General features: G+C 46.3%; 2 pseudogenes; both read left to right on the top strand.

Moving 5' to 3' along the window:
* The first annotated feature begins 14,523 nt into the window (after positions 1-14,523).
* On the top strand, positions 14,524-14,902 carry LOC127668234 (40S ribosomal protein S25-like; annotated as a pseudogene).
* Positions 14,903-28,220: 13,318 nt separating this feature from the next.
* Positions 28,221-60,100, top strand: LOC127668129 (60S ribosomal protein L29-like; annotated as a pseudogene).
* The last annotated feature ends 11,989 nt before the right edge of the window (positions 60,101-72,089 follow it).

Here is a 72,089-nt window from a genome sequence, read left to right as displayed (position 1 = left end):
AAAAAAAAATGCAAACCCAGATTCTGTATAAGGCGGTGCTGGCCAGGAGTTGCCCCATCTACCTTATCAGCCTAACTCACCTGCCCTGTCCCTTGTACAGTCAAGGGTGAGGCTCAGCCCAGATGGTTGCAACTTGTTTGGGTGAAAGAAGCTGACTTGCCTAGAACCTGAGGCTGAGGCAAACCTGGGCCAGAGGGAGAAGCCCAGAGCAGATGTTTGGGGGAATAGGATGCGAGATGAGAGCATGGGAGGTTCGGTAGGCCTGGTTGTCCCAGGCAAAGGTTTCATCTTAAGGAAGACTGTGGCCAGCTCCAGTTCAGAACCTCAGCCCCCATCTCTCTTCCCAATGCCCTTGCAACAAAGAGCAAGCTGTTCAGAAGCTACAAGTCAAGTAGATGGTCCTGGATTCTCTGGTAGCATAATTTATCCATCTGAGATGCCAGCTGTGGTTGGACCCACTAATATTTTATGCACCCCTAAGAGAAAATATATATATATATAGTTATCAAAGTAGGATGGCATGAAAGATCTTGGCCAATTAGAATATATGTTTTCTACTTAGCAAAAGCTTTTTAAGATTTGATGAGGATGTACCCTTGGAAAGGAAAATATAAATGAGGTAAATTACTTACAGCATCCTAAAGCTTGCTGCACAGTTATGAGGACCTGAGTTGGGAACCCACATAAAAGTTAGATGTGGTGGCGTGGTCCTGTAACTGCAGTGTTAGAGCAGTCTGAAACAGACAGTTGCTGGCCCATTCAGAATCTGACTCCTCAGGCTTCTCCTGGTCTAGGCCAGCTGGAGACCAAGGATGGCCAGGAGGAGGAGGGTGCTCTTCTTCATCAGGGAAGGCCACACTGTCATCTCAAGCGCTCTTCTAATCAGCTGATGTCACTCTGCGTGACTGAGAGGCAAACAGTGAGCTACATCACTAATGGTTCCTTCCTTCTTGAGTGTGATAAACTATAGACTCCTGATGGTTGCAAGTAGGTACTGAGCAGTTAGGACTTCTCAGCTACATAGTCACCTTACAGGTCCCCCCCCCCACCTCTCTCTCTCTCCGAGACACGTAATAATGTATGCTAACTGTATAGCTTTAGTGTGTACCGGCTACTGGGTAAGAATTCTAACTTACTTCATCCTCTCAGTAGATCTGTAAGGTGACTGATGCTGCTATCATTGTTTTGCATAGGGTGAAAGGAATAATACAAGGTTATTACAATAATACTGCAAACTGAGATCTGAGTTTAGAAGTCCAGGTTTTGGGTCCACAACGATTCACCTCATTCTATGTGCTGTCCATGTGCCCACTAGAAAGATAAGAGAAGTAAGGCCTACTGTGAGTTCAAATATACACAAGGTAAAGGTCCAAAGTCATCTTATCTGTCTCGAAATCTCATCATGTTAATCATCAGCTTTCCAAACTTGGTATTTAGATCTTATGCTGCAGTATCCCATGCACCATATAATAAAATTACATATCTTTCTTTCCTCGTGTAGGTGAAGGTAATGCACAACCGCTGCGGCAGGATGGTCTCATCTCTTCTTTATTTACACATTGAATAAAACTATCTCTAAAACATACTCGATTGGGTGAGGTCCTACCAAGGGTCTTACATGATAGCAGTAAATCAGACTACGTACAAGTGATTCTAACTGTTACCAAGAAGGACAAATACTACTAACAGCTCAAATCACCTCAACTACCCTGCTGGGAGATGGTTCCGGAAGTGGAGCAACATTGGGGGGGGGAGGCGGGGGTCTGCTAAGCCACTTGATGGACAGACACAGACCCTTGAAGAGTGAGGATTAATTAAGTCAAATTTAATGTCTCTGCAGTCTTGTTTTGAGGCTCTATCTAAATCTTCAGGAAAATTGGCCACACTAGTAAGGCCCTTGTGGAATATCTGTTGGTGGATTTTGAAGAAAGGCATTGAGTTGTGCCATCCCTGAAAGTCCATGGGCAGGCAAGAAGATGCAGGAGAACCCAGCTGAGACCAGCAGATAAGGAAGCCTGCTACGTTAGCATAAATGCCAAAACTTGCTGCCTGCTAACCCCTACTGCCCATCCTCTGACCTCCAAAGACTTCCTATCTGAGTCCTTATTGAACACTCTGAGCCTCAAGTGATACCAGACCCACAATCTGTACTAGGTAATTGTTTTTCTATTGAGTGACTTGTGGGTGACCTCAGCTCCCGGTGCTATCTCCCACGGGTGAGTTTCTATGTTAACATTCCCTGCTTTAACTGCCAGATAGCTCACTGATCAATAAAGAAGCCACAGCTGAACTGGATGTGGTAGCATAGACTGTCATGGCTGCAGCAGGGTGTGGCAGTTGAAATATCTGGAGTTCAAGGCCCTCCCCAACATCATAGTGAATCTAAAGACAGCCTGTCTCAAGCAAACAACAGATATTTAAAAATAATAGTCATAGATCTTTGCAAAGAATCACTAGGGCTAGAGAGATTGTTCAGCTGTTAAAGGCTAGGCTCCCAACCAAACATCCAGAGTCCCAACTGGATGACAACAACTGCTTTCCATGGCTTAGAGACTTTTGGGGAAGACTTCCAGTGAAATGAACAGACCAAAGTGGCAAACCTGGGAGACACTGGCGCAAACACCACTTCAGATGGGGCTCAGGTTCAGTCTATAGATGAAAAGGGACACATTGGGTATGTTTCTGATGTTACTCTTTCTAGGTCTGTTGGCCCTCCACAAAGAGCTACCCCAGCAAAGATGTGTATGCCCCCTACAGCCTCAGCCAAGCACCTCCATGCTGACCTTCCAGAACCTGCTTCTACTATAGCTACTAGTGCCTCACTGGTAGTTTGAAGGTGGGGTTTTCTCCTGAAAACCCTCTAGAGCCTCTGTTGTCTTTCCCAACCATCTCCCGTGAACACCCTGGGGATGGTCACGTGTCCTCCTGATTTCTTGAGCCAGTCTTCCCATCTACTCTCCCCTCCTTCTGCCCAATCTTCTCCTAATCCTGTCTCCAGCTCTACAGGTCCGTGGCTGTTAGCTAGATGTAGTGATTCATAGCTGGAATCTCAGAACAAGGGAGATTAGGGTTCTGAGCTAGAGACCAGCATGAGTGCACAATGAGACTCTGTCACCATGTCCCCTGGCCCTGGTTAGTCTATACAAAACAACACCCCACTCACCTGTCTGTGACATCATGGGAGCAGTGCTGCTATTTTCAAAGTCTACATGTCACATGTCCTTCTGTCACATGCTGTGGGCCAGGTAAGGTTGGAACTAGTCACCGTCACCTCAGTCCTCCTCACAACCCTCTAACGCTGATAAGGACACAGAGGACCTGATTGGGGAAACAGAGAAGAAATGGCTTTGGCTCTCAGTTCAATACACATTTCTGGAATGCTTGTACATAACATGTTGTAGCGCGCACACACACACACACACACACACACACAAGCTTTGCAAAGCCCTGCAGCTCTGAATGTTGAGAAGTTCTTCCAGGTGTCTGATCTAAATTCCTTCAGCTGTAACTCAAGCCCATTCCTACCTCCCCACCCCCACCCCCATCCTCAGATAAGCACAAAAACAACAGTTGCAGATGAGATCGCCAAGCTTCGGTTGCCTCATAGCCCTGAGATAAGCCCCACGGAACAGGCTTCATATCTCCCTGAGTGTTGCCTCCTCCCAGCACACCACTGCTCGGCCCCTGCCCAGAGCTAGCATGGGCCAATAGCTTCGGGGGGAGGCTGGACTAAGGAGGAAAGGGAGGAAGGATGGAGAAAGCTGAGAGCTGGCAGCTTCTCTCAGCTGCTCACTTTTTGGGAGGTGGCCACAGGTGACATCTTGTGGGAAGCTGGGTTACCTCATCAGAGAGGCTCCCCCAGTTAGGAAAGAGTAATGGTAGGTACTGTGAATGCCTGGGCCCTGTGAAGTTGTCAGATACTCCTCCTCCAAGGTGCATGCCACAGAGGACTCCTCTTCTGGACTTCAAAGAGGAAGAAAAGGCCTACTATAGCTGTCCAGTGTGGCTGGTAGATACCCAGGCCTGGTCCTGTGGAACACAGAACAGGCTCCGGGAAATGTCGGATGACTAACACGCTGGAAAAAGTGAACGCAAGGGTGAGAGTAAGAAAATGAATTAGCATGTGACTAAGTATACCAAGGGAGTGAGTGTGGAGTGCATAGAAGAACACACCGAAACGAGTATGGAAACGCGTGCACCAAGGCGTAAACACCTAAGTGGTTTAGTGGATGGATGTGAGAGGAAAGAGTTAAGGAATAATTAAATGACTATGTAACTGGCATGTCAAAAGAGTGTGAGCGGACTAAATGAAAGGGTGTTGGGTGGGTAGACAGGTGGGTATGAGGTGGATTTGAAGGCTTAGAAGGATGAATGAATTACAGTTGAAGGAGATCAAAGGAGATGATCAAAGTCAACCTCTAGCCTTCGCATGTTCTCTCACAGACTAGCACACCCACACCACACATGTACACACACACACACACACACACACACAGGAATTCTCATGAGCATTTGCTGGATGAATAAACGATAGAAAGATAGCCTCCCATTTGCATTACACAGTACTAAAAATCTTGATTTGATTGACATCCTTGGGATCAGACAGGCCTAGTTTTAAGTGCACTGTGCAGTTACTAAGACTTATCTTCTAGAAAAGCTTTTTCCATCTTCTTTAAAATGGAGGCATCCATGGCTACCTCAGAGCCCTGCAGTAGGGAATCAAAGGAGACTACAAGAACCTTTGGCAAGCATCTAGTATTCAGAAGGCACTTAATAAAGGAGCACCTCCTTCCAGACCCCCAATGCAGCACTTCCTCTGCTTGCCCAAGCCCACCAGCCCCAGTGGCCTTTGAAGACCTGTCTTGTATGAGGTCACAGTCTTTTAGGGAACAGATACAAGTAGAAGAAACCCTACTAGGAAGTGGGGTGATGAAAGCAAGAGGGTAAACCATGCACATTGCAACATCTCAGCAGCGTTGGGTCTAGAACAGCAGCGACTTCTGTTTCAAGTTGAACACAGAAGGAGGAACGAAAGATTCGTTCTAGGGAAAAATCAAAGGAGCCTTAAAAAAAAAAATCAGTGGAATGTGGGTGTGTTGACCTATCGGCTGGGGAACTGGACACAGAAAGGCAACCTTAGGAGAGATACGGGGGAATTTGGATGGACTGTTTGGAAGGCTGAAGCTCTTGATTCAGAAAAGAGAAGAGAATCTGGCAGGTCAGTGAGCCGAAGTCTGAAACAGTCACGCCATGAGCGTCCAGCTTAAATAAACCCTTTGGTGGGTCAGAGACACCAGCCAGGACCCTGCCTGTCACTGAGGGCTCTACTGTCTTCATTGCTATATATGTTCATTATTTTCTTATTACTATGATAAAATATCGAACAGAAGCAACTTAAGCAAGGAAACATTGATTCTGCTTCAGCATTTCAGAAGTGTCAGCGCAAAGCAGTGAGGGAGGCACGGAGGGAATAGGTCATCTGTGGTATCAGGGGCAGAGGAAACCGTTCTCATGGTCCACATTGGGACGGAGAGAGAGACAAAGCCCACGCAGAGCCGGAAACAGATATAGCCTTCAAGGCCCACCCCTAGAGAGTTACTTCTGCCAGCAAGATTCTCTGTCCAAAGCTCCCTCAACCTCCCAAAAGAGCATGACCAGTTGGGGAGGAGGTGCTCACACATGGGAACCTGTGGGAACATTAATATTAACCTGAGGTACAATATTATAATACTATAGTACCACGGGTGAAATGGCTGCTGCCGCCACAGACACCACCACAGCCAAGGACAGCATCCTCATTTCCTTGCAGCATGAGCTTCAAATGCACAGCCTGAGGCACATTGGAAAGGGAGGGTCCAGCTTCTTGCCAGTCATAAGACAAGAACTTCTTCCAAGCCTAGCGAGGTATTCCCAGTACTGAGCAGTTCCAAAGCTTTATATGTGATTTTAAAAAAATGAAATCAGCAGTAAGTGAGCTTAAGAAAAATCAATTGCCCGAGTTTCCTTTCTGTGACTGTGACCAACAGTGACAAAAATCAACTTTAAAAAGGGACCGATTTTGCTTCGCGGTTCCAGGTTCTAGCCCAGCATCTTAGAGAAGCCAAGGCAGGAGCCGGAAACAAGGCTAGTCACAGTCAGTGTAAGCTTATTACTCAACTAGCCCTCCCTACCCCTGTACACCCCCAAATTGGGGGGTGGCGCCTCCCCCTTTAGAGCTGAAACTTCCCACATCAAGAAAGACCATCAAGACAAGGCCTCCCCACAGATGTGCCTCAGCAGACACTCCCCCTAAAGACACGCCCCCACAGACACACCCCTACAGACACACCCCCACAGACATGACCACAGGCCAACCTTGACTAGACCATTGTCCCTCACTGAGATTCCCTTTCCAGGCAATTCTAGGTAGTGTCAAGGTGACAATTAAACTAACCATGTGATGCCACTGGCTGAGCTCACAAGGAAACAAGGGAACAAAAGAGAAGGGAACTTGGCAGGCTGTGCAGTCAGAACCAGAACAAAAGGGAATATCAGAGGAACTGGGAAGAAACTAGTCTGTAGAACACCCGATAGGGTGTGGCGACACTGGATGTCACAATAGTTTGGGAAGGACCCACAGATACTAAAAACCTTTACAGCTTCTGGGCTGAGCCCATGAATTGAGAAGGGCCACTGCAGAGTGACAGGAGAGTGGAGGGTGCCTTAAGAAAGGTTAGAGAAAGGCAGGTGACAACTGTGGCCACAGTACATGGAGAAGTGATCTCAGGCATCGGAGATTTGGAGAGGCATTATCTAAACCAGCACATACTGGGTTCTGCAGCCCCCAAAAAAGAGGGTGGAAGGCGGGTATGTGTTCAATAATTACAGAGCTGTCTCTGATCTTAGCGTGACGCTGCGGTCAAGGAGGAAGAAAGAGAAATGGAACTTGGTAATATTAGAGCCACTGCGACACACTTCTCACTACAAAGACGGATATCAGTACTACAGGGAAGACCCCAAAGATGAGCCCTGTCTGCTCTCCTGGAAGAAGAAAAACATAAGGGGAAATGTATAAAGGAAAGGGTACCAACTTTTGCACCGATTCCCTATTGCAGCAATTACAGTAAATACACAATACCACAAACTTGTGATCTTGCTGTTCTGGAGGCCAGAAATCCAAAAATCAAGATTTAGAAAAAGTTGCCTCTCTCTGGAGTCTTGGGAAAAGCCATAGTCTGCCTTTTCCAGTTGTAGAAGCCACCTGTACTTCTCAGCTCGTAGACCCCTCCTCTTGTTATTAGCTGGGCCCCACTATGCTCCGTTGGTTGTCTCTGTCATCGAATCTCTCCTCGTACTCTGATTCCTTCGGCCTCAGACATGCAATGACGTCAGTCTCCTGGCTTTGGCTTTGGGTGTGTAAGGCGATGTACTTGCAAGGTTGGGGAATTAGGGCACAGGCAGCTTGCGGGAAAGGCTTCTGGTGGGATCATCACCTTCTTTATTTAAGGAAAATAAAAACTGAAGGAAAAGAGAAAAGTCAAGAACTGACTCACCCATGCTGCAGATGATCACCTATGAGAAAGCTGATCGTGTCCTGGGTTCTTATCACACGCCAGGGTTTGAGATCCCCGTATTATCTAATTTTCCTTTTACTCAATGTCCCCAAGTCTTAGATCTGAGCCTGAGTTTCTTTAATTTCTCCCATTTGTGATCCCTAAGAAATCTGTACCTGGTCTCATGTAAGTAGAACAAGCATACAAATCAAACCATCACTGATCACAAAGAAAGGTCTCTTCAAACAATTCTATGGTGCACATATAATTTTACCATTGAGTCAAGATAGAAGAAATTTGCATATTCATGAGGTGGGTGTGCTTATTTCAAATAAAGATATCTTGCTTAATATTTGATCCTACAGGACAAAGAAGCATCTTCAATGCTTTTCATCAAAGTTTCATTGAAGTTAATCGATAGTTTGATATTTTTTTTAAAGAGAAAGATTTATTTATTTATTATATGTAAGTACACTGTAGCTGTTTTCAGACACCGGAAGAGGGCGTCAGATCTCTTTTCGGGTGGTTGTGAGCCACCATGTGGTTGCTGGGATTTGAACTCATGACCTTCGGAAGAGCAGTCGGTGCTCTTACCCACTGAACCATCTCTCCAGCCCCTAGTTTGATATTTTTAACTATCAATACAAAGAACAACTTTTCTCATAAGTGCGGAAATGACAGAAGTATTTAAAGACTTTTTATGAAATTGATGGAAATTCTGTTCTAATCCCAAGCTGGAATTCACTTAATAACTTTTCATGAGGCTCAAGTCAGCACATCAAACAACAATTTTTTGAGGTCAAATAGTCTTACAATACAAATAGAAATAAATGTGATACTTATGTACTGAAGGATGATGGTAGAAGCAATCTTCATTTTTGCATAGTTAAAACATTATTTTATCAGAAAAGCAGAAAACTTCCTAGGGATGGCTTCTTCAAATATATATATATATATAAAAGCTATATGACATGTGATTATATATATAATTATAAAATATATATGACATGTGATTCCTAACATGTCATAGTCTCGAATCTGAGCCAAGATATTTAATTCAGGGACAGCACACGTGGTGGAAAGAGCAAACTATGTGTTCAGAACTAAAGCTTGTTGAGGTCACATCCTAGAACTCAGCCGCTCCCTGCCAGGGCTCCCTAGGGTTCATCACATATATTAAGTTTGGCTGTTGCAGGTTCAGGAGCCGTTTGCTGTCGCTAACTTTCCCACAGCTCACATGCAGTCACGTGACCCCTAACTGGGTAGCAACATGAAGTCTAAGTCCTTGGATCAGGGAACATTTGAGGAAATGGAAGGAGTCCAGTGCCTTCCCGAATCTACACAAGGATTCCTGGAGTTGGGGACAGACCATGTGTCCCATTCTTGTGGTAAGGAACCTGGTATCCCCAACCTATTCCGTATCGCTCACCAATTCTCACTGTGTACATATCATCCTTGTCTGAACTCAGTAGATATCACAGATACCAAAAAAAAAAAAAAAAAACCCACACAACTTTTATAACGATACAAGATACAACAGGAAATAACTTCTACATAAAAGGCTGACAGCGGGTTTTCTCATGGGCTTTCCCCACAGGGAGCCCTCTCCTCCCCCTCTTCAGTGACCTTTTTACACTCCCTGCCCCACCTGGAAAGTGCACTTTCCAAGACAAAGTCTTCAGGTGCAAAATTTAGCTCCTGATGAGTTATTCTATGGGAACTGAAGCTTGAGTCAAGTACCAGGAATAACCGGGAATTCCCAAGAAGGCACAGACAGGAAATTGGGATGCAGGAAAGGCAGAATTCCTACTGGGACTGCTTTCCCTTTATAAAGATTTGTATCCTTGTATAAGTCAGAAAACACACACTGGTGGTGTGATATGATCTCAGTTACTCGTCCGGGTACCACTGTATACAGGGATGCTGGTTACTGAGTAACTGATGTGTGTTAGTCCCTGCTCAGTACATGAGGAAACAAGGGACACATAGCATTTAGCATCACTAGAAGTACTCAGCATTCACCAGATAAGGCCATGAGCACACTCTCTACACTAGATCACAGCACCCCGACAACAGATACTCTTGTGTACACATTGGTCAGATGGGGAAAAATCAAGGCATGAAATAGATATTTTTTCCACACAATGATATCCCTTGTAGAATAAAGTTCCAGAGATGTTTAAAACAGGAACAGAGGATAACAGAGCCAGATGACTTATTATTATTATTATTATTAGCTATTAAGATATGCCTTTTGCCATCTAGACTTTGAACATCAACTAAAGCCGGTTAACTTTTATCAACAGTGTTAGGGCTAGATCTGCCGGACCCCAATGTCTATGCCTAAGCCATCATAACTCAGCTTGTCTAAGAACTTGTCTAACATCCATCCAAAATGGGGTCACAGTGACAGAGACATGTAATTCCAGCACTCAAGGTGCTGAGACAAAAAGATTTCTGTGGATGTGAGGCCAGCTGGGGTTCATAAGACCTTAAAAAAAATATTCAGAAAAGAGATCACTTCAGACATCAGCCCCAGAAAAAAGACTTGAAGTTACAGAGATAGGGAGGGCAGGTGGTAACTAGGAGAGGTAGAACCTGAATCAGACGCCATGTCATCCGCTGACTTGGAACACTGGTTTCTGCCAAATGGTATTAGTCATGTGTAGACCCGTCTCTATGAGAGACGACTGCAAATATGAAACCATGCTTTAAAGGCGACAGGCTGCTGTGTGTCACCAGGTGCTTCTGTGTATCCAAGGCCTGAGGGGGTGGGGAAGAGGAAGGGCAAGCAGAAAATGAAGTTTCACTGTGGTTGATGATGCCAGGAACTATAAATAGCAACACCCCTGCTCCCAGAGTATGATTTAGTGAAAGTTCTGGTGCAAGTAATCTGAAAAGTGGGGCTGCACTGTTTTCTGGAAATTGATGGTCTTTTGATTTTACTTTTATAAGGACGTTCTAACAATGGGTTTCTGGTGTCTTTTGTAATTCTACTTAAATACTAATTTGTATCATGAATATTGGGTATAACAGGATTTGTAATATACAAAATAACTAATACAGTGCATTGATATATTCAAATCAACTGTTGTCATCAAAATGGCCATGTTTTATCCCTAGAACTAGCCTTGAGAGAACTTGTCCCCAAGATCATCTTGGGTGGCCCTCCCTACATTATGCCCTTGTATTTCTCTTCCTTGAATATGGATAAAGTAACTTCTAACAAACCGGATGTGGCAAATGGTGTATGCTACTGTATCTGAGATCAGAGCTCTAAAGATGTTGACTTCCATCTTGCTCTGGTTCCTTCTCTTAGCCTTTAGCTCTCCCATACTCCTAAATCTCGCTACCATTTTTGGAGCAACCCTAGGGAAAGGGATTGATTGAGGCCTCTGCTCACATGCAACTAAGAGCCAGGGCTCTCCATCTATGAGTCCAAAAGAAATGGAATCATTCCAAGATTAGAAGAGTTGGAAGCAAATCCTTCCTCAATGGTGACTGCAGCCCACACTCTGCCTGTAAGAAGTCTAGAGACAAACTCGCTGGGCCAGCTCCAGGATTCCTGCCCCTATGGAACCTGTGAGTGAATGAATGTGTTTTGCATCAGGACCCGAACTCTTAGAGTACTTCTTATTTGCATATAGTCTAGTAGCTTACAGCCTCAGTGAACTGAACGATGGCTTTACTGAGGAACATTGTAGAAGACAGCACCCCAACTCCAGTTTGCCAACCCCATTACACAGAGAGACATTTGGTCTCTGTCTCAATTTCTAGCACAAAGCTCTCCAAACTCTTAAATTTTCTGGAATGATAAAAGGGATGGATCATATGCTGTTCTAATGAAGTGCATCTGGGTGGCCAGTCCCCGAAGGTGGGAATGCAGGGGGAGAGGCCTGCAAAGCTTGGAACTTTTGATAACACCTCCAGCCTCGGGGGAATAAAAAGAGATTAGAGGCTGAATTAATCACCAAAGTTCAATTATGTCATCAAGTATGTCTACACAGTACAAATTCCATGAGGACTCCTGAACAAGTGGAGTTTGCCCAGCATGGCAGTATATGCTTATAATCCCACCACTTAGGGGCTAAGGCAGGAAGACTGTGATTTCCAGGCCAGACTGGGTTGTGTATATCACCAGACCTTCTGGGAACCAGGGGTAAGTGATTTTGAAGAGCTTCCAACTTCACTCATACCACCTATGTAGGGACAGCAGCTTCCCTGCTGAGGTCCCTCTCCTGGGTGCCTTTTGGTCTTGGTTTATGTATCATTTGTATCCTTTCTAATCAAACAGCAGTCATATGTCAGGTATTTCCTGGAATCTTAGGAGCTTCCCTAGTAAATTATCCACCCAGGTAGGGTTGTAGGAAGTCTCCAGCTTCTGTGGTTATGTGGGGACAGAGTATAAGCAGCCTGGTGACCTTCTGTTAGGAATTGGCATCTAGAACTGGGACTGTCCCTCAAGCCTGTGACATCTAACACTAACTCTGGATCTAATTCAGCTATAGGACAGCCAACCACACACCATTGGTGTCAGAGACTTGGAGCCTTGGTTTGTGCAAGGAAAACCCCACACATTTGGGTGTCCAAAGTGTAGTGAGTAAAAACATCTCAGCGGGCCCTCACAAGGATGAAGGCCCAAGAGGAGATAAGAAAATCACTTCCTAGAATTAGCCGATTCCCAAGGCCATGGGGAGGGTGAAGAAACAGAAGGCTGACAAGTGTGTGACCTTTAGGAAATTTCCCATGAGTCATCCCAGAACCTGTAGGCTTTAGAGTCTTCTCCAACCGCAGGGTTTAGAAGCTACCCACAACTCCCCCAGAGCGTTTTCCTGAGATGAGGAGAGAGAAGAGGCCCCAGACATCGAGCCAGGATCTGTTCCCCTTTCATTGGAACCCCACCTTCCACACAATCCTCACCACCCCAAGAGCTGGTGAGCATGGCCTAAGTCTCGCTCAGCTTTCTGAAGATTCTGGAAGCCATGTAGGTTACCGGAAGATCATACGGATAGAAGTAGTGCTCTTTCCAGTCCAAGGGGATCTAACGTTCTTCTCATAACACCGGCTTTGTGTCCTTCCCAAGAGTTAAGGAGCAGAGTGAAGGAGAGACTTTAAAAGCAAAATCCCAGAGAATGGACACAAAACCTCAGACTGCAGTCTGGAGCACTGATCGACTTGAGAGTGGAAATGAGGGTGTGGTGGGTAGAGGTCAACCTTGGATATCATTCCGTTTTGGGAGGGAGGGGCAGCATCTCTCTCTGGCCTGGAGTTCACTAAGCCAGATAGGCTGGCTTAGCAGCAATCCCTAGCCCTGGGATTACAATACTAACTAGGCTTGTTTTGAGATGGATTTCTTGAAATCAAACTCAGGTCCTTGTACATACATGGTGCCCCACTGTGCATCCTCCTGGCATGGACATGCATTTGCTGGGGGTGTTCTTCAGTTTGCTGGGCTCACAGTCACTGCTCCTTCTACAATCAGCTTTTCACAAACAGAATGGATCAGTAAATGGCAGGCAGGCTATTCTATTGAGCAGAATACGCAAAACATTTGAAAGCTGTAAAGATATTCTGTATTATGAAAACCTTACATCCTGATGCTCACTCTCCTTACCCTGGGCCTGAGAATGTTCCTGGTGCCTTGGAAATAGGTCACATTGTCAAATGGACCTTCCTCTCCCCTGAACCTTGAAGGGGCAGGAGGATAGTATTGAATCTTAAGTATCAGTCTCTATCTGCTTCCAAATGGTTAAATGGTTTTATATAATGTATTGCTAAAATTAAGAGAGAGTGTACGCATGCCGAAGACAATGTCTACCTAAAAATCTCTTTGAAGCTGGTGAGAAGGCTCTAATGCTGTGTCCTCTGAGGGCTCTTTGAGATATTCTGAGACCCAGAGAGCACAGAGTAGGTCTGCATTTCCTTGGGAAGACTGACCAGGGTTGCTACCATTCACCCCCTCACCATAGTTTCACAGCACAATGAGGAAACCAGCAGCCTCACAGAGTAAGGAGGATAAGATTTCCAGGATGACAGCTCAGACAATGCCAGAGCTCTGGGGACAACTAAGGGCCATCTATCCCAACCTCCTCATTTGATAGAGGAGCTGAGTGTGAAAGAAGAAAGAACCGACCCACACATTTGTCAGTGGACACAAGAGGCAGTGGCAGAAAAGAAGTAGGAAGAACAAAGGTGTGAAGCTAGCCAGCCCCCACACTGGTGTACTTCATGAATGAGGACCTGACTACACCTACCCGGCCTTCAGATTGGTCATCACAAACAGGAAAGGGAGTACAAGTCACTGTCCAAGGTATTAGGAGGAGGCTGTGAGTGGGGCATCTCAGGTGGTATGCAAAGAGTCTGGTTCCTGGTAATTATTCTCACCATCCAAGCCCAGTAACCTTTGGCTGAGACACTGCTCCTCCTACGACCTGGTCTGGCTCTTCACAAGGAGAACTGATAGGTAGGCAGACTGGCCTTGCTATTCTTGAGATGAAAGGATGCTCAGATGGTCCAAAGACAGCTTCCATTTCCTAGAATAAACCGGAAGGCATGCTGTTTACCATCCCTACGTTTTCTCCTTCCCCACTACACCCCACGGCTGCTTTCTGCACCCATGAAGAAGGAACACAGGTTTAAAGCACAAAGGCCATGCCTCTAAGGGTGTCTGTGTACATCACTCGCTCCATCTTCCATCCAAATGAATGAATGGGGAAAATGACCTGCATATTATAAATGAGGGAACTGAGTCAGGAGGTTGAAGAACTGGACCAAACCCACAAAGTGTGGACATTAGCGAGCTGCAACTTTGATGCAGAGTCCTTAATACAAGAAGAATAAGACTGACAAGAGGGTGAGGCAAAGTACCCCCTGCCCCAGAAGTACTCTCTTGAGGCAAAGGTTTCTGGGATTTCTGGCCCACCTGCCTTCCTTTTTTTCCCTGACATCTTAGTGAGGCTACAGTTGTCCACACTACTCCCTGAGTTTCACCATGCCTCCCAAAGACAGCAACAAGAAGGAAGATGCCAGAGAGTCAACAAAAAAAGGACAAAGACCCAGTAAATAAATCTGGTGGCAAGGCCAAAAAGAAGAAGTAGTCCAAAGGCAAAGTTCGGGAGAAGCTGAACAATCTTGTTCTGTTTGACAAAGCTACATGCGACAAACTCTGTAAGGAAGTTCCCGATTACAAGCTTATTACTCCAGCTGTGGTCTCTGAAAGACTGAAGATTCAAGGTTCCTTGGCCAGGGCAGCCCTTCAGGAGATACTTAGTAAAGGACTTATCAAGCTGGTTTCAAAGCACAGAGCCCAAGTAATTTATACCAGAAACACAAAGGGTGGCGACGCCCCAGATGCAGGTGAAGATGCTTGAACAGGTTCAATCAGCTGTATATTTGGGAAAATAAAACTTTATTGAATCAAAAAGAAGAGAAAGAAGAAGAGGAAGAGGAGGAGGAGGAGGAAGAGGAAGAGGAAGAGGAAGAGGAAGAGGAGGAGGAGGAGGAAGAAGAAGAAGAAGAAGAAGAAGAAGAAGAAGAAGAAGAAGAAGAAGAAGAAGAAGAAGAAGAAGAAGAAGAAGAAGAAGAAGAAGAAGAAGAAGAAGAAGACTGGACTGGGGAGGAGTTGTTTATAGAGATTGCTCAGTGGTTAAGACTACTGGCTGCTCTTCCAAAGGAAACAGGTTTGATTTACAGTACCCATACTGTGGCTCACAACCATCTGTAACTCCAGTACAAAGTGACTTGATGCCTTCTTCCTGCCTTTGCGGGTACCAGGGCACACACATGCAGGAAAAACATCAGTACATATAAAAATATTTTTAACCACACACACATACACACACACAAACACACACACACACACACAGAGAGAACTGGACTTGGGCTTCTGGAAAAAAACCTGTGTGGGTTGTCACAACGTACCATCTCTTGGATTCTATTGTCTCACATCAAAATGTCATTAACAGTGTCACCATAGTTGGTAGTTGGAAGAATCCTCATAGATTTCTTTCATGAAAGCACCTAGCAGGTATGCTTAGGAAATACATATTCTCTTCCCTTCCATGAGGATCACCTCAAATCTTCTCTATGGCCCAACCAGCAGCCCAGTTCCTGCCCTTTTGGACCACACAGTGAGGCCTGTGTGGTATTGTCATCCACATTACATCAGCACAGCTCACCAATGACATAAACTCTCCATTTTTATCCAGCCCAGCATAACCCATGCCTGCTGACACATCCTTGCTGAGATTCAAAGCCAGAGCTTTGTGTTAGTTTGCTGCCTCATTGGAGGCAAAACTATCTTGTCTCTGTCTATGTCTCTCTGTCTCTGTCTGTCTCTATGTCTCTCTTTCCCTCCCTCCCTCTTTCTCTCTTTCCCTCTCTCTCTCCTGCCCCCACTTATCTTAAAGACCCAGGTATGGTGGCATGAGCCAGGGTCTGGGTGTAGACATTCAAGGTACAAGAAGCAGCCCCAGCCCACCCAGCATGTCCCATCTAAGGCTTGAGACCACAGGACATGAGTTCAGTGTCATGGCAACATGGGACAAAGAACTGTCTGTTAAAAAACATCTGTGATGGGAACCAAATGAGGCTGGACTACAAAGCCAGCCTGAGTTCACAGGATTGGGTGTCCCCTCACACATCCATTCAGAAATAGTCTTTGAGCACTATGTTGCCAATGCTGTTGGCTGGAGACTATGGCGAATAAAACTGAGTCAGCAACTCCTGCTTCAAAGAGCTATGTGTTCTAGCTCAGTGGTTCTCAACCTTCCTAATGCTTCGACTCTTTAATACAGTTCCTCATGCTGCGGTGACTCCCAACCATAAAATTATTTTATTACTATTTAATAATTATAATTTTTGTTACTGTTATAAATCATGATATAAATATATGTGTGAAAGGGTCTTCTGGGGCGGTCACCACCCACATGTTGAGAATCGTTGCTAGTGGCTTGCACAGCTGTACAGCCAAGTAAACTCATCAAAACAAGCGTGCTTCACATTGTGCAAAGCTCTCTGCAGAAAACAAATGGGCCGAAGCAAGACCGTGATTTGTAATTCAGTGGGGTGCTACAGAAGTACCATTAAGCTGAGATCCACAGGATGATATGGAAGTAACCATGCTAAGAGCAGGGATGGAATGTTCTAGAAAAGGCTCACCCATGCAAAGTCTAAAGGACAGCTAAAGAGGCCAGCTGACATACTTGGAACATGTAGGGTAAAGAAAGGTGATGGTTGAGAAATTTCTAGGTACTAGAACAAGCAGAACTCTCTCTCTCTCTCTCTCTCTCTCTCTCTCTCTCTCTCTCTCTCTCTCTCTGTCTCTCTCTGTCTTTCTGTGTACGTGTATGTGTGTGCGTGTGTGTGTGTGTGTGTGTGTGTGTGTGTGCTCAGAAGTCAACCTCACCTCCAGTTTCGTTCCTTAGGCTCCATCCATAAAAGGAGAGTGTAAATACCCTGGGGACCTGTCCCCAGTGCCTGAGGGACAAAGACAACCCACACAATTCCATATCACAGGACAGGGAGGTGGCTCAGAACCCATCAAGGCCAATATGCTTCCACTTTGTAGAAGCAGGACATGCCCACGATGCCACTGTGTGACTCAGTCAGACAGGCGCTGGAATGCAGGGCACAGTAAGAGGCTGCATCCCTCAGCATCTTCTGAGTGTGAGTTCTTCTTCCTCTTTACATGAAGGCCACTGTTTCCTCAGATCAGGAAAGCTTCCTTCCTGGAATCCCACAGGCAGAACAGCTGAAGGCACCATGCTCTAAAATGGGCTATTTGGGGATTTATATAAACACAATAAAAAAATCTCTTAATCCATTCAGAGATTTGGTCTTCATCCTGAGACCTCCAATAAGTGCCTGAAACTTCAAACCTTGCCAACCCCAGCAATGCTGGTTTTTTTTTCCTGTGTACTTGTTTCCAATGAGGTGAATTTATAAATTTAACACATAAAGAACTCTAAAACAATAATCAATAATAAAACCAAACAAGTGAAACAGTATACTACATGTAGGCCGGACCTAGTGGAAGATAGTCCTGGAGCCCTCAGGGGTCATCTGGTCTACCTCCTCATTGCATAAAGCAGACATTCAAGTCCAGAGGAGAGAAAATGACCTATTTTAGAAAGGATTTTGACTGCAAGTAACAGAATGTGATCAATGCTTGCTCATAAAGGAAATCCATAGGTAGTTGTAAGCTGTGCGGATGCAGCTGCCTAGACATCTGGACCCTTCTGCTTCTCTGTTCTGCCTGCTTCATCTGGAGCATCTGTGGGCCTTGCCAGATAGCCTTTGCATCTAGGGAAAGCAGGAACTACTGCTCTTGGGACAGGGTCTATTCCCAAGCTAGTTAGGTAGCTGTTGGCATGATTTGGTGCATCTTGGAGTAGGGGCTGAAAGCCTCAGTAACTCCATGGCTGTCAACTAGAAGCGACTGCCAGTTCTTTGCCATGTGGGCTTCTCTAAGGGGTAACAACAAAATGGCTCCCTGCTTCATCAAATAAGCAAGGAAGCAAGCAAAGGGGCACAAATGAATACCAGCATACAGAGACATATGCATGTGTATACTTATACACATGTGTGTGTGACTATATGTATACACATATATGTATATACACTTATGCATTGTTAGGACTCATATATGTGCAGATATGTGCTTTGTTACACACACACATATTTGGCAGGGGGAATTGAGGCAGGGTTTCTCTGTGTATCCCTGGCTATTCTGAAACTTATCAGGTAGACCAGACTGCCCTCAAACTCAGAGATTCTCTTGCCTCTGCCTCTTAAGTGCTGGGATTAGAAGTGTTCACCACCATGCCTGAATATATATATATATATATATATATATATATATATATATATATATATAGTGTGTGTGTGTGTATGCATATGTATGTATTTGTGTGTGTGTGTGTGTATGTGTATGAAAAAAAAGGTTCTCATGGTTTGCCACCAGCAATGTATTTGTGTATTTTACATTTAATTAAAATCATTTTTTAAAATTAGTTACAATCTAGCAAATGACTTCGTAGCCCACTAATAGTTAACAATCTCCAGTTTGAAAAAACCAAGCAGGGACACCAAGCTATGGACACCTTATGCTCTGGTTCTCTCAAGCTGAGTGAGTACTTTTGAGCAAGTTACTCACTAGTGTCTCTCACTAGTTTATAGCCTGGATACAAATCTTAATCCCAGCTGTTGGATTGCATGGGTATGGGACTGAATGTATATGTGCCCATACTTGGCACATACAAGCGTCCAGGAAATGTCAGGTGCCACAGGAGATACCAAGATGACACAACACGGGCATCCCTTCCTGCTATTGGTTGATAGCAGTAAGGCACCACCTCCTGGCAGAGGAGCCTAGACAGCAGAGTAGGTGCAAAGCTGTCTGCTTGAAAATAGACATTGCGAATCGAGCACTAATCCGGCCCTGAGGGAGCTTAGATTCCAGAGATGAGTCACAAACCCAGTTAGTGCTCAGAAGGGCGGGGCCCTGGTTATTCTACAAAGGGGTGGAGTTAAGAGAACAGTGCTCAGAGATGAGAGGTGCATCTTCCAAGTAGAGAGACCAAATGCCCTCAGGATCCATGCCTGCATGTTCAACAAGGGGAGCCCCAGGCCCCAGTACACCCTTGACCTGAAGATGTGCCTTTCAAATAGACACGGGAAAATCAGTGAATGCATCTAACCCCGAGGAGAGTCCAGGAATACAGTGGCTGGCAGACAGGTGATGCAGGAATGGAGTCTCATAGAAATCTCTGCAAATACTCCAAGACAGACCGACCCAGGAGGAGCAGAACCAACTGTCTCATCACCTCTTTAGTCCTGTATGTGCCCAGGAAACCAGGAATAGGAATCCAGATGTTGAGATATGGATTCCAATCTGGACTAGTCCCTTTCCTTCACCCTATCCAATGGAGTGGCCAATATGGTTGGCAAACTGATTTCCAGCCCTGTAAGTCCTCTGATCTGTGTGTTCCTTTTCTTCCCTCTCATCCTTCTGATTAGCCCAGGATAACCCATTATCATCTGCTCTTGTTAATTTTTCTGAATATTTGGTTCAGAAACGGGGTCCACAAAAAGCTAACTGAGTTTGAAGTGTTCTTACTACTAGTACTACCGTGAAATGGATTGCTTCAGCCCTCAGTGGTATAAACAATCTCTGCCTTTATTTTGTTCCTAGTTTGTAGGCCAAGAATTCAGAGCTGGACTAAAAATTCCTTCCTCCAGGGAGGGGCATGCCTCATGAAGATGGACCACATTCATCTGATTGCTGATGAATGAGCAGGCTTTTCAGATGCATCCAATCTCAGTCCAGGATGCTGGCAGCGAAACCTCTACAGTATGGCGGTCTTGATGTCAGCTTTCTTACCTGCCATTCAGAGTGATGGAGGAGAACCATGCAGAAGTTCTGTGGGCCTTAGAGAGACTAGGGCCTCAGAGAGCAAAGCTTCTGCTGTCTTCTCTGAATCTGACTCACACGGCCTTACCCATCATTGAAAAGTGGGCCAAATAATGTTCAGAGTTAGCCTAAAATGATCCTGCCCTGCCCATGTACCTCTTCCCACAGTGCCCTTGAGCAAACCTTTGACTGGTATATATCTATAGATAACCCTTCTGACCAGATCCAGCCTTATCTATCCCCTTCTCTTTGCAATCATAACTTGCTGTCCTGTGTCCCACTCCCCTAAGCCCCAAGCGTATGCAAGATCCCAAGATCTCTCACAAATTGAGCCTAGTGAGGCAATTTCAGACATTGTGAAGGAAGAAAGGAAGGTGAGGTCATATCTATTGTCCAAATCCTGATGGATTCTGATGCTCACTGAAATCCTGAATTTGGAATTTCTAACCAAACCAAAAAAAAAAAAATCTCTGGATCAATAGGGCTAGACAGGGGGGAAATCTATCTGAGATGATGGTTTCTAAACTATGTCTAATTTTATCCTATAACCTCCGGTAGCATCCCTACCTGGAGATGAGCTGAGCCTAAGAATAGAATTTGCCTTTACTGTCTCTGAATTATCACGTATTGGGCCTCACCCATTACCTAATATTGGTGGATGCACTCACAAAGCCACGTCAAAGGAAACTAGTTAGTGCCAGAATGAAGCCCTACTTCATGCCTCATTCCAGATTACCACGGCATGGCACAGAATGAATATAAAATGACTCTTCAGCATCCTAATCACTTCTTTTCTTTCTAGAATATTCTACCCTCATCTCTCCAGACAGCCGTACCTTCACTTCATTTAGATCCTTATTTCCAATGTCATTGTCTTTCTCCTACTGACCAGTGAAATGCAAGCCCTGCCTGCCGCCCTCTGTCTTCTCTAACCACTAGGCTCTCTCTTACCCTTCCATGATATATTTGTCTAATTTCTACCCATGGATATGCTCTAATATTAACCTTTTTAGCTTTCTTGCAGGTATGTGAATATAGGTTCCCTGAAAGCAAGAACTTCTATTACTGCTGCACTTCCAGGGTCAGAGTTAAAGCTGGCTTCCAATAAATACATTGGAATGGCCAAATCACTCAACGATCAACTTTATTGGATGATATCCAAATGAAGATCACAATAAAAGAAAAAGAGATTAGTGAAGGAGAGGGGAAATATAGAATGGAATGAGATTGTGTGAGAAGGGCAGGGTGGTTGTTAAAGATGAAAGCCAGAAAGAAGACTTCCTCTCCAAGCAGTAGATTGGAGCAGCCACTTTTCAACACTCTGCATATTCAACCTGACCTGGGAAGCTTTTAAATCATGCAATGCCCAGTGTAAAAATTCTCCCTCCCATCCCCATGCTCCCAGAAATAAGACTCAGACTCAAAATATATTTACAAATACCTTGGCCATATAACTAAGCTCTTCTCTAATCAAAATAATGCATTTATTTTAACCTACAGTCTGCCACATGGCCGGTTACTTATGCCCAGGTACCATGCATCCATCTTGTCACATCTTCCCTAGAGAAACTCTCTCACCTGGCTCTATCCCAGAATCCTTTCTGCCTCCCAGATGTCCCACCTCCTTTTTCCTGTCTAAGCCACAGGCCATTAGATTTATTATTGACAGGTGCCACAACCACAGACATATAAGATATTCTCTCTACAGCCCAGGTCCACCCACTAGCCTTTAGAGTCATGGTCTTGAGATGAGACCCAAGTGCCGTTATTTTCTGAATGTTCTGATGTGATTTGGGTTTGTGCCCATGACTGAGAAACACTGACTTGGTGGCACTTTCACCCAAGAAAAAGTTCACCTCAAGTGAGGCTGTGGGGCTTTCACCTAGGAGAAACACCAACCAGAATCTGGGAGACTACATAGCATTCTGATAAGAGAACACAGTTACCAACAGCAGGAGCCATATAAAAAAAAAATCCCAAAATTTTAGCACATTGCCCTGACAAAATGTGTGAGAGGAACTCTCATCTCTAGGTCTTTATGCACCATGAGTTTGGACTAACTGTGGGCTACATCCGACATCTTTTGTAGCATAAAGATTGGTCACTCTGAAGTTGCTTTATCTCTGAAGGGAGATGAGTAGCAGATACCTAAGAAGTTCCTTCTCCTCCAAGACAGACCGACCCAATGCCTTTTTCCAGCGGACCGCAGCAAATCCTGACTCTTTCTGCCTCTCTGAAGCCCATTATATCTTTTGAAAGATAAAACTGATAAGGATCATTTCACCCGCCCTCCCTCTCCCTCCAAGCTCTGACTGCTAGGATGACGTTGTGATAACCTTTGTTAGATAGCAGTAGGTCATACTTGTTTTTCTCTTCTAAAGAGCTGGAGTGGAGGGGGCTAGGAGCTGGGGCCCCAAAGGACCGAGGAAATGGCCTAGTATCATCATGATGTAATATGATGATATTGATGAAGGCCCAATAGGCTTCAGGGAGGTGGGAAGAGGCAGGATTTGCTGTTAGCTGGTCACCATTCAGAATGTCCCAGGCTTACCACTTTCAGTTTTGCAACTACCATCCCATCCATCAAGTCTATGAAGAAGACAGTTACCCCCATTCAAAAATGAAGAAACTCGGGCACACATCAGCTAAAAGACATACCTACAAACACACAACTAATAAGCCAAAATGCCTGGCTATCAACTCTGGTCTCTTAGTGTCTACTGAGGAGTTCTATTTTGTCCTCTACTGAGTGTCTTGTGGGTCTTCCCTTTCTCCTGTGACAATCTCCCTTTGCACCCCAGGCTGGTCTTAAATGCACAGTGCCCCTGCCTTACCCCGAGTGCTGGAATTACGGAAGTCTGTCACAGTGCCTGTCTTCCTCTTGTGTTCTTAACAGTGTGCTCAGCTGGCAGATAACTGTTTCCTGATTTTACAGAAGAGAAAGCAGGGCTCAGCTTGTCTGCAGACTCACCCCAAGGCACTAGATGGGATGTGAGCATCAAGCTAACTTCAAAGTGTGGTGGTTCCTAACCACTTTACTCTGCCTTGTTGCTTGGAAAAGCATGAAAGGTTCTTTTCTACCAAAGAGGTGCGAGAAATATCTCTCTTGGGCTATTCAGATGAGGAGACACCTCTGGGACATGTCTCTTCACTTAAAAATGCACCCCATCTCTCCTTCAGTCCTGACAAGTAGCTGTTGCATGTTGAGTAACCAGTCTCCAGCCGAAGGTCAGGTAAGTGATGCAGGTCCTTCCATCTCTGAGAGACTCTGAGAGACCCAGAGACCTAGGTCCCCACAGTCTTAGCTGTCAGACCTTGGGGACCATACCCAAATACTCTGAAAATATGTAACTCAAACCATCGCTCTCCTCCCACGGCCTGGGGTACAGGCACTGCTGATTCATTTTAAGAAGCTTCGCTTTCCACAGCGGCATAAGGAAGGACTGTCCCTTGCTAGAGCCACGTGTGTTTGCTATGATTCATCCTATTGCCTGCAACCACCTCAAAAAAAAAAAAGCCCTTACGCAACCAGGAGCCTCTGGGAGCCACACAGTGCAGGGGCTTCCCCTCTTAGTCACCCTCTGGGCCTAGGTCCACTTCCACGCAGCCACGAGAACTTGAAGGGACAAGCATATGCCCCAAAGAGGAACTGAGCACATTAGCAAACTGGGTGAAAGCCACCCCTCGGGGTCGGAGAGTGAGATGAGGCAAGACAGCAGACAGCAGCTGTGCTGATACTGTGGAGTAAAATGTGCCCGGTCAACAAAAAATTCTGGCACAAGGGTGGGGGGCCCTGCCCTGTACCCTCTGGCCCCAGGCATTCTAGGATGGAAGACAAATGACAAGGTCGCATCCTTGCTCTGCAAAGGGGAATGAACTGTGCTGTGTGGGTGGGCCCTGAAGTCGATCTGAGAGCTCAAGCAGAAGCCTGTGGAGATGGCCCCATCTGGTGTGATCCTGAAGGCTTTCCCGCCCCCACTCTGTCTCCGGGGACTTTGCCCCTTTCTCCTTATAGCTCTCTGTGGGAGCTTCACATGCACATACACACACACACACACACACACACACACACACACGTTAGTCTTGATGCCACTGTTTGCACTGGTGGGTCTTGGCTGTCTATTTGTTTCAGAACAGATAGAGAGGCTTGAGGGTGCCTTGCCTCGTCCAAACAACCCGTTGCCTACAATAAAAGTGGACCCAGAAAGAAAGGACACACACCTAGGTCACAGGGTAACTAGGGCCAAAGTTGAGCCTGACCTTGACTGTGGCCTGAAGAGTTGGAATGATTGCCTCCCATCACCTCTAGCTAAGTCAACCACCCTCACTCCTCTCTTCCTCTCCCTCTCTACAATTCTACCCACTTTGCTCCAACTCTGAGATCTCTTCCACCTCAAGGCTTTCGTACCATCACCTTGGCCTTAACCCCAGATTCATGGCACTCTCTGCCATAACATCTGCATCTCAGCTACCTTTGTCAGACCCTCTTCTGCATGGGTGGCCCTCCTGAGTTGCCTCATTCTCTCACTTGGCTTCTATACTTCCTGTTGGAGCAATCTGACTGTCGATCACATTGTTTTTTGTCATCCAGAGCCTGCCCCCTGCCCCAGAGGCTCTGACTTGGTCTCAGGCTGCCTGCTAGCACCAACACTGGACCTGGGACCTAACAGCTGCCTCATCTGTGTTTGTCAGGGGCTTGGGTGAAATGGTCACACCCATGAGCCACAGCCCACCAGTGGTTGGCCAGTCCTCAGCAATACCCATTTCTCTTTAAGGATCAGTTCATAAACTCCAACAAAAAGACCAGAACCTCAGCTAATTCTCTCTACCAAGAGAATCTCTAAATCAGGGCCCCTGAGAGGTACAGTCTAATGCTGGCACTACTAACCAAAAGATGTGTTCAGATTCCTTTGGGGACCTGACTTTAGCATTCACCGGTTTCTGTCCTCTTCACTGGTAGCTATCACCTTGTTTTCAACATGTCATGACTCCCGTTTGTACACGTGTCTGTCAACTACAAAATGACTTCACAAATATACTTGATGTACACAGCTAAACTGATGTGAGCGCTTCTGTCATTTGCTCTCCCTCTGGAAATAGGAAAAGCAAGCTGCTGTCCCAGAGGGCACAGCTAACAGTGAGACCCAGATGGCCCTCAATGCCCAGGCTTGGTGAAAGTGGATTTCCAAACATTAGTCCCCAGCCAATGTAGTGGTGCCTGACCTGGATACACTGGAAGATGGAAGATTTTACATGTCTGAAGAAACACACAGTTCCAGCCTTGACTTGTGGAGTTTAGTCCAGAAGAGGTCCTGAACCACCCCATCCCCATTCTGCACTCTCAAGAAAGCAGAGCAATGGGGCTGGAGAGATGGCTCAGCAGTTAAGAGCACTGACTGTTCTTCCAAAGGTCCTAGGTTCAAATCCCAGCAACCACATGGTGGCTCACAACCATCCTTAATGAGATCTGATGCCCTCTTCTGGGGTGTCTGAAGACAGATACAGTGCACATACATATAAGTAAATACATAAATATTTTTTTAAAAAAAAGAAAGGAAGGAAGCAGAGCAGGAGAAAGAGTTTAGGCTTAAGTTGACCTGATAAAGCAGGTGCTAGAGGCAAGGAGAGGAAAGATCAGTACTGGTGTGGGCTGCTGCAGTCAGCTTGTGAGCAGGGTGGCTTCTACCTCTTCCAGGACCCTTGGTCTCCTTGGACTTCCTTGGCCTTCCCACCACAGAGCTGAGTGGCCCCTGTTCTTAGCCTGAGATAGGAGGCTGGGAATCTGAGCCTGCATGGGCCCATCAACCTACTACCAGGGCCACAAAGTCCAGAGGGACTGTGAATGTGCCCAGGGGCACCAAAAGCATATGCCCCAGCAGCATGCTGGCGTGAGTCCTTACCTGCCCTGGTGACAATCTTGAAAGTTGTCCAAGTGTATTTGTTTAAAAGGAAAAAGCTGTCCACCCCCACACAGTTGTGACCATCAAAGAGGCATGATTATATGTCAGCAATTTCTCAGCAACTTCCTGTGACTAAGAGCTGGAGTAAGAGGCCCTCCACCAGACATAGCACTCATGGGGCTCTTAAGTCCCTTTTTCCACGGGTGGCTGGCTTCTCTCAGTCATCTTAAGGCTCCGTGAGGCACCAGGTCATCCGGGGTGAGCCCTTGCTCGGTCTCATGAAGTTTCTCCTTTCACAGAGGTCCCTGGGAAGTCCTACTCACCTTCTCTCTTCCAATGGGACAGCTAACAATGCCAGTGTCTGCCACCCAGACTCCTTGTTTTGCACATCAGGACATTAAGGGGCAACAACTAGCCTAAGGCTCTCCACATTGTAGATGCATCTAGAGGCATCTTGTCTTATGGCCTCAAATTGGTGGGATCAGGATAAGCCACATCAATTATGGGGTCAGGCGCTTTTGCATAAAGAAGAATGCAGGGCCACTTGTTCACAATGAGTGTGTGTTTCCACATGGACACAGCCGAACCAGGGAAAGCACTAGGATGCTGTTCGTGTAGGCAGGGCCTTGGGCGTGTCACATGACTATGAAGCTGACATATTATGGACCCCAGCTCTCCCAGAATAATTCCACAGGGATTGAGTGGAACTTTCAGGAGAATTTCAATTACAAGAGTTCTTGAATTGCAGGAGAACCTGGCTAAGAGTGCGACATTGGCACCTCACCAGCTCTGAATCTCAGAAGAAAGCCATTGATCCCACCTAGGCCTCAAGTTCTTCATATGTAGAATGGGGATCTGGTGGCACAGAAACACTGTGCATGCTCTTAGCCTTCATCCTTTATCAGCTTCTCCTTCAAACCCAAGGAACCAGGACATGCACCTGTGTGTGTGCTCACGCGTGTGCGTGCGCACCATACTACCACTACCATAATCTTAACCATAATCGTAGCCACAAATTATAGATGTACAAAGTTGAGAGGCACGTCCCAGCCATTCATCTGGGGCCAGTGCCTAGTGAGGAAGAGGATTCGTCTGGTCTAGGCATCTCCAAGGTTGAGCACCGAAACCTGTCTCCAAGAAAGGACCAGAAGTTCCTAGAGCCCTGATGCTTCTTTCTCACCCTGGACTTGAAGGAAGGCAGACAAGGGAGACGAAGGTCACATGGGGCTGCTACTGACTCACAGCTTCCCCGCAGGCAGGTCACAAATCATGCTCTCGGGCCTCAACTGGCCCATCACTGAAATTGGGCTAATGATGCCTGTGACTGGCCTCGGCGACAGGATGGTAGAGAGCAGTCATTAAGCTGCTGTCATGGTGCCTTAGCTAATAACACGCTGCACTGGGTGAGGCCAGGAGGACCCTCTGGGGAGCTTTGGGAAAATTCATTCTTCTCTGTCTTCAAAGCATCCCTGAGAAGTAAGTGGGAGGCAAGTGCCCTGAGAAGAGAGGAAAGCAAGGCCGCCTCAAGAGATAAGCGCCTGTACGGCAGAGAGAGTGTGTGAATAAAGGCCATGGAGAAGAAGCTTGGGGGAGTCGTCATATTCTTCACAGCCGGGGGCAGACTGAGAGAGAAATGTGAAGGAGGAAAGATGCATTTTGTTCATGGTTCCAGGGTGTGTCCTGGTTTTCTCGCTGATGCCACCAAATGCCTGACAAGAACAGCTTAAGGAAGGGTGGTTCATTTGGGCCCATAGTTTGAAGATGAGTCTACTGTGGTAGAGAGAGAGGTCGTAGCGACAAGAACAAGGGGCGGGAGCTACATGGAGTCTGCAGTCTGGAAGCATTGAATGGTGCCGTACACATTTAAAGCGTGTCTTCGCATCTCAATGAACCTCAGCTAAACAAGGCTGGCGGTTGGTCCCCGGGTGCTTCTAGACCCTGTCAAAGCTGATGACAACGCTAACGCGAGGTTTCATCTCTCACAGTGAGGGTGGCAGAACAGTGAAAGGACGCAAAGTGGACTACAGAAAGGATCCACGACCAAGTCTAGCCTGCGAGGACACTACTTCCGCCTGCCCTTCCCCTCCTCCCATAATGCCATTCAGTGTCGTTCACCAAGGGGTTAACCGATTGATCGATAGATTAGGTCAGAGCCTTCACAGTCTAATCGCTTCTGGAAACTCATCACAGACAAGGACAGAAATTGCTTTACCAATCCCAACACCCTTCTTAATGCTGCTGGGTTCACAAACAAGATTAACCATCACCCCTGGTGACCCGAGAGAGGAAGGCAGCAGGAAAAGCTCTGCGTTGGGTGACAGACATACTTGAGTTGGGGCATCTCCTCTGCCAAACAGCCTTGAGACGCTGCCCAGTATGGCGGCTTCTTCATGCAATGGCATCAGCGAGGTCTATCTCTCAGAGTCTGACAAAGAAGTTGGTAAAGGCAAATACTGGCACCTAGTAGGTGTCGATAAACCCACTCTTTGGACCATTGTGCTTCCTCCCTAAAGGAAAATGAGAACCGTGATGCTAATGGCCAGCTTGGCGAGATCTAAAATCACTTAGCAGACAGAGTTCTGGGCAGAAATGTACAAGACTTTGCAGAGAGGGTTAAGTGACATAGAAAGCCTACCCCACATGTGGGTGCCACCATTCCACACCTTGGGGTCCCAGACTAAATAAAAAAGGGAAAGCAAGCTGGGGGCCAGCGCTCAGCTCTTTGTCTCCTGACTACAGGTGACATGTGACCAGTGCCTCCTCTCCTGCCACCATGCTCTCCGCATCCCTGTGGACCTTATCCTAGAAGTGTGAGCCAAACTAATTCTTTAAGTTGATTTTGCAGAATAGTGTTGTCACAGAAGTAAGTAAGTCCAAAATCACATTCAACAGCGCCACCTCAGATCTGCTTGGGACATTCTGGAAAGATGGTTTGTTGAGTCTTCTCATTGTTTTACCCAACTATTTCATCAGTCTTTGGATACAGAAACTAGGGCAGTGCCGGTGACTAGGTATCCACAGTCATGCTGGGGATGCCTGGCCCTAGCTTCCCTGCCCAGGGCAAATGAAGGTAGGGTAAAGGGAAAGACCAGATATCTATTAAGTACCTACTTGGTCCTGCAAGCCCGTGAACATGCCTCAAATGCATACCTCCATAATACCTCCCAATAATCTAAGATTTTTTTCTATTATTCATCTGAGAAAATGTGGGCTCAGAGAAGTTAAGCGAGTTGCCTAAGGTCACAGAGTTTCTGAGCCACCAAGCCAAGATCCAAACCAAGATCCTAGAGTCTCATAAACACCATCTGCCCAAGGCCAGAAAGCTACTAGAGTTGGCATCAGGTTCTGAGACTATCTTGCCCAATCAATCAACTTAGGACAGAAGATGCAGATGCTACAGTGAGGTCCAGGAAACAGTTTGGGAAAACTGAGATCAAGCCAGAATTTACACTGAGAACTTCTCTTCTACTTGGGTAAGGTGCCTGGGAGATTAAGTGGCCAAGCCCTGGGACACTGACCACAGATACATGTTGGTCCTTGATTCAGGAAACTGGAGCCATGAAAGCCGGTGAGTGTAAGTTGGAGACAGTGGTAGCTCCTTCAGTCATACTAGATGTGTCTTCAGTCACTTGTCCACCTAGCTAAAGGCTTTCTGATGCCAGACCTGGGAGAGCAGGCAAGAACAACATAGGGCCACACTTCCCAAAGAATGGAAGACATTAACCGCACACAGTGTAGTTGGAGAAACAAAAGCCCAAGGACGTGCCTTGCCCAGGGCCACACTGTGCCTGGTGGTAGAGTCTAGAGCAAGTTCAGAGCAGACCTATTGTTGCTGTTTCTACACGGGGTATCAAGGGGCCAAGGGAAGGGGACTTTACAACCGAAGCCAAGACATTGCAACTGCGGGATACACTGTCCGAACCAGGACGTTTCTGGGAGACAACGGAGGCATTGTTGATTATTGAAGACAGCACCCACAGAGACTACCCAAGCAAATCGCATAGTCACCTACAGTAGAACCTTGTGATTGGCTGTCAGCCATGATAAGCGGATGTTACAATTCTGCCTCCACTTGGACAGATTCAGAATAAAAGGTATCAGTGCAGAGAATAAAAGCTATCCAGAGCCAGGCAGTGGTGGCGCATGCCTGTAATCCCAGCACTCTGAGAGGCAGAGGCAGGCGGATTTCTGAGTTCGAGGCCAGCCTGGTCTACAGAGTGAGTTCCAGGACAGCCAGCCAGCGCTAAACAGAGAAACCCTGTCTCGGAAAATGCCAAATCAAAACAGATGCTAGATCAAGGCATGAGCAGAACTTGGGTCTTGCAAGAAAAAAAAACACAGGCAATTGTTGACTGTCACTGAGGAGAACATGGCTGAATTCTGTCCTGATTAAGTTGTATCTATGACAAACTCGTAATATTTTCAATTTTAGTTGAATCAAGGACCTGTATGTTGTTGTGGTCAGTGTCCCAGGCTTGGCCACTTATCCCCCCCAGCCACCCAAGTAGAAGAGGAAGTCCTCAGCATAGGCTCTGGCTTGATCTCAGTTTCCCCAATTGGGCTCCCAGGAAGCAGAACCAAGTATTGCAGTTTCGGTAGAGAGACAGAAAGGATGCTTTACGGTCAGGAAACGGTGCTGTTCTGTGGCCTTAGGGAGATTGTGGGAGTCATGGCATACAGCGTATTCTGAGATACAGTGCATAGCATGGCTTCTAGGGCGACAGTCTCTGTAAGAGAAGTCCTCTGCTTCCTTCCTCATTTTTCTTCTTTGCTAACTCAGAAGCAGCCAGCAATAGGGCCTGGAGCCCAAGAGGGCACTGAGCAACAGAGCAGTTTCAGACAAGGAGGACTGAGGTCAGTGTTGAGACAGCCGGCTGGGATACAGCAAGGAGGTCCAGGCCCTGCCACAAGAAGATTGACAGACCACACCCCACCCACGGGAGGCCATGCCAGCCTCAGCCTTCAGGACAGCAGGAACACTGAAGGTCCCTGCCATGCCTCCTTCTGGGCCCTGCCTTCTGGGCCAGCTGTCAAATCTTCGGCCTCACCTTCCAACCCTCTGCTTTCTAAGAGTTCCTTCCTCTTTGTGTGTTTACCCCACCCCACCCCACCCCCAGCCCGCACCCAGTTGTCCCCAGCCCAGAGCCTTGGGTGGCTTTCAGGAACCTGTCATTGTGAAAAATGCTAACTACTCCTACCTCGTGTCTCTAGCTACCTGATGGGGGAAAGAAAGGAATAGCCTCTGTGGATCCAAGTAACAAGAGGTCTAGGATAGACCTTCCCATCAGGAGGAAGAGGCCACGATCATTACAGTCTCCTTCCAGCCCCCTGGCACCTATACTGACACACACAGAGATCTGGAAGCGTCTGGGACAGGGCAGGCACAGGAGATACCCCCAAGTGAGAGTCATATGCTAGTCACAGCTTCTGTTACTTACTTGCAGGACAAGAACTGTCAACAGCATCATGAAGCCAACTGCAGGCCTGCCAATATCTCAAACTTTAAAAACTGTCTTGTGTTTAAAATGAGCTTGAGAGTACACTCTTTGTATGTATGGTTTAAAAATAAGGTTCAGAGGTGAAGTCAGTTGCCTCCAGAGACACCCTGCTGACAATCAACACTGAAAATGGGACCCAGGCAAGCCAGGACTGGAAGCCAGAGCTTACACAGTGTGCATCTGAGAGACAACAAAGACCCCCATCATTCGGATCAACTCAGCTCCAGATTAAAGACGTTGAAAGCCTACAAAGCTGAGATAAACCCCCAGAATGGATGCTGAGTGCGGTGTGGGCGAAAGCTGATAGATGATCGAAGGCTCTGGAGAAGCCAGCAGCGGAAGGGACATGAAGGGGACCTCTGGAGATGTTTACCATGGGCAGCAGATGGGACTTCTGATTTCAAGAGCGGGAGGCAGCTCTGAGGAGAAGGCTTGGCAGCAGGCTCCTGGCTAGGAGCAGCAGGCTCCTGATTTGGCTCCGAGGGAACATGACTCTGTGCCTGCAGACACAGTGTGGGGTCAGACTGCTGTTGACATCTAGTGAGGGAGCTGGGAGACGCTCCTGAATACACAACCATGCACAGAGGGAGAACATTCTGAGACAAAACATAAACGATCCCAGGATGAAACACAACACACACACACACACACACCCTGGACCACTGAGGAGCTTTGTGGGAGCTGTCAGAATGGTGTGGATGCCAGCACTGTGAGCCTGACGGGGGAGCAGGACACCGAGAAGGAAGTTGACCGAGAAAATGGAGAGTGGACCCAAGAGAGCTAAGGGGTGAGTCAGATGTGGGGAACCAGGGAATCAGCGCTTGCCTCCCACCCCTTCCGCTCCCAGACATCCCTCACCTCAGCCCACTCTTTCCTCATCCTACATCACCCTCTCACTTGCAAACCTTCATTCACCTCTAAGTGGTTTCTCTGCCTCCTCGGACTGGCCTTTCCTTTCCACACCGATGCTGGAGACACTATTCTAAAGTTCCACACTGCTTTGGGTTACACTCTTCCCCCAAATCTTCCTTGTCTCCCCAAGCCCCCCAAAATTGACCTACACTATCTTTGATGTATGACCCCACCCTCCCATGTGTCCCAGCCATGCCTCATCTGCTACGATACATGCTTTTGATTGACGGTAACACATACGTGTCTCAGTCCCCTGAAGAGGCTTAGTTCCATCTGGTAATCTGTGGTCCTCCAAACACAGGCTTTTCTGACCCACTCCCCTCTGCGGTGAGCAGGAAACCAGGCTCCTGCTCTGAAAACGTGCTGGGACGAGACCTTCAGAGAACGGCAATCTCTTGTCATCTACTACACAGGTCACACTTACAGATGACTCTGCTCGGTAATGGCAGCCCTGTCTTCCTCAGGGGACATGGCCCCGGCATGGAAGATATGAGAATAAAGGTTTGTGAGGCTGGAGTGATGGCTGAGATCCCAGAATGACCAAGATGGAAGCATCAGGTCTCCGAAAGCCTTCCTGCCCAGGACTAGGGTTCTCTGTAGCTCATGACCACACTGACATTCTGACCCAACCTTTCATGCAAACCCAGCCCCTTCCTTACCTGGTTCTGACTCACTCTGGCTGCTCACCTTCCCATCTTTCCTTGGAGAAACCTCATCCTTCAGTTAAGTATCAATGAAGACGCTACTTCCACTGGATCCCCAGACCTGAGCTTCATCTGCGTGCTGCCACCCACACACCCAGCCGCTGGTCTTGTGAGAGAGATCTCCAGTCCACTCTAACGCTGTGAGAGTTTTGAGTGGAAGGAGCCTATAGCTTGTGAGCCTTGAGCCTTACAGACTCCCAGATAGCTGACCAACCTGCAGTTGGAAGTTCCTGCCTTGATATCACCACAAAGATGGACTGTAAACCTAGAATTATAAGCTGAAAGAAGGGCTGGAGAGATGGCTCGGAGGTTAAGAGCACTGGCTCTTCTTCCAGAGGTCCTGAGTTCAATTCCCAGCAACCACATGGTGGCTCGCAACCATCTGTAATAGAATCCGATGCCCTCTTCTGGTGTGTCTGAAGACAGGTACAGTGTACTCATACACATAAAATAAAATACATTCTTTTTAAAAAAAAATAAGCTGAAATAAATCATTTTTATAAGTTGCTCTTTGTTGTGGGACTTTAACACAAGAAAAAAGAAATTAGAACAAGGAATTTGGATGGGTGTGAGAAAGGGGTTGTTCTGCCTAAATACCAACTATAGCCTTAAACTAAACAGCTGAAACTTCATTAGAAAAGCTAAGAAATTGAACACTGATAGAACATTTACCTAGCATGAAGAGAACCCTGAATTTAAACCTTGGCACTGCAAAGAATAATAAATAATTAAAATATCAACAGCCAGACATACTATAAATTCCTAAAATTAAAGCATCAGAAGGCTGAAGCAGGAGGAGCATGTGTTAGAGGCCATCCTGGGCTACACAGTATGACCTCAGTCATCCCACACTCGTAAAGATAATGTAAATGCCCAATTTTGGCATTTCTTGGTATTTAGCCAAAGTAAGTCTAGCACGCTGTCATGACATCAGACTTGGTCCCAAAATTGAGACAGATAAATCAAAACCCAGATGTGGAGCTAAGGACTGGGAAGAAGGATCTTAAGCTCCTCCTGCTGAAGTCTACCTCATCCCTCCACAGGCCCAGCAATGTCTGAACCCTAGGCATGGGTCCAGAAGCCCTGAGGAGACAGAAGACTAAAGTGGAGGGGGCTAGGAACACCACCCTCTGTCCCATAGTCCCCAAGCCCTCCTCTCAGTGAGATATATCAGTGACTGGTGGCCAGCTGTTAAGTTGCTGCACTTCAGTAGAAATCTGGCCAACAGATCTCAGCCAGGGCCAGGGAAGGAATCTCTCAGACAAAAGAACAAGCTACAGGAACGATTGCTCAAAAAGGCATCTGAGGACCAAGGATAAGGTGGCGACGAAGCCCCCACCTGCACCACATGGTAGAAGTTCTTTGACAGCAGCTACTTACACCAACCAAAGTTACCGGAATATGGACCGCCGGAAAATAAGAAATTCATGAGTGGAAAGAGGTTTTTTGCCCCAGTCACTGGCCAAGCAGGGAGTCCATGTCCCCTGTGGGGACCTTTGCAGAATCACTTCTAGGCTGGGAGTCAAAAAGAAGTGACTGTCACCTCCCATAAACAGACCTCAAAAAAGGACAGACTCAGCTGCTTCCATGCCCATGGTGAAGAGAAGAAGTGTCAGGAAGTGGAGCTCTCACAAAACTCAAAAGTGCTTACAAGCAACACAAAAGGAAAACCCTTGGCTCCAGTTCCCCCTTTGAAGCGATTTCACAAACTGAATTCCTTTCCTTTGACCAACTTTCCCAATCTTGACATATTTACCTTGCGGGGGAGGCTGGTGACACATGCCGAGCCCCACTCCCTACAGCTGGGATCACTCTGTGAGACCCTTTCAAACACCCCAGCTCCCGAGAGAGCCTCTACCCTCCCAGCAGAGCAAAGTTCCCACCAGTGAGCTAATACACCACAGTCACCTTTCAAGGGACCATGAGGCTCCCACTGTACAGGTGCAAAAACTGAGGCACTGGTGAGATGGGAGCTTACCCAACATTCACCACAGCCTCTAACATGAGCACCCAAACTAGTATTAGTCTTCCAAGCCCAGAGTTGGCCCACCACATGGGCATGTTTCCAGTCTTGGGCCTGCCTATTTGAGTGTTAGGTAAGTCTCTGAAGATAACTGGATTCTCTCTATAAGTATTAACTCTCCCTGAAATAAAAATAAGAAATTCCATAGTGTGTGTGTGTGTGTGTGTGTGTGTGTGTGTGTGTGTGTGTGTTGCAGTATACATGAGCATACAAGTACATGCACATATGTGCAGGTCAGAGAACAACCTCAAGTGCTTCCTACCTTGCTTTTGAGAAAAGGCCTCTCACTGGCCTATACACCACCAATAAGATAAGGCTGACTGACCGCTAAGCCAGGGATCAGCCCTTCTCTGCCTCAGCACTGGTGATCTAAACACACATTAACACACTTGAGAGTTGTATATTTTTTTATTAAAAAAAAAAAAAAGCAGCTCTGAGGGATGAAACTTGCAAAACTTAGCATCTGAGCTATCACCCCAGACCTGTTTTATTTTGATTTATAGACAGAGTTCTGGCTAGCCTGGAGCTTTTGTGTAGTCCAAATCTAGCCTTGAACTGTCAGCAGTCCTCCTGCCTCTGCCTCCTGGGGCTCATGCAGCTGTGTCCAATAAAGACATTTTAACCTTATTAATTCCTTCATAAGGCTAGCAAAGTCATTGAAATTGTTGTGTGACAAGACTTTTCCTAGAGAGACTTGCACATCTATTCACCCTGGATAGAGAGCCCATGACAGACCAAAAAGTACAGATACCAGCGAAGTCCAACTTTGGTTATTATTGGGTTTTATTGGGGTTATTAAAGGAGTGTGGATGAGGGGTTATTTGCAGGAGCAGAAATGATTCAGCCAGCTGCATCACCAAAGCCCACCGCAGCGTGGCCAACAGTCCTCAGGTAGGAAGCAGGCAGCTCGGCATGTTGGAGAGCCTCCTTTCCAAGTGACTCAGTTGAGCTAAACCTCTTCCAGACAGAAAGGCTGTTATCTGCTTCTTCCTGACCAGAAGTTGGTCTGGTCTTAAAAAATCTCCTCTGTAGCGTGGCTTGTCTCTGAGGGATTCTCTCAGCATCTTGACTTGATAACTCTAGGAGGGTGGGGGGCCTAGTAAATCTGGTCAGTTTCAGGGACTTCCTAAAGCTGTTTTGATTGTTTTACTTCCTGCTTAAGGAACCCTGCAGGATGTAATATTCCAGTCTATGTGGAAATTGTAATACAAACACAAATGTACAAAAGTAATTTCTGTTCATGAAAAATATTTTTCAGAATGCAAAATTTAGAGTTGAGTCTAACATTACTTTTATCTTTTGTAAATTTTCTGCTATTGGCTTAAGAGGAAGCAGCTGGATTTTGCTGTCTGCGTTTATAATCATTGTGTGGCAGTGTATAGTTTGGAATAAAGGAAGGAAGCCTTTAAATTATTAAAGGAAATATAGTTTGGAACCCTGAAGGAAGCCCTGGGCTCTAACAGGGTTCTCAAAACAGGCTTTGAGCCAGGCATGGTGGCGCATGCCTATAATCCCAGCATTCGGGAGGCAGAGGCAGGCAGATTTCTGAGTTCGAGGCCAGCCTGGTCTACAGAGTGAGTTCCAGGACAGCCAGGGCTACACAGAGAAACCCTGTCTCAAAAAAACAAAATCCAAAAAGAAAAAAAAAAAAAACAGGCTTTGAGAACCCTCGCCCCCCCACCATATCATAGTACGTCATTTCTATGAGTCTAAACTCAAATTCCAAAAGCTCCACTTGCAGATAGTAGATATTTAATGTATTTGTTTAGTGAATAAATGAGCAGGTCCAGACAGAGGTGGGTGAGGGGGAAAATGTCAAGTCTTGGGTCTGAATGAGGTTTGGCCTTTGTCGGAGCATTTCCATTATGGACGAATCCCCTGTAGTGAAGAGAGAAGGGAGGGCCACCAAGAAAACCTTCTCGGACAGGGTTGCTGTAGTGAACGATTATGCAGGGTGAGAACATCTGGGATGCTGTGTGGGGACCAAAATCCAGCCTGGCACTGCTACACATAGATGGCACTGAAGAAGTGAGGCACTGCTATAATTTGAATTGTGTAACCAAGGACTTAGCCCATATGTGAGTCTCTTAAACTCATATTAACATGGTGGGAGGGATAAACAAGTCAGGGCCACAGGATGCTTCATGCAGGAGAGGCAGCAGCTATAGAGCTGAAACCCAGGCCCTCTTAGCTTGTCGTACATAACCACGGCTGTCTGAAGCTACTGCAAACCTAGGAAAGCGACTAGAGAGCCCATGAATCGCCACCCACCACATAGGCAGGGCAGGACTCACAAAAGACCAGGAAGAGCAAGCAACCAGCCTGAGGCTCTTAGCTATGTAGCTGTGCTTCCAAGTCCAGGATAATTTTGTCCCCTGGGAGACATTTACCAATGTTCAAAGATGTGTTCGTTAACTGTAGACATAAGCAAGAGATAGGAGTCCCCTGACTTCTCATCGGCAGCAGGGGCAGAGATGTTATTAAACATGCTTGAATTCACAGGAAGCCATCCCTAGTCTACCTCCTGTAAATCCCTCAAGGCATGAGTGGCCAGGCCCCGCTCCCAGACTTCTCTATGGGCAGGGCCTAGCTCCTCAAGCCAGGCAAGTAGACACCCCACTGTCTCTCCAGGCTACCATAAGGGTTGTTTCCAGCCTGTCAAGATTCAGGCAGCTAAGCTCCATCCTACAGAGAAGAAAAAATACAAACAAATTAAAAAAAAAAAAAAAAAAAACGAAAAAAAAAAAAAAAAAACACAAGGTCAGGCCACAAAAATCCCACCAATCCCTGAACTTGACCCAACTCAGGCCACCCTGAAACGCTCCCCTGACACCCAAGAAACCCTACATAAAGCCTGCCTCCTGTTCTTTGCTGTTTCTCCCTCAAGCAGAGGCAGTCACCCTCTTGCGTCTATCTATTCCAATAAATATCTGTGTTGGGTGTGTTGTGCTGTGTGACTTTGTGGTATTTCTTGGCTCCCCGCCAGGATCGCTTTCCCCTCAGAGCTGCAGTATTTACCCTCCCCCACACAGCAAACCTGCCCGCCTCCCTGCTGAGGCTGGGGAATGACAAGGGATGGAGAGAATTTGGGCTCTGATCTCCAAGGTCTGGTCTTGTCACTTTCCAGTCCTGTAACACATCATTGAGCCACTATCTCTTTTGTAAAGTGCAGGTAATAATAGTTACCTTACAAGCCGGTACAGTACTAAGAACTTAGATAGAGGGGGGAATCCTCCACCTCCCCCATACAGATGGGGGCCCCAAAACTGGACAAGCCAGGAACCGTGTGAAAGAATCACATCCCTCAAGTCCAGTGGCTTGCCGCTGGTGACCAGTGGGCACCTCAGTCTGTCTTCCTACCAGGGACTTCACAGCCAGCTGCCAAAGTGCAGGTAAACACATGGCCATATGTGTGGACAGAAGTCAGGCTGCCACCGAGAAACCAGAAGGCTTATGGGTAGTAAGGGAGTTTCCCTGCCCCTCCCCCCAAAAAACCCGAAGCTTTGGCGATCTTTGGATTGCTCCCCCTCTAGACCTCCCCTCATCAAAAAGAAAAAGGGAACAGTGGACTCAACTTGTTAAAATAATAATAATGCGCACTAACAATGAACACGAGAGGCCTTTGTAACTGGCCTCATACTGGCCATTGATAAACTGAATTTTCTCATTTCAAATCATTGACTTGCCTTGATCTCAGCTGTTTTCCTCCTTTTTTGTCCTCTTCTTTTTAGTTTGTGTGTGTGTGCATGTGTGTGTACATATACATGTAAACATACACATATGCATACACATATACATATGACTAGACCTCCCATAGTCTAGTCTAGCCTCAACCTGACTGGGCAATGACCTTAAACTCCTGATCCTCAAATTTCCACCTCCCCAGTACTGGAGTTTCAAGTGTGAGCTACCAAGACCTGATTCAAATTGTTTTCTGTTGTTGTTGTTGTTGTTGGAGACAGAATTTCTCTGTGTGGCCCTGACTGTCCTGGAACTTGATCTCTACTGTTCTACAGGACAGGCTGGCCTCCTAACTCATAGAGATCCACCTGCCTTTGCCTCCCAAGTTTCGAGATTAAAGGTGTGTGCCACCACTTCCCAGTTCAAATGGTTTCTAATGCAGGGTGGGAAAAAAACATTGGTACATTGCTCTGAGCGGTCCTGTTTGTGAGACTGGACCCTCTGCAGAACACAGGTTTGTCCCAAGTGCTAAGGCCGGTGCTGGGCACACTCACAAAAGGCTTCAGGATGAAATGAGATTTCTGCCACTTTGTGACCGCAGGGATCCATCAAGGGGAAGAGGCAGCTGCTGCCCCACGGACAGCTGCTGTCCCTGCAAAGCCTAGGAACAACAGCCCTAAAGAAAGCAGCCCTGGAGAAGGTTTGAAGACATAATCTGAGCTAAGGCCCTGGGGTTTGGAGCCCTTCAGGTAGAAAAGGCAATGAGTCAGGGGGAGGAGAGTTAGGAAGGACTGAGTCACCAGGTGTCCTTTAGCCGACAGGAAGCAAGTTCTCACTGAGTTGATGGGAGTCTCCTGCGTAGGCTCCAGCCAAGCCCTGGCCCATTCCCCACTCCAGCCATTCCTGGGCCCTTTCCTGTTCTCCTGGGTCCCACATATATGTCCCAGACCAGGAATCACCTTCCCTTCTCTGAAACTTGGCTTGCTAGTCTAAGTAAAGAAGTTAAGATTTGGACTGTCCTCTGTATGTATGTTATAGTAGTGCTGGTGTTTTGTGGAGATCCTAATAGAGGGAGTGGGGGTTATTTCTGACTCTTTTGCCTGCTTCTGGGACCCTTGTCCTCCTACTGAGCCTTAATATGAAGGGAGGTGCCTAGTCTTTCTACAACTTGATATGCCGTGCTTCCTTGATCTCTCTGGGTGGCCTGCCCTTTTTTGAAGGGAAAGGAGGAGGAATGGATAGGGAGGGAGCAGGTGGGGAAGTAGAAAGGAGGAGGATGAGGGAGGAAGGGGAAGCTGCAGTTGAGACATAATACATGAGAGAATAGATTAAGAAAAAAAAAAAGAAAGAAAGACTTGGTCTGATGGTAGAGGTCTATAATTCTAGCTATTCAAGATTATCAAAAATTCCAAAGGTCTATCTGGACTACTAAGCAATTTCAAAGCCAGCTTCAGCTATCATAATAATAGATGATTGTTTGATAGATAGGTAAATAGATAGATAGATAGATAGATAGATATGGATGGTTAGATAAATAGATATAGATGGATAGATAGATAGATAGATAGATAGATAGACAGACAGATATGGATGGGTAGATAAATAGATATGCAAAGAAAGCAAGAAAGCAAGAAAGAAAGAAAGAAAGAAAGAAAGAAAGAAAGAAAGAAAGAAAGAAAGAAAGAAAGAAAGAAAGAAAGGAAGGAAGAAAGGAAGAAAGGAAGGAAGGAAGGAAGGAAGAAAGGAAGAAAGGAAGGAGGGAGGGAAGATGGAAAGGAAGGAGGGAGGATGGGAAAGAGGGAGGGAGGGAAGGAGGGATGGAGGGAGGGAGGGAAGGAGGGAGGGAGAGAAGGAGGGGAGAAGGAGGGAGGGAAGGAAGGAAGGAAGGAAGGAGGGAGGGAGGGAAGGAGGGAGGAGGGAAGGAGGGAGGGAAGGAAGGAGGGAGGGAAGGAGGGAGGGAGAGAAGGAGGGAGGGGGGAAGGAGGGAGGGAAGGAAGGAAGGAAGGAGGGAGGGAGGGAAGGAGGGAGGGGGGAAGGAGGGAGGGAGGGAGGGAGGGAGGGAGGGAGGGGGGAAGGAGGGAGGGAAGGAAGGAGGGAGGGAGGGAGGGAGAGAAGGAGAGAGGGAAGGAGGGAGGGAGGGAGGGAGGTGTTGATGACAGACTTACCTTCCAGAACTGTTGAAAGGCTGCACAGACCCTGTAGAAGGCTGCTAGAGTCCGGTTCAGAAGCCCATACCTTCTTAACAGAGCCATCTCTCCACTGCCTCCCCGTCCTGATCCAAGACACCTGTGGCTGCCTCCAGAGGGCCAGGCATGAGCTCCTTTCCACCACAAGTGCCCCGGAGAGACCTTACCTTAACCCAGTGACAGACATCCAGTCCTTGAGGCTCGTGTGGAACTGAGTCTTGATCGAGACGGAGACGAAGAAAACTGACCTTACCCAGTAAAGCGCCTCCAAGTGCCCCAGTCGGAATCGCACACATGCCATTTATGCACACTCACTAGGGTTGAGTCCACCTTCACCCCAGCACCTAACGCCCCGTGTGTATTGCTTTCTCCCATGCTGTGATGATCTGGGAAGAGAAAAGACAAGACCCTACTGGAAAGCCAGAGAACACCTGTGTTCTTTAACCCATCTGGAAGCAGAACCATTCCGTACTGGAGAAAATGGGGAGTGAAAGAGGAGAGGAAGATAAGAAAGGGGCGGAGTGGGGGAAGAGGAGAAATAAAAAAGGGAGGAGGATGGAAGCAAAATCCTTTGCCTTCTTTTTAGTAACCTCACTTCAAGCTATAGGTGGTAGCACACACCTTTATCCCAGCATTCAGGAAGCAGAGGCAGGTAGATCTCTGTGAGCTTGCAACCAGCCTAGTCTACATATTGAGTTCCAGACCAGACCCTGTCTAACCAACACAAAAAGAAGGATTCCAATTCAAAAGCCTGGACTGCATTGCTCATTTGTCAGTGTTGAGCAATGCCTCTAGGAGCCCAGAGGAATACTCAAGGAACATCCTCCAACCAGGGGTGACCTAATCAGGATGAAGTGGTTGAGCCAGGTTAGCTCACTCACTCACTCACTCACTCACACGGAACCTGAGGAACTAGAGAAAGAATTCAGTCCCTCGGTCATAGCAGTCAGCTTACTACAACTACTCCTTTCCCCCTCAGGATCAAGTAGCACCTGCCCTGCAAGACTTGTGGATACCTAGGAGTGCCCGGAAGGCCTGCAGAGGGCACATCTTCAGCAGAAAGAGTTGGGAAGGAGGATCCTCCCTGTGAGCCCCCCACCCCAGAACAGGAGATTCAATGTCAAGGGTGTGGGAATTCAGGGACAAGCTGAAGCCAAGGGATACTAGGAAGAGGAGCAAAGGACTGAGACTTCATCAGAGGAGAAAATTTTGCCTAGCCATAAGCCAAAGAAAGAGAGAGTTGGCCAACTTGAGGATCAAAAGAGTAGGAAACAGGCCAGGGGCATGGGGACACACCTTTAATCCCAGCACTTGGGAAGCAGAGGCAGGCATATCTCTGTCCATTCAGCGAGCCTGGTCTACAAAGAGAGTTCCAGGGCAGCCAGGGCTACATGGAGAAACACTGTCTGGGAAAAAACAAAGAGTGAGAGAGCGAGAGAGGGAGAGGGAGAGAGAGCAAGCAAGCGAGAGAGCAAGAGAGCAAGAGAGAATGCAAGAAAAAGTGCAAGAGAGAACGCATGCATGTGAAAGAGAGAGGGGAAGAGAAGAGAGAGAGAGAGAGAGAGAGAGAGAGAAGAAACTCAGGGTTGACCTTGACAAAAGAAAGAGAAACAGAGGCAGAATTCCAAGGGAGAGGAGATGGCTGGGTAGGGCCCTGGGGAATGTCATGAGTTGGGACAGCTGAACTTTGCTGAGCTGGCCTAGAGGAACAGTACTTTTCCCACGGTGACCCAGCGTCCACACATAAAGAGCACATACGTGAAAGAGAAGAAATGTAGGATACAGGTGAGGGTGGAGACAGGGCTCTGCGAATGTTTGGTCTGCCATGTCTTTCAGTCAGCTTACAAAGCGACGGGTGTCCCTAAGGCTTTTCCATGCATCCCACACTTTGACTACCCCATCTCCCATCCCCACTTGAGCCTTTAATCCAGTGTTCATATCACATGTGTGCTGCCTGTGGAATTATACCTGGCCTGTAAGGGGGTAGGACGGCCCCGATAATATCAGGGACTTAAAGACACATTCAGAAGTGACCTCAGAGTACCATGTCTCCGTGCCTCTCCGCACCTGCGTGTCTTGTGTCTTGGGGTGATGGGGTCCTTATGTGTACCCCTGCCTGTGTATCTCTAGGTATAGGTTTCATGTATCTGTCACTACCTGTCCCTAATATCCATGAAAAAGGTAATACATTTGTGGCAACAGTTCGGGGGCGTCTCTTCCCTTGTCTCCCAGCTCCCATCTGTGTTGCAGGTCTCAGGAAAGTCTAAAAGGTATTGGCTTCGTTCTGCCCTCAGACAACCTTAGAACCAGAAAAGACCTAGGGAATAACTTGGCTCAAAACTCCTTTTTTAGGAAAAGAGAAAATATGGTGAATATTATGGAAGAGGGGAGAGGTTTCAATAAGGAAAAGAGAATACAGGTCATTGAAAGATCTAGATTAGTGCTGTCCAACGCCCTGGCCACCAGCCACATATTGTGACAGAGCGCTGGGAAAGTGACCTCTCGAGATGAGGTGAGCTATGAGTCCACACTGGGGGGTGGGGGGATCACATTGGGGGAGGGGAAAGGCCAACAACTATGAGTTGAAATTATACTATTTTACATAGGTTCCGTTATTACCAAAATTAATTTTTTTAAGTTTTGAAAATATGACTGCTACGCCTGGATTTCTCAGTATTCCTGCCTAGAGTATACACTCACCTAGAGATCTCCAAGAGAGAAAAAAAAAACATCATTTTGTCTCTGAGCCTTAACTTCCTAAGACATAAAATGGGTACAATAATGCCTGGCTCTTAGGAATGTTGTAAGAATTAAGTGAATATACAAACATGCCTTGAAATACTAAAAAGTTATTGAATGAGCCACCTGGTGGTAATAGGAGAGGAAGTGTGGTCACAATGGTGGTGGTGGTGGTGGTGGTGGCGGCATTGACAGTGGCAATCAAGTTATGTCAGTGGGAGTGATGATGGTGTTAGTGGTGATGGTGTTGGTGGTGATGGTATTGGTGGTGCCATGAGTGGTACTGATGATGGTGGTGGTGACAGGACTGGCGCTGATATCGATCGTAGGATTGATATATTGATGATGGCTGCAAGGCAGATGTGGAGGGCAGTGTTTAGATGATGAGTGTGTTCTTTGCAATGGTGATGCACGTAGTAGACAAGGCAGTGAAAGTATTGTTGATGGTGGTGGTAGTTGTGGAAGACACAGCAATAGAAGTGGTAGCTGAGGTCTCAGTGACTCAGACCCTGGGCAAAAGGGAGAAACAGAATCCATGAAGACTTTCTAATAATCTGACCTTCCAGGAAACACTCACAGGGGCCACCCTTGACAGTGTGCACAGCAGACAGACACCACCCACCATGATTTCAGTGCTGAATTAGAACTGACTTCTGTTCCCAGCCCCGCAGATCCACACCAAACGTTTCAAAAGCCCAAGTCACCATCTTCCTCTGTGTGTCCAGACCCCTCCCCCATGACATACCCACAGGCCCCTAATCATATCCAAACTCTGCCAACACCTGAGGCTGTTTCTTCCAAGGTAGCAGGAAGCCTGCTGCCAACCTTACCCAGACCATAACACTTCGATCAGGATTTCCCAACTCTGTTTTTGCTCTGCTCATGGCCAGAGACCCAGGGGTCCCCAGAGGTCCAGAAAGTAGAAAAGGGCCCCAAATTTGGCCTGAAGGGACCAGCTCCCTCCTGGGACCATCCCCCAGAGCAATCCCTGTTGCAACGGTGGTCTCGTAACCATCGCTTACAAACCCGGTTAGGCAAGCCGCTTTTGCGTGATGGAGCTATCTTGAGTAAATAGCATCCTATGTCCCCTGCCGGTCACTTGCTCAAGATATTGCTGGACATTGCATTAGAGCCACTGACACACAGAGTTTTGAAAATGAAAACAGGCTCTCTGACTTATGATCAGATAGCGTTTAACTCATTCACGATTGCACCAAGCTTTCCCAAGGCCCCAGGCCACAGAAGGAGTATTGCCACAGTGCAGACAGAAGATGCTGGACATAGTTGCAATCTCAGGTCTCCAAGCCCTGGGAAGATGAGGCTTCCAAAGGCAAAAGGGTCAAATGGGGTTTACATTGCCTTGGCCTCAGTAGCCAAATGTGACCCCTGGGACTTTCCAGCCTCTTAAATTGACCTGGGGCACAGATCTGACTCCCCAGAGACTGGGAGATTGCATGTCCCTCTTCTGGCTACCTTTCTGGCTGATATGAACTCTGAGTCTAAAGGAAGGGAAATCATGAATCTTTTCCTTTTTTTTATTATTTGTGTGTGTGTGTGTGTGTGTGTGTGTATGTGTGTGTGTGTGTGTGCGCGCGCGCGTGTATAATGCATGGTCTCTCACTGAACCTGGAGCTTACCAAATCTGTTCGACTAGCTAATCAGTGGGCCCAAGTGACCCCTCTGTCCCAAACTCCCTGACCCTTGGGTTACATAATGCCACACCTGCCTTCATGTCTTTTACCCCTGCTTCTCGGATCCTCATGATCGTACTGCAAGCACGTTTCCTACTGAGCTGTCTTTCGAGCCCAGCATGGACAGATTCCTAGCATCTATTGCCTTGTAACAAACCTGCAGCGTGCTGGTTGAACTGACAGAGATCCACTCATTTCTCACAGTTCTTCTGATCATCAAATCAGCTCTCCTGCTGCCCTTGTTTCAGCTTGAAAACACGTTAGCTTGTGTTTGCTGCCTGGGCAGCTGGAACAGAAGACCAAGATGGTCTCACTCATGAGCTTGCTGGGTAGTACTTGGCTGTTGCTGGAATTTCTTGGTACCTCTTTATAGGCTCTCAGCCTCCACAGTGGTCTCAGGAAACAGTAAAGATGAGAGAGCGGAGGACTGGGAGCCAAGATCCAAGAAGCAAGGAACAGACTCTGACTCCTGATAGGAGTTGCTGATAAATCTGTTTTTTAAGCTATTGCAAGGCATGAGAATCACAATGACTCTGTAAAAATCTCCCCACCGTTAGAAAATATGTTAGCTGTATTTTCCAAAGCAAAAGTCTAGACTACCGGATGACAAAGGACTTTTTGATGACTTGTGGACCTGTGTACAAAAGTGATCTTATGGGCTTCCATGGAGTTTTGTATCCACTGCAGTGTCTGGCTGAATTTTTAAGACATTTTGGGTAAGATTCTGAGAATGTGGCTCAGAAGAAAACTGCTTTCCTAAGCACGCACAGAACCCTGGTTCCATCCCCAGTACTGGGGGCAGCGGTAGGGGAAGCCATGTGGTCAGGTTACTCTTCTTGTTGCTATGAACAAATACCTGACAAGAAGTGACTTATTTTGGCTTATAGTTTAAGGGGATATGGTCTATCATAACACGGAAGATATGGGGGTAGACAGCTGTGTGGCGGCAGGATCATGTGTCACGTTCAGTGGAGCAGTTGGCATAGAGGGTCTGGGGCCAGAAGTGGGGCTAGGCTATAATGGTGACTGTCTCTTACCTCACTTCCTCCAGCTAACTATCACCTCCAAAAGGTTCCTCAACCTCCCCAAACAATGCCAAGCATAAGGAGTCAAGGGTTCAAATACATGAGCTTATAGAGAATATTGTTATATTCAAACCATAACACTCGGGAAGTGTTTTCAACTCCCCAGTCCCTGGCTTCACCCAAGGCCTATTCCGTAATGATGAGATGAGGCAGACAGAAGCGGCCTTGGGAGTCTGCACTTCCAATAACTCTCTCTGGTGACTACGAGTCACAGCCAGGGAAGGCTGGCAGGCTTAGCAGACAAGACTTATGGGAAAGAGCAGTAATCTGGGATATGGAGCAAAGTGGAGCAGACATGATCTTGTCTTTAGGGAAAGACGCCTCCACCCAATCACAGAGCTTCACACGGGTCTAGAAGGCAAGACGGTATAGGCCCCTCCCCCACACTATCAGCAGTGCTCTGTGTGCTGAGTGGTGTTCAGTTGAGTTTGCAGCAGAATACATTCACCCTTCGCAGCCCCATGAAGTGAATGCTATCATCAGGCCCATTTTACAGGTAGGTAAAGTAAGTTTATAAGAAGTTCACGATTTGTCCAAAGTCACCTAGCCAATAAAGACAGAATTGGAATTCAATCCCAGACTACCTAACTTCAGAGGCTACGTCCTTACCAATTAGACCAGGTACATCATCAACAGCTTGTTCAGAGGTCACCCTTCTAAGGACCACCACCTATCCCAGACCATAAGCAACCTTCCCAGAAAAGTGTCAGACAGCATTCTCTTGCTCTGTGGCAAGTTCTAAGCCAACGTCTCTCAACTCAGGTGTGCATATTTCAAATCACTTGGGCAGATATTTTTAAACAGGGATGCGCTATCCTCTAAAGATTGTATGCACTTCTTTGGGTAGGATCCAGTCATAGAAGCATTCTAAAGACTTCCAGATAATCCTAGGGCATACCACCCAGAGTTCAGAAAGATTATATAACATGTTTGCTCCCATATGTGAGGTCTAGTGGGGGGAGGTGTGGAGTTCCTGGAGATGGACAGAAATACACACACACACACACACACACACACACACACACACACACTGCTGGCAAAGAGAATGGTAGCCCCAGCATTGAGGACACCTATGACCATCATATCGCATAAACTTCTCAAAACAAAAGCCTCAAAGAAATTTCTGAACCAGGCTTGGCAGCACATGCCAGCACTTAGGAGGTGAAGGTAGAAAGATTAAGAATCCAAGATTCCTAATCCAAGAGAAGGAGAAGGAAAAGGAGGAGGAGGAGGAGGAGGAAGAGGAAGAAGGAGGAGGAAGAAGAGGAAGAAGAAGGAGGAGGAGGAAGAGGAAGAAGAAGGAGGAGGAGGAAGAGGAAGAAGAAGGAGGAGGAAGAAGAGGAAGAGGAGGAACTTTGGATCCTTGGGGATACCCTGTCCCCTAACACTGATGATGCACTAGCCATATTAGACAGTCAGTTGATGATCCCAATGGTGTGGCTCAGAGCCCTCAGTTGAGTCAGAGTGGAGTGAGCCTTTCCACCCATGTCTCTTTTACCATGCTACCAGGTTGATTCCAGTGTGTCCTGCATTGGAGTTGCTGATCTGCCCTAGAAATCTCAGAAAATAGATTATGTAAATAAGTCTTGGTAAGGAGAAGTAACTTGTTCCAAGGTCAGTCAGCATGCTTATTCCAGAGGTAAAGCTATAGTATAAAGCTCCTGATTATTACTGTTCTTAATCTATAGATTCCTGTGCCTTGAAAAATTATTTGAAATGTTACCTGATTGGTCTGAGTCTGCCATGGTGTTTAGTTTCTCTCACACAGCAGATGAGACTAGAACCCAGAGGAGAGTGACTTAACCAGGCCACAGAGCAGCAGAGGCTTGCAGTTAGAGCGCAGGCTCCTAACTGAAGGTCAGGGACTTAGTGTCACCCCTGCCTCGGTCCCTTTCCGAGCACTGTGCCTGGATAGCACTACCAGGGAAGTTCTAAAGAAAAACAACTGGAGACCGCAGCAGAATCTGGGAAGTATGTGAGGGAAAGGATCCTTATACTGTCCTGAGGGGGATGCAAACAGCTGAGCTACTGTGGAAATCAGCATCAGACTTCCTCACAAAACTGAAGGTGGAACCCCCAATTGATCTGGCTACACCACCCTTGGCGATAACTGGAAGCGTTCCCAAGTCAACATATCACAGGCATGATCTCATCCCTGTGTTCATCATGTCACAGGCATGTTCTCAACCCCATGTCATCATCACCAGTCACTATGGCCAAGTCACAGAACTAGCTATGCCCATCAACAGATGGATAGATACAGGAGTGAAACATGCTTTATATGCACAATGGATTATCCGAGGAAAAAATAAGAGTGAGCCTTGTTGTTTTGAAAATGGATAGGACTGAAGATCATCATGTTAAGTGGAATATAGCCCAAATGAGAAAGGTGAGTGTGACATACGTGTTCTCTTATGTACAGGGTCTAGGAGACAGTCGTGGGGAAACAACACATAGGTATTTCAGGGAAGAGGAAGAGGAGAGGGGAAACTTAGTCAAAGTACATTACATACATGTCACAATGAAAACAATGCTTTTTTTTTTTTTACAATTAATATACACCAAAAAAACGTGTTAAAAGACCAAGGGTCAAGGTAGCTCATGGCACTAGATACTGAAAAGCCCAGAGGACAGAAAGTCAGAACAAAAGGCATTACATCAACAGTCCTCAACCTGTGAGCTGTGACAGTGACATCACAATTACCTAAGAGTAGCAAAACTACAGTTATGAAGGAGCAACAAAATAATTTTATGGTTGCGAGTGAGGAGGTCACCACAACATGAGGCCCTGTATTAAAGGGCCACAGCATTAGGAAGGTTGAAAACCACTGCACCACATGGTGAGACAGATCAAGTGCTCTAGACAACTCATTCTTATAACAAAGCAACTCCTAAAGTGAATATTAGTCATGTCTGGCTCTGCCCTTACAACCCAGTCACTACCCAAAGGTACTAACGCTCAACTACCATCCTCATAGGACTTTAGAGAGTAATTTTCAACACATGAAAGGGCTCCCATATACCAGAGCACCCACCAATACCTATGGCTAATCAATCACATGCTTGCCAGGTTCCAGCAATGTGAGGTTCCCCCAGAACCTTCACACGAGGGAGCTCAAGGCTTGGGTACCCACCCGAACAAGCCGGACAATGATCTCAGAGTTGACAGGTACATAGTACACTGAGGATTTCACCCCACGAGAGCCCCTTGTTTACACAATGTCACTCTTGGCATTTCCAGCACTATGTCAATGGTGCCTCCATTTTACCAATGGTCACACTAAAGCTCAGAGAAGGTTAAGACTAAAGAAGAGCCCCAAACCAAAATCCGTTTTGGACAGGATCCAGTGTTCATTCCCCCGGAGTACTGGACCCCTGGCGTCACCTGCTTGGATGAAACTCTAAACTCAACTGCCTGCCAGCGGAGCTTAAAGACATCTGTGTTTGAGCAAACCACAAGCCAGTAGACCACATATGGGTTCTTGTTGTATTCTTCACAAAGACAATGCTCCCTGATGTGGGAGATTTAGAAGACAAACCTATATCCGACTTTGCAGATCTCCTAAGACAGAATGTAACTTATCTCTTCTTTCTTTCTTCCTGTCTGAACATCCAAGGCAGGTGGAGATTAAAAGCGTGCTGTCCAGCTGTGGCTGCCTACACAAAATTGAGCCAGGAAACATTCCAGAATGGAGGGAGAAGGCACTCATCATGGGTCCCCATCGCTTGCTGAAGACCTATTGACAGTCTAATGGCTTCTGGGGAAGGGAGAGTCATCAGTCTTTAGGGATGTGACCTCTGGCGAACATGGCCTCATGACCATGAGTGTATGAGAAACACAAACTGGATTCAGTAGGTTATAAAATATAAAAAGACAAAATTGGGAGGAAGAAGGGGGTTGAAAGATGGATCTAGGAGGAGTTAGGGAGAGGAGTGGGGAATATTATCAAAATATATTGTATGCATGCAGACAATTCTTTAAGAAAAAAAAATTCTCTGCCTCCCTATCCATCCGTACATCCTGACGTGCCAGGCACAGAGATATGGGCCACAAATAGACCCTCACTAAAATTCAGTCAGTCAATTCAGTGCCCCGAAAGTCCTAGTAGAACAGCACCACTATCATCTAACAAAATACAGAAGTTAACTCAGGATCAAAGGAGTAACAAGAGGCAGATCGGGCATTTGAACCAAAGCCATAGGGCTACAAAACCTTGGGGTTGGTTGGTTGGTTTTTTTTTTTATGTGTGTGTGCATTTGGGTTCACATATACCACATGTGTACATGTGTAGAATGTCCACTGAGACCAGAAGTTATCATCAGATCCTTTGGACCAGAGTTATAGATGGTGGTCAGGCACCATATAGGTGGTGGCAGGAACCAAAACTGAATTCTCAACAAGTGTTCTCAACCAATGAGCCATCCCTTCAGGCCCTGGGTTCTTGTTTCTGACCACTGTGGTTTCCCAAACAATGTCTACATGGATTTCTATTACCAAACCCATCGGCACGGAACTATTCCAAACATGATACAAAGGAGACATCTCAGACACCAATGGCTTCGCAATCCACACAACAACCATGTGAATGGAAACCATTTACTGAGCTAGAAATCACAGTACTCATGAGCCTACACAGACACCCACTTCAGGACATTTCAGGAAGGCTGTGGGAGATGTCCGACAGACTCTCCAGAAATCCCAGTCTCAGTGATGAGTATTCTGATCTCATCACTTCTAGGATTGGATGACTGTCTTGAGTAACTGTGGGACAGAGCCCAGCTTCTAGGCTACAATGCCAGGTGCCTCAACAAGTAACCACTAGGCGCTCCGTGCCTGGTGCTGCGAGCCCCTAGCTCCCTTGTATGACAATCATCCCATCTCCTCACATTGACAGCTAAGAGCAAAGTACACATAGTCATTCCAATCCTGCAGGGTTTGGCAGTAATTATGAACTAGAGAGAACCTGAGGCTTAAGAAAGATGCTCATTGCCTGTGCCTTTTTGCCACTGTGCTCAAAAACAGAAGATAGCCAGTGAGATCGCTTAGCACATAAAGGCACTTTGAGTCAAGCCCGATGACTTTACTGAGTTCATTCAGTTCCCAAAATTCACACGATGGAAGGAGAAAACTGACCCCCTCAAATTGTCCTTTGACCTTAATGTGTGTTTTGTGCCCCAATGCCCATGTGCACAGAAAGCAATAAATAAATAAAACTGTAAATTCTATATTTTTAATGGCAGAACTTGGTTCTGCCTATCTATCATGTCATTGGATTCCTTCCAAGACTCTCTAAGGGAGATTCAGCAGGAATTTCAGAAAGCAAAGATACAGGTCATGCGATGAGTGGGCCAGCCGGTCCAGGCCTCTTACCTTCAGAGAGGATGTGCTTCCGCCTCCAGTTTCCACCCTTTGTCCTGGTCTTTAGCCTGACATCCCTGCATCCTGGTTCCAGGAAGAGAAGGATAGATATCTCTACTCTCTGAAGCTCACTCACTCCTAGGGTCTCCTGGGGGCCTATTTTTGTGCAAATAAAAAAAAAGCCAAGTCTTGGCCAGTGGCTATGCTAAAGGCTGAGAGTTAGGATGTCCAGAAGCCAGTTCCAGCTTGCTAGGTGGACGATAGGACCTGCTGCCACAGCAGGGATGCATGCGGTCGTATCCTGAGAGAGTCAGGGTTCGAGAGCATCAGGCAGGATGTCCCCACGGTGGGTGCTATCAAGGCACCAGGCTTGAACCTGGGCTGAGGGCCACAAACCCTTTGATGGTTGTCCCAGAAAGAGATGGGATCTGAGGAGCACCGCTTACCAAAATCCAGCAGGTGCTCGGCTGTCCTCTGGGATCCCACCATAGCTTCAAGATCCTGGGCCCCGCCCCCTCCACCCTTTCCCAATCCTCATTTTGCAATCAGTTAGCCTGACCCAGTAAACATCTGCAGCCTGAGAAAAGCCCATCATTCTCACCCTTTTCCATGTGTTTCAAAAAAGAGCCTAGAGCAGTAGGGGAGGGAGCTAGACATCACATGATTTCTGGCCATAGCCTGAGCCCCAGCCATCCTGACTCAGCTTCCAGACCAGTTGCTAACCAAGCTGGGGTAAAGACACTCACCAGGAAATAAGCTAGAAAGTGCTTTGCTGTCCAAGGTTTATAGGTGGAGAGAGTCAGGTGGAAAGAGAGGTTATAGGTCAGAGGTCAGGGGACTATTTCTAACTGGCTTCATCTTGTCAGTTCACCGTGCAACCTTATATGCGTCATGAAACTACTCTGAATGGGTTTTCAGATTAGTCTTCTCCTGAGTGCTAGATTCTGGGTATGGGCCACCACAATCAGATGATAGTTTCCAGTGTTCCAAAAGGCCCATGGACTGAAGGCTTGGTCCTCGGCCTGTGGCAGTATTGGGAACTAGTACAACCCTGAGCAGGAGAAAGTTAGGTCATTGGAAGTGCGCCCTTGAGAGAAATATTGCCCTATCTCTCTGCCATGTGGTAAACAGCTATGGTATATCAAAGTGTCCATCATAAGGTAAACAGCTATGTTATATCACACCATCCATAAGGTAAGCGCTATGGTATATCACACTGTCCCATCATGATGCCCCTCTGCCCACATGAGGTAATTATAAACTGAGACCTCTGAAAGTGGATCTCTGAGACTATTTTCCCTTCCTTTTAAGTTGACTCATTCAACTATTTTGTCACAGTTACAGAAAACTGACTAATACATATATCAACCCACTCTTGCTTGGCTGTGAGAGCGAAGGCTATTTCTAGTATGTCTTGCTGCTGATCTAATAGGAAATAGATCGCTCTTCCAGTCCCAGGCGCTTTGGGAACCTCAGGTTCTGTGCAGACATGGAACCATACCACACACAACCAGTCCTGCAAATGGCGCAGAAATGGCATCAAGACACCCCGGTTACAAAGATAAGAATCTCTTAAGGGAATTGACCCCATTTTCCTGAGAAACATGCACTTTGCTAAGAAACACAACAAGAAGGGCCTGGAGAAGATGCAGGCCAACAATGCAAAGGCAGTGAGTGCGCGCACGTGCAGAGGCCATCAAGGCCCTTGTGAAGCCTCAGGCCGTCAAGCCCAGGATGCCAAAGGGCCCCGGCCGCCAACTCAGCTGCCTGGCTTTCATCGCTCACACCAAGCTTGGGAAGCAGATTCGAAGGTACATGGCCAAGGGGCGTAGGCTCTGCCAACCAAAGCCCAAGGCTCAAACCAAGGCAGAGGCTGCAGCACCAGCTAAGGCCCAGGTGTCAGCTCCAGTTCAGGCTCTCAAAGGTGCCCAGGCCCCTGTGAAGCCCAAGCCCCATAGAAACGGCTCCTGCCAGTGTGAAGACAGACAGACTGCTATGACACACCTACCCACACAAATAGTGACCTATGCTGTTTTTACAAATAAACTTGAGGCAAGAAAAAAAAAGAAAAAGGAAACAGATCATACAGAACTTTGCAATATATATTTTGTTACCCCTCTTTCTAAAACATCACTGAAGTGGATAGGTTTTGTTTCTTTGTTTGTTTTAAGCATCGATTTTATTACAAAAGGATGTTGTCTGTAAAATCCTGACCAGGCAGTGAGTGAACTGAGTGCACGGCTGGGGAGAGGGGAAAATTCCATCACATCACCTGAACTCAACAATGGAAGCAGGAGGAGGCATGGTGGTCCACAAGGAGCCTGGGCTTCATGCGTGCCTCCTGCCATGATCCCTTCTGCCCAGCACCACACAAACATCTCCCTTGCTGGGAGGCTCAACATGGAACAGGCTGGTTTCTGCAGGCTCTTCAGAGAAGCCATGGTCTTCATGTTATGCCTCTCAGAGCCAACAGTGTCATGTAATTCATGGAATAGTGACACTTCAATGACAGTCCACTAGACCAGGCCCAAGCATCTCATGTCCTAATCCTACTTCATGAAACCTGAGTGGGCGAGTGTCACAGTCTGGTTTCTGATGCCGTCACTGCGTACGGCAGCCCATGTCATTCGTGAAGAACTGGGGTCCGGCAGCTGCATTCTTGGAGCTTGGTCCCGGCATAGGTTTGGCTTCTGACGAGGGCCTTCCTGCTGTACCATGACATGGCCAAGGGCATTGTCTAGTACAGTGGAACAAACTGGCTCTCAGAGATGGTCTCTAAGCAGTTTATTATATGAGAGAGAGAGAGAGAGAGAGAGAGGTATTATACATTTCCATGTGGACGGTACAGTACATTCATGTGTGTAGTTGTGAATGTAGTCAACATCTGATAACTTCCTCAAACACTCCCCTTCTTATCTTTTGAGGCAGGATTGAACCTGAAGCTCACCATTTAAGTGAGACCAGCTGGTTGGCATCTCAGGATCCTCCCAGTGCCTCCATTCCAAACATACATGGCACCTGGCTTTTAAGAAATTGCTGGAGATCCGAACTGGACTCCTCAAGCTTACACAACAGGCACTTTAGAGACCGAGCCACGCCCCACCCCCAACACAATAGTAAACGTTATAACATTTCCACCCCCAATAATCCATTAATCCCTTAATCCTCAAATGAATTAATCTGTTAAACCATTAATCCATGAATGAATGCGTTCATTCACCAAAGCAGAGCCTTACGATCCAATCTCCTTGTACAGACACCACCTCCCAGCACCGCTGCATTTGGAGACAAATTCCCAACACATACACACAGGAGGGGCGCCCCACATTCAAACCCTAGCAGTGGCCTCAGGGCAGGTCCTGAACCTGTCATGGCGTTCACTCATCCTGACCCATCTTCTCAGAGACTATGGTGTATTCACGGGGCAATAGAGTGCTGGAGCTCAGGTACACATAAAGAGGTTTACTTCTTTACATCTGCAACTGAAAAACGGGGTGTGCACTGGCACCACCTCACAGGGACAGTGCAAAGTTGAAAGAGTCAATGTAAGGATCCTGACAGTGACTTCACTCCAAATTGACAAGTTTGTGAATCATCTCAGTGTCTAGGCCCAACATAGATTCTGACTTCATGATGGTTGGGTGGGGCCTGACCATTTTATATATACATATACGGTCACATATACGTATATTTGGTTTGAATATTCCATGAGGACTGAAAAGCACTAAGCCCTCTGTAAGCACACAACACTGTTGTGTTCACACAGGAAGCACTCGCTGAAAGGCAGCCGCTGCTCTTGGCATGCTGCTAGTTGGGCAGCAGCCAGCCCTCCAAAGTCGACTACAAACCAACTGTGGATCAACAATATGGATAAATAGTAGGAAATGGACATAGATCAGTCAGTAACATGTTTTGATCCCTGGGTCCCATAGTTAAAATCTTTTTTTTTGTTGTTTTTTTTTTTTGTTTTGTTTTTTTTGAGACAGGGTTTCTCTGTGTAGCCCTGGCTGTCCTGGAACTCACTCTGTAGACCAGGCTGGCCTCGAACTCAGAAATCCACCTGCCTCTGCCTCTCAAGTGCTGGGATTAAAGGCGTGTACCACCACTGCCCGGCTTCCATAGTTAAAATCTTAACAAAGGAGGCACTGTCCCTCAGCAGTGGGGAGGCAGAGGGAGATGCTTGGGACTCATAGGCCAGCCAAATTCCAGACCACTCAGAGATCCTGTCTCCCCCCCCACCAAAAAAATGGATAGCTTCTGATGAACAATACCCAAGCTTTGACCTCTGGGCTCTACATCTACATACATACATACATGCATGCATGCATGCATGCATATATACATACATACATACATACACATATATACATGCATGCATGTATGCATACATACATACACATACATGCATACATGCATGCATACATACATGCATACACATATATGCATACATGCATGCGTGCATACATACATGCACATACATACATACATGTATACATACACATATATACATGCATGCATACATACATACATACATGCATACATACATACATTCAGAGACAGAGAAAAAGAAGAGAGAGGGAGGCAGAGACAGAACACAGCTCATGGTGAGACTCTCCTGAATGTTTACGGATGTTTTAGCTATCACTACCTAAACAATGATGTAATTACAGTTGGTATCTGTCTCTCTGGATGTTTTCTACCCTTTACTTCTACAACATACCTCGTTTTGGCTCCTTCTTTTCTAGTTTGCTGTGGCCCAAAACCAACTTAGAGGAGAGAGTTTATATCATCTTGTAACCTAGGTCATGGTCCATCACAGTCTCTAAGCAGAACTGTTCCTAGATTCCCCTGTATTAGTCTAGAGCAGTGATTCTCCACCTGTGGGTCCAGACCCTGCTGAGAGGTGAACAATCCTTTCATGAGAGTCACACAGCAGATAGCCTGCCTATCAGATATTTACATTATTAGATAGCCTGCCTATCAGATATTTACATTATTAGATAGCCTGCCTATCAGATATTTACATTATGTAGTAGCAAAATTATAGTTATGAAAAAGCAACACAAGAATTTTATGGTTGGGGGCATGACATGAAGAACTGTATTAAAGAGTTGCACCATTAGGAAGGTTGAGAACCGCTGCTCTAGATGAACAGAACTGATAGAAAATGGTGTCTCATAGGCTGTAGTCCAGCTAGTCCAACAATGTCTGTCTACCAAGAGAACATCTGAGAATCCAGTACTTGTCTAGTCCACGAGGGTGGATGTGTCAGCTGGTCTTCAGTATATGCCAGAATCCAGGAAAAAAAAATAGGCATTAACGCCAATAAAGGAATAAATGTCCCAGTGAGGGCTAGGGAAAGCGGGTAAAGGGAAGTGTTTCTTCCATAGCCTTTACATAGGTTGCCACGAGAAGGTGTGGTCCAGATTTAGGGTGGGTCTTCCTACCAAAAATGATCCAAGTAACTCAAAATCTCTCACAGACATACCCAGCCACTTTCATTGTTAGTTAATTTTGGACATAGTGGAGTTGACAACCATGAATCCTGTCACACCCACTGTCCGAGTCATTTTTGTTTTTTGATGTAAAGAGACACCATGGCTAAGGCAACTCATGTAAAACAAAACCTTTCATTGGGGGTTTGTTTCACTTTCCAGAGGGTTAGTCTGATACTATCATGGTGGGAGCATGGCAGCTTACACGACCCTGGTGCAGTAGCAAAGACCTATATCCTGATCCATAGGTAGAGAGAAAGAAAGGGCCTGGGCCTGGCATTGACTCTTGAAACCTCAAAGCCCTCAGCCAGTGATACACTTCCTCCAAAAAGGCTGTACTTCCTGATCCTTCTAATCCTTTCAAAGATGTCCGCTCCCTGGTGACAAAGCATTCAAATACACGTGCCTATGTATAGGCAAGGGCCATTCTTACTCAGACCACTGTGTCCCCCAATGCTAAGGTGTAGGATTTGTTTGCTTTCAGGTTTAAACAATGCTGCAATTAGAAAAGGAAACCAGTGCAGGTTGTTCCTATGAATGTGTAGTTACCTGATGTCTGGACATGCACATGACCATCAGTTGGAACCTCAGAATAAACAAATGAGTGGATTTGTAAATATAGTCACAGTGCCACCTACAAACAATGCTGGTTCCTAACAAACACATCAAACTCTCAAAGGGAAATGAATGGAAAGTATTACTAAATCGATATGGCATCTTAAGATTGACCAGAATGGGAAAGGATGGGTTGCCACGGTGATGAGGCGAGGCAGGCAAGGAGGAGAGGCAGGCAGGAGGAGAGTGCTGCTGAGCGCCCACTCTCAACCCTGTGCTTGAAGCTTCACATTCTGTCTCAACAGCCTGCGAGGGAGAAGCAGTTCCAGGAGAACTCTGTTCTAGTTGTGTGTCATAAAGAAATAACACTGGGTCCCATAGGCTACCTTCCATGTCTCCAGAGAGCAGAAGGTTCTCCTGCTCAAAGGGAGGGGAAAAGTCAGCTTTGTCTTGCTTTGTACATTGCTCAACCAAATCTCCATCCCCTCAGAAAAACACTGAGGAAATGACAGCTTGATAGAAGAAGGCATCTTATTCAAACTCGTAGGGGAAAAGAGAAAGGCAAGGAAGGAAGGAAGGAAGGAAGGAAGGAAGGAAGGAAGGAAGGAAGGAAGGAAGGAAGGAAGGAAGGAAGGAAGGAAGGAAGACAGAGAAAGAAAGAGAAAAGAGGGAAAGAAAGAAAGGAAGGAAGGAAGGAAGGAAGGAAGGAAGGAAAAGAGAGAAAGAAAGAAAGAAAGAAAGAAAGAAAGAAAGAAAGAAAGAAAGAAAGAAAGAAAGAAAGAAAGAAAGAAAGAAAGAAAGAAAGAAAAGAAAGAAAGAAAGAAATCTAATCATGTAGACTAATAACAGAGTTCTTAAAATTAAAGATTTTCATTTAAAAAAAATAAGTAATGAAATGGCAGCTGGGTGTGGTGGTACATGATTTAATCCCAGCACTCAGGAGGCAGAGACAGGCAGATCTCTGTGTTTACAAAAGCAAGTTTCAGAACAGGGCTGTTACACAGAGAAACTCTGTCTTGAAAAAAAAGACAAATTTAATAGAAAGAGTCAGGTGCATGCTGGTGTGTCATGCGACTATCCTACCAACATTTTGGAGGCTGAAGATTCAAAAGAATCAAGAAGTCAAGGCCAACCTCAACTACCTAACAAATTCAAAGCCAGCCTGTTCTACATAAGATTCTGTCAAATAAAACCAAACCAAACCAAACGAAATAGGGCTATGGGCCGGGGTTAATGTTTAAAGCACTTACCACACAAACATGGACCAAAATTTGGATCCTCAGAACCCATATAAATGTCCAGTGCGTGTGGGTTCCAGTCTGTGTTATTCCAGCCTTGTCAGAGACATGAGATTCCCACAGCAACCTGGCTGGCCAAGTAGCTCACGTGGTTGAACTCTGGATTTGACTGAGAAATGCTGCCTCAGTAAACAAGTTAAAACATTGATGGAGGATGATTCCAAACATCAGTCTCTGGCCTCCACATGCAAAACATGCTCATTTGCACACACACACACACACACAGAGAGAGAGAGAGAGAGAGAGAGAGAGAGAGAGAGAGAGAGAGAGAGAGAGAGAGAGAAATAAGACAAAGTAAACACAAAGGCAAGAGATCCACTCCTTGCTTTTTAGAAGGCTGGCCTTGGATTCTTTTTTAGAGGCTCACAAAGCTCCTGACAAAGCTACCAGGACTTGCTTTTGAGCAAGGGTCATTCGTGAAAATTGCCAAGTCTGCTTTAAATGGAAACTTTGAGCTTAGAGAACTTATGATTCAGACAGAGACATAGGAAGTAGGGCAGGTTGATTCTGCTAATTCATTGTTACTGGTTCACTGTAAAGTGAGTTGGCAGCTTTGTGAATTGCAATCACCTTTGTTTTTTCTTTTTAAACCCAAATAAGATGGTATGTTAATTGATAACTAAAAAGAACAATAGATGATAGATAAATAGATAGATAGATAGATAGATAGATAGATAGATAGATAGATAGATAGACAGACAGACAGAATTCACTAATCCTGATAGAAATTCATAGGTTTGACCACTTCCAGCCTTAGGAAACAGAGTCTAAATCTCTCTTCTTTGTAGAACTGGACACAAGCAAGACCAAGATAAGATCCCTGGTGAGACCATACTGAAAACAAATATGTAGCAAGGACCTATGACCTATAAAAATTCTCTTTTCTTTTGTTCTCTCCCAGGGGACAGCCTGTTCCTCCTGGTCTGGAAGGTCTACCCTGTGGTACATGATCGTACCAGACATCTATTCTACCATCATCCTGGACATTCCAGGTCTCGTGAAGAAGCTGAGGAGGAAGAACCAGGTCTAAAATTGGTCCTGGGCCCTTGGTTCTCCAAGAGCACAGGGCAACAGTGGGTGTGCTAAGGGCTGGGTCCTGCGGTGCCTTCTAACCGGGGCTCCCAGGCACCTATCGTGTCTCTATCTCCCGATGTCGCAACCTTCACAATTGCCACATTCGCATCCAGGCCACCTGAGGCTGGCTGTCTCAACCTCAGGCCTGGGCACCTGTCGCAATAAGCATCCAAATGATTATCTACCTCCCTCCCACTGGAGTAGAGAAAAACAGGGTCCCAATCTGTCTAGTGCCCTGCTTCCTGGAACTGGACTCTGTCTCCTGGATAAGTTTTGCTAGAAACCTGATCCATGTGGCCAAAAATTCGCCATGTGACACAGCTACCCTGGGGATACTGGACCTTGTTTTAGGCTCCAAACCTTTTTTAATCCATTTTTTTCCTTAGCCAATATCTCTTGAGACTTGAGGGGAGGGGGGATCGATTCTCCGTAAGAGTTACTGAACTGATTTAAGAAAAGTGTTTGATATCGAACTTCCTACCAGCTATGGGAGAGAAAAGACAAAGGGTGTGGAAAGTGAGGGATCATTGTGCTGGCTGACAGAACACCTACCATGATTCACACCTGTTAACAAGAATGCTCTAGTCAGAATACTGTGTGGCCCAGAGCCACACAGTAATATGCAGGTAATATGCAGGATTAGGTCTCTTTCTGGGTTATCTAGAAGCTTCTGCTTGAGATAGCCTGCCCCTGAGACTGGCACCCTCAAGCTCTGCAGGCCTTTCAGTAATGATGCCAGATGGCGGTGCACTCCTGCAATCCCAGCATCAGGGAGGCTACGAATGGAAATCTGCTACCACTTCAGAGCTAGCCTGGGCTACAAAATAAGACCCTCCCTATCTCAAAAAAATTAAAAAATGGACACTAGTCATAAAGCCCCCCCCCACTTGGCGCAGTCTTCACAGGGGTCAGGGGAGGATTGTCACAAGCAGTGGGGAACTTCACAGACACTAGAAGAAAGAGAAAACAATCTCAGCCAGGGCTCTGAGTGGAGGAGGAGGCAGAGTGGTCTCAGGGACCAACAGGGACCAGTGAACAAACAAGACTCTCAGCTCTGTGAGTCTGCCTCTCCAACCCCCTAGAACATTCCTTTTCAGAATTTTCCATTTCCTAAGACACGAGGCTGCATTGCTCAACAGTTGTGCTGTTTCTCACGGGTGCTCCGGGCCCATTCCCAGAGATGATATCAGACTAGGGCCATGGATTACCACATGAATTCAGTCAGCAATGGTTGGCTGGGTACCCTCTCTCTGGCTTCCTTTCCCACTCTGCCCATCTTCCCCCCTGGCATTTCCTCTCTCAAACACCACCCAAACAATTGTCTGCCTGTGGCATATTCCATCCCACCACACAGCAAGAGAATGGCTCTGGGTTCAAATCCAGACTCAAACATTTAAGAGCACTCTGTATGCTGTACAGTCTAAGTTCTCTGATCTATAAAATGGGAGAAAACCTAGTACCAGAGGCAAAGGTTCACCAGGAAAATCAAATACATGGAATAAATACAGAGTTACTAGAGAACTGGCACCCAGTCAACACGCCATAAATAAGTGACAAATCACAACAAATCCTTAATCCCTCCTCTGCTTGTCCCTTTTAGCATTAACACCTGCTCCAGGAGCTGCCCAGGAAAGATGTACCGAGAGATTGCTATCTCTGAGACTCAAGGTCTGATCCAGCATAGCCCAAGGGTAATGCGCTGCCTTCTGAGACCGATTTCCTGGGTGGTTGGTTACAGAGAATCACTTGACCTCAGTTTCAGCATCTATAAAAAACAAAGAAAACAGATTAAAATCATTCCCACCTGGAAGGATCACTGTGCAGATAAACTGGCGCCGAGGAAGGCTCTGGAGAGCCCAGAAGTGGCGCAAGGTCAACGCAGATGCTGCCCCTGTCTGTAGGGGACCTTGTTCTTTGAGGACTCGGTGTGTGGAACAGGAACTACAGAGAGCAGAGCAAAGGGTCCAAACGAGTGCCTTTCTCTCTTCCTCTCATCCCAAATAAGAAAAAAAATATATTTTCTTGCACATGCAGCTTGCAGTGGAAATAAAAGCCTTGGTAGAAAGAGGATCAAGGTCTTTGTTCTGCTATATGCCACCTGAGTGACCTGTGGTGGATTCCTACACATCTTTAGCACACAGTAGGTGCTCAAACTCTCTGTCGATTATGTTACTCACATAATTAGTGTACCTGGCCTTCCTTTCCCTTCATGAAAGAAAAAAGAAAAAAAACCTAAAGTGGGCAGGCAAGCTAGTAAGCCTTGGTCCTGACAGGTGTGTTAGCCATGGCTGTGTCTCACCACTGGGATGCGTGTTAAAGATACAGCCCTAAGTGAAACTTTCTGTGGTTTCCAGATTCTGGCAGGAGACAGGATTACAGGGAAAGAAGCTGCCGTGTCTGAGATAGCCAGACAGACCTCCACAGAGCTGGTCTCTTCCCAGACTAATAAATCTCCACATTGCAAGGATAACTGATATCAAAACTGTTTCACAGACTCACAAAGTCAAACTGTTCGATGCATGCAGGATCATTCGGCTAGCTACCCTCATGCAGGGCATGCAGCTAGCTACAATCATGCAGGGCCATGCAGCTAGCTACAATTATGCAGGGCCATGCAGATAGCTACAATCATGCAGGGCCATGCAGCTGGCTATGCTCATGCAGGACCATTCAGGTAGCTACAATCATGCAGGGCCATGCAGCTGGCTACACTCATGCAGGGCCATGCAGCTAGCTACAATCGTGTGAGATCATGCAACTAGTAAGCTGCCTTGAGGAAAAATGAATCCCCAAGAGAGAGCAGAGGATTCAGCAGGAGAGGGGAATCCTAGAAGGGGTGATATCTATGGGCTGGAGCAGGGGAGGAGTATGCAATCTCTTCTGTCAGAAAAACAATGCAGTCGGGTGGTGGCGGCGCACACCTGTAATCCCAGCACTCTGAGAGGCAGAGGCAGACAGATTTCTAAGTTTGAGGCCAGCCTGGTCTACAGAGTGAGTTCCAGGACAGCCAGGGCTATACAGAGAAACCCTGTCTCAGGAAAAAAATCCAAAAAAAAAAACAAAAACAACAACAACAAAAAAAAAAGATGCACCAGTCAAAGGCTTATAACCTACCAACACACAGCTTTTGCTGTTCTGAAGGCTGGAAGCTCACAATCAAGGTACTAACAGGGTCTTTTGGTGAGAGTTGCTATCTCTCCCATAGGTGGTGCCTTCTGCTTGGTCTTTCCTTGATTGGAAATTATTTATAAGGGGCTCATCCCATCTACAAGGGCTCTGTATGGGGACCTAATACATTCCTGCAATGGTCCCACCTCCTAATTCCACCCCTTTGGGAGTTTGAGTTCAACAGAGGAACTCGGAAGGGACTAACCCAGCTGCAGTAAAGAGTGCCCTCACCTACCAACAGCCAGTCAGAAGCAAAAGCTCTGAAAGCCAGAAACACACACACACACACACCATCTGGAGATCCATTTGTCACCCACATGTAGAACAAAGTACCGTGACCCCAGGGGTAGTCTAGAACCTTAGCGGTGTCTAGGAAGAACAAGCCCTCCATGACACCATCATTCCAGCATATCTGAGCTTTTTAAGATCTTTGTGAGCCTGTGACAATGAACTCGTCATAGACCACACTGGCTGCCAGAATCCTAGATATAGACACCCCCCAACAAAGACCTCCTTCATTTTTCAGTGTGCCCCACACGCCGCCCCCCAATCCTTACTCCCTTCCTCATGACCATGTTCCACTCCCCAACCTGGGCAGAGACCAGCTGTTTGACCAAAGGACAAACTGGCCATCAGAAGTCCAGCCCCAACCTGATGAACTAGAGGTCACACCAACTAACTACCAGAAGTCTAGGCCACAATGACCAGAAGACCAACGAGGAGACAGAAGCCAAGGAATAAAACACCCATCCAACAAGGACAAACTCGGGAATTAGCACCTAGACCTATAATCACTCCAAACCCTGATACCTAGATGCCAGTGTAAGAACACAATCAACAGCTGCCCGGGCAAGACGGTGCCACCAGAAAGAACACAGCTTTCCTGCCACATCAGGCCCTGAATACACCAACACAGCTGAAGCACAGGAAATGACCTTAACACCAGCTTTATGAAGTTGATAGAGGTCCTTAAAGAAGAAATAAATACACCCTAACTTAAAGACAGGAAACAAGCAAACAGTGAAGGAAATTGTCCTGGCTGGTTTTGTGTGTCAACTTGAGACAAGCCACAGTCATCCAACAGAAAGGAGGTTCAATTGAAGAAACGTCTCCATGAGATCCGGCTGTCAGGCATTTTCTCAATTAGTGATCAGTGAGGGAGGGCCCAGACCTTTGTGAGTGGTCCCAACCTGGGCTGGTTGTCCTGGGTTCTATAAGAAAGCAGGCCGAGCAAGCCTTGGGAAGCAAGCCAGTAAGCAGCACTCTTCCACGGCCTCTGTGTTCAGCTCCTGCCTCCAGGATCCTGTCCTGTTTGAGTTCCTGTCCTGACTTTCTTCAATAATGAATAGCAATATGTAATGTAAGCAAGCTGGAGTAGCCATTCTAATATTGAACAAAACAATCTTCAAACCAAAATTAATCAAAAGAGAAGGGGAAGAACATTTCATATTCAGCAAAAGAAAAATCCATCAAGATGGACATTTTAATTCTTAACATCTATGTCCCAAATGCAAGGGCATTTAGTAAAAGAAACATTACTAAAGCTTATACCACACATCGAACCTTACACATAAAACTGGATACACTAAATGGATAGAAAAGAAAGTATGGAATAGCCTTGAACACATTGGTACAGAAGACATTTTCCTGAATAGAACTCCAATAGCACTGACACTAAAATCAACAATTAATAAATGGGACTTTATGAAATTGAGAGGATCCTATAAAGCAAAAGACACCATCATTTGGACAAAATGGCAACCTACAAAATGGGAAAATATTTTTTATCAACAACACATCCAATAGAGGGTTAATATCCAGTATAAAGAACTCAAAAAACTAGATATCAAGAAAACAAATAATACAATTTAAAAATGGAGTATAGTTCTGAGCAGACCAATAGAGGAATCTCAGATGGCTGATAAACACTTTTTAAAATGTTCAATAACCTTAGCCATAAAGGAAATTCAAATCAAAATGACTCTGAGATTACACCTTACACCTGCCAGAATGGCTAAGATCAAAAACATAAGTGACAGGTCATGCAGGTAAGACTGTGGAGCAAGGGGAGCACTCCTCCATTGCTAACTGGAAAACAAACTTGTATAGTGACTTTGGAAATCAATATGGCAGCTTCTCAGAACATTGGGAGTCAAACCATCTCAAGACCCAGCCACACCACTCCTGGGGCATAGACCCAAAGGATGCCCCATCAGACAATTAGAACACTAAGTTCATAGCAGCTTTCTTCATAACAGCCAGAAACTGGAAACAACCTAAACATCCCTCAGCTGAAGAATGGATGAAGAAAATATGGTATACTTACACAATGGAATACTACTCAGCTATGTTTAAGGGGGACATTATGAAATTTGCAGGCAAATGGATGAAACTAGAACAAGTCATCCTGCATGGAAGACATATATGGTCTGTACTCACTTTTAAGTAGATGTTAGCTATCATGTAAAAGATAATCATGCTACACACAGACCCAGATAGAGCAAATAATAAGAAGGGCTCAAGAGAAAATGCAAGGATCTCCCTGGGAAAGGGAAATGAATAGATTTCGTGGCTGGACTGGGTAGGGGTAGGAATGGGGACTGGAGGGATCAGGTTATAGGGGGTGAAGGGAGACGGTACTGGGAGAGACAGCTGGAATTAGAGGACATTTGAAGGACTATGTGGAAACCTAGTGCAACGGAAACTCCCTGGAGTCTGTGAGGGTGATCCCAGGCAAGACTCACAGTAATGGGGAACATGAGGCCTGAACCAGCCATCTTCTGTGGCCAGGCGAGGCTTCCAACCCAGACATAAAACCTTCTACCTACAATTTGTTCTTTTCTGCAAGATATGCCAGAGTAGAAAGGTGCATAACTTGTGGGAGTGGCCAACCAACAGCTAGTCCAACTTGAGACCCATGTCACAAAAGGGAGCCCATGATTGACACTGGGTATCCCAGGGACCAAGAAGAGAACCAAATATGACTGGGGGAAAAAAGTCAATGAAATGATTCTTGGTGATATTCTGCTATACACATAACCTGGATCCTGGCACAATTATTATTATAGAAGCTTTATCCAGTAACTAATTGGAGCAGATGCAGAGACCCAGAACCAAGTATTAGACAGAACTTAGGAAATCCTGAAGGAGAGGAGAAGCAAAGATTGCAGGAGCCAGACACCACGAAATCAGTTAACCAGAGCTCACAGAGGCGCGCAGAGACTGACACAACAATCAGAGAGCCTGTGTGGGTGTGACCGGGGTCCTGTGCCTGTATGTTATGGTTGTGTAGCTTGGCGTTCTTGTGGGACTTCTGGGAGTGGGGGCTGTCTCTGACTCTTTTGCCTGATTTTGGGACCCTTTTCCTCCTACTGGGTTGCCTTGTTCGGCCTTGATGTGAACGTTTGGCCTAGGCTTGTTGGAATTTGTTATGTCAAGTTTTGTTTATATCCCTGGGAAGCCTGCTCCTTTCTGGAGGGAAACAGAGGAAGGGACATGGGAAGTGGGGGACTCCGAGGACAGGAAGAAGGGGAGACTGTGGTAAGGATGTAATATATGAAGACTAAAAAAGAAAAAAAAAGGTTTGTGAGCACAAGACAAAACACAAAATGTCTTCAGACAGAAATCAAAATCAAATAAAAACCAGAAGAATTGTTGGAGCTGGTAAATTTAGAGAACTGAGAAATTTAGGGATAAATTCTCCCTATATGTCCAGCATTCAGATTGCTCAGGCCTGCCTAGAACCTCTGTAGTTCAGGGTGACCTGGAACTTCTGATACTTCTGCCTCTGCCTCTGGAGTGCTGAGATTACAAGCATGCACCGCCATGCCTGATGTCCACAGTGTTGGGAATGAAACTGCAGGCTAAGAATGTGCTCTATCAACTTAACTACCTCTCCAACCCAATTCAGTGTCTTTTCTTAAGCAAAGACAGGACATTAAGAGAAGGGAGCAGGAGAATGTAGCACACAAGACCTGTAGGCTTGGTGCCACCACATCTACAACTTTAAGCAATCCTCTAAGCCCTCTCCTATTCTTGGCCAAGAGAAAACTATTTCTACTGCTGACCTAGGCTCTGGAAGGCTGATCCAGCCCCTCCCACATGGGGCCCACTTTAATATCTAAAACTCGTTGCTTCCTGTAAACAGGCCCAGCCAAGAATTAACTCCTTCCTTCTTTCTTCCCCTACAGTTACAACTAAGCAGGCTGTTCCAGAGCAGAGCACACCCCGGCTTACCAGGAAGGGACAACAGCGGTTCACAGACTTCCCATGGCTTTCTCAGTGTCCTGTTGGCCCTGGGTCACCCTGGAACCCACCCAAGATGTATTTCAGGGTTGACGTTGCATGACATTATATGGCTACTCACACCCAAGCCAGCAACTGCTGACCCAGGCTAATTTGAGACAGTGTGCGTGTGTGCTGAGCCTAACGGCCCTGCTACACAGCCTTCCCATCAGGGCCCTGGCCAGAAGAGGGCACAAAAGGTAACGTGGGCTGGACTAACTAGATTTAAGAGCTACCTGTCTGCCTCTGAATTTTAAAGAAAAAAAAAAAAGAAACACAATACCATGAGAAAGAGTGCCCTTAGGTGCCAGAAGGCCAGGACCTAAAGGCTGGCTACAATACTTACTAACAGTAACCAACAGCGATCTAGTCCTTGTTCCCCCGACAGATATGAATGAGATAACAAAGGCTTAAACGAGATGACACTTCAGTGGCCAGTGGAGCAAATCCTCCACTAATGCTGGCCCTTGCTGATCCCTTCCTGTTTCCGGTACCCACGTTTAGCCCTCTGATGGTTAGGATTGATCATTAGCTTCACAACGTCTAGGAGCAGAAGAACTTGTGTCTCTATGAGAAGTTTCCTAGAATGGTTAGTTGAGATGGGAAAACCTACCCTAAATGTAGTAGCACCGTTCTGTGGACAGGGGTCCTGAACTGAATAGAAAGTAGAAAAGGAGCTGAACATTAGGACTCCTCTCTCTCTCTCTGCTTCCTGACTGCAGATGCAGTGTGACCCTCTGCCTCACACTCCTGCCTCTGTGCCTTCCCCAGCAAGAGGAGGAGGAAGGGTATGCAAGCTCCAGGAAGTACCAGGAATAAGAATACCTTCCAAGTGCAAGCCAAAATAAACCCTTCCTCTTACTGCAAGAAAGCAAACTGAAGCCACTTCACAGCCATAGCCATTCAGCATCTGCATTTCAAATGAGAGGAGCCGGAATTAGCAGTCAAAGGACATTGGTCAACTAGCTTGTGCATCAAGAGAGACAGGCTGAAGCCAGGAGCCATGAAACACAGGGGTTCACTGCTCTAGGGCTCTGTCACTGGGGATGAAACTCCTCACTAGGGAAAGGAAAAAAGGTTAGCAAGAAATGGCTTGGAGGCCATGAAGAGCATCAGGAAGGATGTGCAAGCTCCAAAGAGTATCGGGGTAGGAACAGAGGACCATAGCTGGTATTTTGCATATGGGGGGTCATTTGATCCAGGTGAATCAAGGTGATGGAGCCACATCAAAAGGGACAGATAAATGGGTTAGAAATAAAGGAACAAATAGGATTTAAAAGGCTTAATGCTTCCTTCAGTAGAGCAAGGGATATCACTATTGATGCCTTCTAGGAATAGGAAGAGTTCCAAGAAGAAGTAGAAAATGAGTTTAAAGAGAAGTCAGACTTTGTTGGGAGCATGGCTGGAAGTATCAATAGATTAAATGAATGGTTGACAGAGTTAGATCCATGAGTGGAAGCATCAGTAACTGGATGAATGAGTGACAGGGTTGGGCCCATGGCTGGAAGCATCAGTAGATTGGATGAATGGGTGACAGAGAGACAGGTTTGGAGGAAACTAGCCCTGGTGACCTGGGAGGACCTGGGGTATATTGGTCACTTTCTTCATTGCTGTGGTAAAGACACCAGAGAAGAAACAATCTAAGATGGAAAGGTTTATTCTGGCTCAGTGTTCAAGGAGCTACAGTTCCTCCTGGTGGGAGAGGCATGCTGGCAGAGTTAGGACCAGCTGGTCATGCTTGCATTGAGTCAGGAAGCAAAGAGAGCAATTGTATTAAGGTTCGACTTATAACTTAGTTTATCTTGTTGCTGTTATGTTAAAATACACTTGCAAAAGCTTGAGTTGCCCAGACTGCCCTCCATTGCCCCTGGTCACATCAGATCCATACATGTGTGTCAATAAGGCACCATCCATGTTTAAGGAGACTCTTCAACTCAACTAACCCACTCTAGGAAATCCTGCACAAGTGTGCCCACTGTGATTCTAGATCTTGTCAAAATGACAACATAAGCCATCACCACATGGGAGAGGGGGGTAGGTAAGCGAGGATTCAGTGTGGTGGATGGGAATCTGCCCATAGTTCTAATGGGAACTCAGAGCATGCTGGACAAACGTGTTCACCCAACAGCCACTTCACTCTCCTTTACCATGGAAACCCGATTCATTCATTCAGAATAGCCCAGAACAGCAAACGACTAATGTGTCTCTCATTGGGCAACTGCAGAAACAAAGGTCATATTGTAGAATTCATCTTATAACGGGAAAGGGCCAGTGAGCTTCTGGAATCACTCGTGCCTTAGAGATCCTAGGAAATCAATGGCAGGACTCCAACTCCCAACATCCAGTAATACAAGATGGCGATAGCAGCAGAAAACAAAACAAAACAATTAATATGCCATCTCCTAATACTGTAATGCACAAAATAGGTTAAATGTCTAGGCTGACTCTGAACTCACCTGAATTTTTTCTAAGTAAACTGCAGTTGAACAGCAGCTCCATCTTTATGTTATTTTTAATCTTACATATTTTCATCCATAGTTGAGCCTGTATGAAAAAAAAACAATACTGGAACGCGAGAAATAAAGAGAAAACTCAAATCCAACAAAATGAGCACCGAGGCTAGTTGAAAACAGGAAATGTGGGACCAGGTACACAGAAGAAGACACAGTCACGGAGCTTCAGGACATGGAACCCTGAAACTGGGACCTTTATAGAAAATCGAGATTCTAACTGCTTTTCTACTTTTATTTATTTCATGTGCACTGGTATTTTGAGTGCATTCATCTGTGTATCCACAGATCCCTTGGAACTGGAGTAACAGAGAGTTGTGAGCTGCCATATGGGTGGGTCCTGGGAATCAAACTCGGGTCTTTTGGAAGAGCAGCCAGTGCTCTTAATCACTGAGCCATCCTTCCATCCCTCGACTGCTCCTTGAAGGCACAAGGAGAATGCGTGCACAGCCGAGGATGTGTGGAGACCACCGTTCGATTTTGTAAAAGTCTATTGGGTTTTGCCTGCATGTGTGTCTGTGCGCTGTGTGTGTCACGAGCTCTTGCACAGTCCAGAAGAGGAACTGGAGCTACAAGCAGATGTGAGCTACCATGTGGGTGCCAGGAATTGAACCCATGTCCTCTGGAAAAGCAACCACTGCTCTAAACCTCTTAGCTATCTCTCCAATTCCCAGGGCAGAAATATTAGACAGAAGCCCAACACTAGAGAGGCAGAGACAGGTGGGTCTCTTACGAGTTCAAGGCCAGTCTGGTTTATACACTGAGTTCTAAGCCATCCAGGGCTATATAGTGAGACACTGTCTCAAAAAATAACAAAATTTAAATAAATAAATAAATAAATAAATAAATAAATAAATAAATAAATAAATAAATAAATAAAAGCATCCTTCTTCCACGTTCCCTTATCTATGCAGCAGCCCGAAGATGCCGCCCACCCTTAGAGTCCACCTTCCCACTACAAACAATCTGACCAAGACAGCCCTCACAGGAACACCTGGCACCTGGCCTTTTAATTGATTCCAGACACAGTTAAGTTGAAAGCCAGGATTAGTCACCTCAAACTCCATACTTGACATGGATGTATTTTATTTCTGTAATCTCTATCACAAAAAATCCTACTGCTGAGCCAGTGAGAGGGTTCCGTGAGTAAAGACACTTGTTAGCAAATCTGATGGCCTGGGTTTTGTCCCCAGAACCCATATAATGGAGGAAGACAACAGACTCCCACAGATGGTCCTCTGGCTTCTACACACACACACACACACACACACACACACACACACACACACGGATAAAATGTAAATGAAACCTTCAAATAAAATAGAATCGATAATGCAAATAATTAATTTGAAGTGAATCAAGTCGATAAATAAGCACCAATACCATAAAAATCAAAAATGGCTTGGCTGAAGATGAAAACAGAGTCAAAGTTAATTTAAAAGGCTCACAGCAGTCACTTGATCAAGAGCAACTACACACTGAACTCCAAGTTTCCCAGAAAAAAAAAAAGCAGAAAGAGGAAAAGAAATATGCACATCTTCCATGTCCACAAGAGAGAGAAAAGAAAAAAAGTCAGTGATCATAAAATAAAATCCACTCATAGAGAGAAGTTACCTTTTGAGTATTATAGGAACCCAGAGAAGGAAGTGACTCATTCTGCTTGGGAAAACCAGGAAATGCTACAAAGATGAGGGAGAAAGAAAAGAAGAAAAAAAATAGCCCTTGCTGCTCTGGGAAGGCTGGATAAAACGGGGTGGGCTGACCCTTGGAGTGGGAATTCTGGCTCAACTCATTTCCTAGCCGCCCTGCAGCTCCACAGAGGCACCGCAAGAGGTCAAGGTCTCAGTAAGCAGGAAGAAGGCTGGAGCTGCGAGCCTCAAGCTCTTTCTACAGAGCCCGAGGACAGGATGGTCACTCCAGGGCAGGCGGTTCACGGTTCACCAGTGTCCACAGACCCATGCAGCCTGGGTCAAACCTCAGCTG

This window comes from Apodemus sylvaticus, chromosome 17 (assembly GCF_947179515.1).
Source record: "Apodemus sylvaticus chromosome 17, mApoSyl1.1, whole genome shotgun sequence".
In the NCBI taxonomy this organism is placed as follows: domain Eukaryota; kingdom Metazoa; phylum Chordata; class Mammalia; order Rodentia; family Muridae; genus Apodemus; species Apodemus sylvaticus.
The sequence above is the reverse complement of the archived record's forward strand: the minus strand, read 5'-3'. Positions and strand labels throughout refer to the sequence as shown.